Genomic DNA, 72,089 nt, shown 5'->3' on the forward strand with positions numbered 1-72,089 from the left:
GCGAATTCCTTGCTGGAACACATGATGATGCGTGTGACCTAGTACACGGATATTCGTTCGTCCCTGTAGTACCACTGAGAGTGATTCCAGCTCTCAGCAATTAAACCTACACCTCCAAAATTTACCCCCTTTCTCGATATTAGCAGGATGAAATCTGGCGCTGTATTCCTTCCAGATAAAGAATCTAACTGGAAACTATCTCCACGGCTAAGTGAAGGATACTGTTGGCCCAGATATCATGTTGTATTATGCACCAATTCCAATGGGCTCCTCGCGGTTAGCCAGTTGCTAGGATCGCCGTTCTCCCCCACATTGCCTGGAAAAGACCCGAGTTCGAATCCCATAGATGACGGGAGGAATTTTATGAGTCTTCTTCACAATGTGGCTGAATTAGTCGGTCGCAGGTGAGGGTAGAATGTTTTTTTTTTTTTCACCCGGAAACTCGGGTTTTTCGTCCACAGAACACACTCATTTACAGACGATATATACGGAGCAAAATGGCCTTAGTCGCCGATGCTCCTAAAACCAAACAACAAGAAATCAATCAACGAATGGGCTCTGTTGTGAATATGGGTCAAGTAAACACTACTTTTCCTTCAGATAGCCCTACAAGAGACAATCCGCATATTTTCGAACTGGTTCTACAGTCCTTTTAAAAGGTGCGGCTTATATTAAGCCATGTTACCTCTTCAGTTTGACTCCACCCTCCAATACTCATACTGCTCTTCGCCACAGAGATTGGTCCTTTGTGACATTTTACGAGGTTTGCCTATCTTAAAGTCAATAGCACAAGCGGTGCTATCGACTTTAAGATAGGCAGATCATTTCATGATCTTTCAAATTAAGAAATACAAATGCATTTATTTTGTATTTTTTTTTTCTTATAAAGCAACCCTAAACAACAATAGTTTCCGTGTAACGTGTACGGGATAAAAGACATAAAACTGCAGTTTAAGGTTACATTGGGGAGGTATGGGAGAAGAGAGAGAGAGATGTAATTATTACAATGATACTGAAGAATTAAAAATAAGCAATGACCAGTCATAAGTTCGTAAAACTTACCAAAATATGTTTGGACTTCAAAGGCTAATCTATCTTGTTAAGAAAACTGTCATAGAAAACGAACGTTAGGTGTTTTTTGTCAGACAAGGTTTTATTTTCCCCATTGGATAATTACCTGGATATTGTCATTTAAGTTGGAAGACATTCCAGAAATTGAGCTGTTTCCGCAGCGTACGGTTTTTCAGACTATATGGTGGGATACAGAGTGCTACCATAAGCATAATGCGAATAGAATTTCCATATTAATTGTATATTGATGGCCATCTCCCAGTCAGTGGAAGAGGGTAATTTATGTATAAGAGGAATATAATGGGAAAAATAAGAGGTTCTGGCTTGTCTGACTTTGACAAGTATAGCCTTACAAACGTCAAGAGCAACTGGTTGAAATTTACCAAACGTACTAAATGTGTGGACTATGTCATATATTTTAAATGTGATAATATTAACATGGTAATGTTTCAAGGTTCCACTGAATCTGTTAACTGCAAACTTGGTAGGTTCCACTGAATCTAGTTTTCAGGCGTTTATTGGAAATAGCTGAAGTAGTTCCAGTGCAAGAAGCCATATTTGAAGAGAGAATGTCCTTCTCTAAAGACGCCGTAAGAAGGAATTCAGTAGAATCTTGACACTTCGGAAATATTTTAAGATTGATTTTCTAAAAATTCAATAAATAAAATTTAAAATACATTGACAAGGTATAAGTGTGCTTAGTTTTCTTGAAATCTATGAGAAACATGCAGCATTGACACTGATGGAATCCACAGTGGCGAAATCCATCCAATGAAGAAATCCATTGGTTGGATTTCTCTATTAAGTGGAATCGGACAATAATTGGATGGAATGGATTTGTCAACTTTTAGAAACGTAAAAAGGCGATACTGAACAAAGTACAAATTTGGAGAACAAGTAAAGAAATGCCGCATGGCCATTCAAAATTCTTTTGACATCCTTCTGTTTCTGGATCAAAGGCGGTATTGAGAGCCGTTTACTGAGGTCGTCGATTTAAGAGTTTTAGAAAATTAGGATAATAGTAAATCAGCTTTGTCTTTTGCAATGAACCATTCGGTTGTCACAGAGATGAGATTATTAATAAACAAACGTGGCATCCAAGAACTTTGTCAAAAGATCAGACTATCCTTTGGACCAAAAACCAGTTTTCAACTTTGAGCGTGTTCGAAATCGAGTTTGATTGATAACCTTGGTCATGAGAAGCTCCAATGGAATAGAGACCATCGCCAAGTTTTGATATTAAGTGAGTTGAGCATCGCTAACTGTGACTATATACTTCGAAAGGTTGTTGGTTAGAACTGTTTCGTATTGTGGTAGATAAATGAACAAGCCAATTTGGGGTGATTAGAAATCGAAAAATCGTCAGCATCTCGACCATCTGGCTCCTTGTAACTATAAATCTGAAGCTGCTCGAAGTTGAGCATTGAAATCCCCAATGAAAATCACCTTATTGTTAGGACAGTATAATTGAAGAAAGTCAAGTTTCAAAGAAAAGAAGCGCCTCCGTAGCTAGGTGGGCAGAAGCAGCAGTGTTCAGGGGCTCGAACCCCGGTCTAATCAAGAAGCACACGCTTCTTGATTAGACCGGGGTTCGAGCCCGTGACCACCAAATACGGAGGATGCAGAAAGGTCAGGGAATGACCACCGCATATCCCCGGAGCAATATGGCCTTAGTTGCTAATGCTCCTAAAACCAAAGAAAAGAAGTCGAATTCCATGTGATTAGTGTAGTTGGGAGAACTATGGAGGCAGCAGATGAATTTGATCGAATGGTGCAGAGAGATCGTGAGTCAGAGGAAATTACAAATTAGGATTTCTCTGAAAAGGGCGAACATATACAAAAGTGCCACCTTTTATTAATGTGTGAATAATTAGGGCAACTGAAACGAGTATTGGTTTAGGAAACCGATAACCGGGAAATTGTAATTGGAGATTGTCAGATTATAGGCATAAACGGACATCATTGAGTTTGGAACTGAGACAATATATAGCGTCAACAATTTCTTCTCGTACTACTCTGTCTTTCCAAGTGTCTAGCTGGCAGATTAGAAACAGTGAGATCTGGATCGTCGACTGACCTAAATGACTCCAGTTACCAACGGGTTCGGTCTGGTCTATGTAGTAGTTGGCCTGCTCACATCGTTTTATAATTTTTCCTTGAAGTGGAAAGAATATTGGATCTTTCCATGAAGCCTATCATAACCTCAAAAGTTATCAATAATACTGCATAATGGAAAATATAGGAGACGTTTCCGGAACTTTGCTTGGAGGATAAACAGGTTTCATCACTTCAAACTTCCAGTATGCAAAGTGATTATATTGCACCGAATGATCAGAGTTATTTACCACCTAGCATTGCTTAGGTGAATTTGAGGATTGGTGGTCCTCTGTGTAAATCAACTTAACTTCGACTCCTAGTTAAGTTGATTTACACTTGGTTGGTCATATCCAATATACTAGGTGGAATGTTTTAGATCTTGCACACAGGGTATACCTAGGGTTACGAACAGTCTCACCACGTTGGGACTGTTAGTTATCCTTCCTGCACCTTTACCATCATGTAGGTTAAAGAAAAGCATATGGTTGTCGCGGAATGACAGGACTTCACTGAAATTCGGAACACTTGGGTCTAAATGGAACTGGAATATCAGTTCCATCTGGGTTTTAGAGTCCTGGGTAGCAAGTTGTGGCTGGCATACATGGAATAATATCTGTGACTAGCCTCAGGGAACCGAGTGCATGTTAGTGGAATCCCATTTCCACGTAGTAAATCCTGAATAATGAGGAATAATTCACGAAGAAATCCCTGCTTTCTCCACATATGCTTAACTCTGATTCTCTATCACTAGTTTCCATAAGCCAAACTTTTGTAATACGAGTAAAACGATGAAACGCTGTATTTAAGTGCTTCGAATTAGTTTTATTTATGGAATTGTCTAAGTGATCGCAGGATTAGTATTATCGGACTTTTTCAAAATGAGGCTTAATAAACTTCTATTAACGCAAGTTGGTTTCTTTTTCAATTAGTAATTTTATTTAGCGCTAGAAAGTTCTGCCATAATCACTACAATACAAATTTTTGACTATTTTAACTTTATCATTTCTGCATTGGCCATCGAATGGATCTCTCTCTCTCTCTCTCTCATCCCTACTGATACTCTATATAACTGCTGAATCATTCATGTTTACACTTTAGCAAAATTGTCTTCTAACACAAATTAACTCTTGTACCACTATTTTTAAATAACATGTGGCACGTCTGAAGAGCACGCGTTTTGACGAAGGAGCTGTTCGCTGCAGGTAATATGTAATTTTTTTCCTCTCCACTCTTATAGCCATCTCCGACGTGCCAACCTTCTTCACATTTTTTTTTTTTTTTAATTCTCGCTTGCTCTAGGTATAAAACACTGCTTATATAAAATTAATGAACCATGCCAGCCTAATTGCTTTTTCATTACAAAGCCAGGCGTGTAATCAAAATACCTTAGGGGTATTCAGGGAGGACATCATACTGCATTGGAGGATACCCCGAACAACGCGTTCTGATTTTTTTCCCCGCATCCCAGTAAACGCCTCCTGATTTAATATAGATCAGGCGATCTAAGAATTAAAAAAGTCTCTTGCCTGAAGTGCATCTTTCTCCAACTTCTTCACTGATTTTAATCCTTTAAAATTTGATAATCTATATTCGTAGCAGGAGAGAAGAATGCTGTTTTGACTAACAGTCGAATGAGCTGCGCATTATTCTATATTTTGGAAATAAAATAACGTTCTCATGGTCTTTGAAGTCAATGTTAGTGTATCATAACATACTGTACATTGCTATGCTCTAATACCTTCGCAGAATATTTTAAATATAACAGTTTGCCCCTTCCAGTAACCCTTCAATAATAAAAGTTAATAACATTAATATTCAGTAATGATTGAATAGTTTTTTGTATTATGTTCGTTATTATTTATAATTTTATTAAAAGTTGTTATTACCCCTGTGTAGTAGTGCTGTTATTTAATAAATTGTATTATTACAGTTAAATAAATTATGATAACGACCATTAATTAATAAATATAGCAATATTCTCTTCAGTATTAATACTGCTCAATAAAAAATATAAACGGAATCGCTAAGCCCATGCTGTTCCTCATTATGTTTCACTTAAATTGATTTTACTTTTCTTCCTAAATAATACTTTTAATTTTTAGAAATACAGCCAATTTAATTTTCAAGATACTTATTTCCAAGTGAAATAATTTTTAAATAATTTAGATTTCTGAAAAGATGTCTAAAATTCACCAAGATTCATCAAATATCTTTTTTGCAGGAACAAGATCACGTATTATGTCAAAGATTATGCAGACATAAGCGATAGCTTAAAACTTAACTCATGCTGCAACTCAAGCGTTTAGGGCATAAACTCATGCTGCAACACAAAAAAGAATGTACTTATAATTACTTAGCTTTACAAACTGATTAAAGCTAGGCTAAATTATCCGGCACTTCTTGACACTATCACTTTTATGCTTTTCACACTGGTAGAAGGATTCCTTGACCTATAGAGCGAATCAGTTATGGATGATACATTCTCTTAATAAATAAATAATCTTTATTCCCTTCACGGCGAGTTGTCAGAAGTTTATAAAGTAAATGGGTATTTCATAGATTTTTTCATAACTCTGATACTGTTTCATGGCTATTTCATTAGTCTAATGGTTGCTGATTAGTAGGATTCGCCTGTATCTCACAGCGTACATAAAAAAAAAAATCCCAATAAGTTAAGCTTAATTTCATAGTTTAATTTTAGTATTGGTATAAGAAAATACAAATTATGCGGTTGACCTTCGAATTTCTTCAAACTCTCAACCTCAACCACCTGCAGAAGCAGCTTGTTCCAGTAATCAACAACTTTCTGGCTTAAAGAAAACTTCCTACAATCTAATCTAAGCCTCTTCCCCTGTAATTTGAATTGATGTCCCCCGCCAGTTCTGAAATTCTGTATAATAGTGAAAATTCCGCCTTCATTTATTCTACTAGTCCCTCTCAGAGTTTTTTATAAACGTCAATCAGGTACCCTTTAAGGTAACTCGTTTCCAAGCTCTGTATCTGTAGCCCACTTAATCGAAGCCTTTCCTCATACGGTCATCCTTCTGCCGATCTCACCTTGCGAGTTGGCAGTCTTTGGACCCTTTCAGGAAGCTCAATGTCTTTTTTTTTTAGATGAGATATTCATACTTTATTATTCCAAATGTGGTCTTACAATTACCCTATACAGAGGGATCATGAAATTTCTATCTCTACAGGATAATGTTCGACAAATCATCGATAGGATGCTATGGACTTTCATGGTCATCTGTTTTCACTGCACAAAAACTGCATGTCGCAACTCCTAGATCCCTTTCTTCCTTTACTATTTTTAATTCAACCCCACCAAGTGTGCATTTTATTTTCGGGTTACTGTTCCCCAAGCGTAAGACCATTTTTCTGCATAAAAACATAGATGCCAGTTTTCTGACCATTAATGAAGCATGTTCAAATCATCCTGAAGGAGCGCTGTTTGGCATTGATCGTTAACGATTCTCTCAGTGTTTACGTCGTCCGCAAATTTTTATATCACGCCCTTCGTCGTTGTCGTTAATGAAAATCAGAAACAACAGTGGTCCAAGAACAGATCCTTGGGAGAATCCACTTTTGACGTTACACCAATCTGAAAATATTCATTGATCACAACCCTCTGCCTTCTGCCCTGTAGCCACCCTGAAATCCACTTTAGAATCTTTCCAGTTATATCAACGTGTTCCAGCTTGTACAGAAATTTCTCATGAGGGATTGAGTCAAATACTATGCTAACATCCAAACAAACTATGGCGAAATGTTTCCTACATCCGGCTCATGAGTAACTGTGTCAAAATTGTTTTACTAGGATAGTTGAACAAAATTTTCCCTCAACAAAACCACGTTGTGTGTTCTTCAGAATGCTATTTCTTTTTAAATGTCTTTGAATCTCTTAATCATTGCCTCTAAGACTTTCCGTACCATTGATTTCGGACTAACTGATCTGTAATTACCGACTTGACTCGTAGAAACACTTATTTTTTGGCGAAACTTTGGCACTTCTCCAATCCACAGGAATGTCTCCCGATTCTAATGATGCTCTCCTAATTAACCTCACGGGTTCAAAACACACTCCAGCCGTCTAAACAAGACACAAAAGACTGAGAACCTGAAATTGTGACAAATACCTGGACATAACTAAACCACAGAAAAGGACCTTACCTATTGACCATGACTTCTGCGTCAAGTGGCCATCAATATCAGAATCTTGTCTTGTATCCTTTGACCCCTACTCCCTTGTCCAACTAGCCTAGTGGAGTTTACTCCGCCTAAAAGTTTTGAGGACGCTTTCCTCTACGCCTCAATATATCTTACTATTTCCCCCACTTGACTTGCATATTCCCAAAAGTTCTATCTGTGTGTATGTTTTAGGTCCTGTCAGTGAAAGCTCAGGTAATTAGATGGCAGGACCTGGTAGAGAATAATGCGCAGCCTGGCCTAACTGGAGGTGAGCGGACACGCTTCGTCAGGGCTCTTCAGTTTAGTGGATTGGATTACTGTTGATTATTGCTTTTAAATATTTGATTTATTTAGTATATTGTTGGATTATTTTGGTATAGGTTTTCCTGTAACAGATTGATCTTTATAATATTATAGATATAATTTTTTAGAGTTAATTTTCATTGATATTTAGCTAATTTTATAATGGTAATTACGAGATCTGCCTTAAACATGTCACAGGGTATCGTGACTCACACGGAAATAGCCGATGGCGATTTACGTGTGAGTCATGATTTAATCCGTTGCGGAACCTGTGGAATGTTTTCCAAGGTCGACCTAGTGACTAATCATAGCTCATCTGGGGATTCTTTTTTTTGTGATCGATGTAAGGAGTACACTGATCTTAATTTACAATTTGGTGCACTGATGGAACAATTTGAGTCACATGAAAAAACGGGTGCTTGCCCTTGAAAATAAAGCATCGGGAAGCTCACCAGGGACTCAAGAAACCAGCAATCTATCAAGTCACGCACTCCCGCGGACATAATAGGGCCTCAAAAAAGAGAAAAACCAAGTGCAAACTACTCTGGTTCAAAAGGACTTTGTTTTATTAGGAGACTCTATTGTCAGGGAAACGGGAAATATTTTTTGTAATAAGGATAGGTGGAATAGCACCAGGGTATGCCTGGAGCAACTATTAATGATGTCACCAACAGATTTTAAGGGGGGTAAAGACAATATTATTATTTATGTGGGGAATAATGACATTAAACGTACACGATCTGACGATTTGTTGGTAAAATACAGGACCTTGCTGAGGAAATGCAGCGAGCTAAGCCACAATGTGTATGTGTCTGCAATTCTGCCCAGACACGACAGGGGGGATTATATGTTAAAAGCCTTGTGGATTAACTAAAGACTTGAAGGACTCTGCAAGGCTTTTAGTGGGAAATTTCTATGAGCTTGGCCCACACTTGTAGGTAGAAGGAATTTGTTTTGTAGAGACGGGATACACTTAAACAAAGGTGGTGCAAAAGTTTTTGCCAGTATTATTGAGGATACCTTAAAGGTTCGGGGAAATTGCTAGTTAGGGGGATATGGGCAATACTGACACGCGTTTATCTGATAATATTGGTCAAAGTAACTCTTGCACATACCTCAATAGTTCTTATCTGTTTCCCCAGCTGGACGTATTATCTAGATGTTCTGGGGGCAGAAACTTTTCAGGTCAGCGGGTAGCTAATGCCAGGTAAGCGAGCCTAAAAAACTTCAAGGGTTGTGTTAGGGTTGTTAAATATACAAGAACAGTAAGTCTTGGTTGTTTATATAGTAATGGTAGAAGTGTCGTCAATAAAATGAGCGAATTCGAACTGCTGGTTAAAACAAGTAACGCGGACATAATAGGGCTTACGGAGACGTGGTGCCACCCGGAAATTGGGGATGATGAGTTCCAGTACGGCTTGTATAATGTATTTTGGAAGGATAGGGTATATAGAAGGGATGGTGGGGTAATGCTTCTTATCAGAAGCAGCCTGAGTGCGACGATAGCTTTCCCGGATTCAGACATTTCACATGCTAGTATAGAGTCTGTATGGTGGGAGATAGTTGGAAACAAAGGTATAATGCGAGTAGGCGTAATCTACAGACCAGGTGATTGTGAAGATTATGACAAAAGCCTCTACATGCAAATGGAATGGGCAAGTAAGCGTCAATGCCATATTATGGGTGATTTCAATTTGCCTCTAATTGATTGGAGTAAATGGGAAGGAAACTCGACATGGGGAACAAAATTTTTAAATCAACTAGATGACTGTTATTTGTATCAACATGTCAGGGAAAGTACTAGAGAAAAGAATATCCTAGACCTCATCATCACACATAAATCAGATGACATAACAGGGCTGACAATAGAGGAACCAGTAGCAGGAAGTGATCATGGAGTTCTACGGTGGATGATGAAGAGAGAGGTAGCAGTAGTAAAAGGCAAAAGAATGGGTTATAATTTCAGAAAAGCGAATTGCGGTGCCTTAAGTTGCTACACGGCCTCTATTAACAGGGTAGATATCGCACAGAGAACGAATACAATTGAACTGTGGTATGCTTTTAAAACATTAATATATGATCATTACATTAATATTTTATTAATATTATCATATTAAAAAAAAAATACTCCATGAGGAGGGTTCCAAGTTGGATGAATAGTGAAGATACCACATTACTTGAGCAGAAAACGGTGCCATGGAAAAGGTACAGAGCAATAAAAAGTACTGAAGCCTATAACAGCTAAAAGATGATTTGTACTAGAGCTACAGAAAAGGTTCGACAGGCAAAGGGAGTTTATGAGAAATCGCAAGCAAACAGAGCAAAAAGGAGGATAAGGAATTCTTAAATATATTAATTCTACGAAGAGGAGGACAAACCAAATCGGACCTTCACATAAGGAAAAGGGGATAGTATTAAATACACCAGCTGACGTTGCCGATAAACTTAGTTATTTTACATCGATATTTACAGAAGTAAAACCTTTTGTGGCAATGAGAAATTGTGGGAGCGAAGTTGAAAAATATGTAATTAATGATATTGAAATTTCGCAAGATTATTTAATCAAAAAACTTTCGAGCCTACAGACCAGTAGGAGTTGACGGGATATACCCTATAATCTTAAGGGAGGCGGCAAGTGAGTGCATTGAAACATTGAGGCTAATTATGCGAGCGTCACTAGACTCTAGGGAGATTCCGTTGGATTGGAAAAGTGTCAATGCATCTCCCATACATAAGGGTGGTTATAAGAGTGAAGTGGGAAATTATCGACCTGTCAGTCTGACTTCAATGGTAGGGAAAATCATGGAGGCAATGATCAAGGATGGAATTCAGGATCATTTCGATAGAACTGAAATTCTCAAGGATACTCAGCATGGTTTTGTAAAGGGAAAATCAAGAAGTGGGGTTCCCCAAGGATCAGTATTAGGACCACTGTTGTTTTTAACAAATCTGGTTGGCTATTTTGAAAGGGTTACTCATCAGCTGGATTTAGGGAATAATTTCGACATTGTTTATTTAGATTTCAGCAAAGCTTTTGACTCAGTTCCACATGAGCGGTTGCTTTATAAGCTGGAACAGGTTGGAATCACTGGGAAAATCCTTAGATGGATATCAGGATGGCTTCATGATGGTTGTGATAAGTGGCTATTCGATTCCTCAGATTGGGTTGATGTAATAAGTGGGGTTCCACATGGATCAGTATTAGGACCACTGTTGTTTTTAATTTTCATAAACATTGCTTAAGGGATACAGGGCGTGATGTCTAAATTTGCAGATGATGTTAAAATTGGTAGAGTAGTTAATGATCACTCAAGCTGAGCTTCTTTAGAGAGACCTAGATAGACTTCAGGAATGGTCAGAAAAATGGCAGCTATGCTTTAATCCAACAACGTGTAAGGTATTACACCTGGGAAACAGTAATCCGAAAATAACTTATCCACTTGGTGGAGTTCACCTAAACCCAATACTGGAGGAAAGGGACTTGGGTGTTCTCTGAGCATTGTAAACAGGTTGCAAGGAAGGCCCATGGTGTCCTATCGATGATCAATCGAACTTTTGCAAGTAGAGATAGGGACGTGATAATCCCCATTATATAAGACTTTTGTTAGACCACACTTGGAATACTGTGTTCAAGTATGGAGACCGCACCTAAACAAAGACATCGAGCTTCTTGAAAGGGTGCAAAGACGGATAACTCGCCTGGTGAGATCGGCAAAAGGGCGGGCGTCGTTATGAAGAAAGACTTCGAATATGTGGGTTGCAGAGTTTGAAAACTAGACACCTTAGAGGAGATTTGATCGAGGTGTTTAAGGCTCTGAGGGGCATCAGTAAAATGAATGAGGACGAAATTTTCAAGATTATAAATGATGCTAGAACTGGGGGATATAAATTCAAATTACGGGGGGAGATGTTTAGATTGGACTGCAGGAAGTTTTATTTTAGCCACCGAGTTATAAATTACTGGAATAAGTTGCTTACATGGGTGATAGAGGCTGACAGTTTGGGGAAATTCACAGGTCATCTGGACAGTACTTTCGGGTGAAGGAAACGCATAGGATGATAGGTTTAATTTCGTTTTCTTTTATCAATTATTAGTTTTTTTTTTATCATTGTTTTATTCGGCTCGTGCAGCATAAGCCATAGACTTTCTTGCACCATGCGGCCAATACTAATACTAATACCTCCTAGCGGTGTGTACGGGCAACGTGGGGTGCTATTAGGGGTCGTGCGGCCAAAATCCAGACCATAACAACTTCTCACATAAAACACAATATTTTTGTCTGGCTTTCACAGAATAATGTATAATTTTTGATCATAGGAGAACCGTTTCTATTAAACAGACATCAGTAAATTGGAAATCACTAATTTCATGTGACTCAGCCTCTCTTCGGCATGAAGTATTTCTCGTCAGCAAAGACCGATGCAAAGTACCTATTCAATTCATCACTAACATCAGCTGGGCTATCTAAGCTTTTCCTACCCAGTACACAAGTGTCCGATCTGATTCGTTTTTCCTTCTTTGTATTCGAATTTGAATTTTTCATATACATGAAAAATTCCCTGTCCCCATTCTTTGCTCTCTTAACCATTACTTTCCCATACTCAGCCTTCACCTTCCTAACCTTATTTTTGGTACTGGTCAACTTCAGATTCAGTTTCGATTTCAACTTCAGAGAAAAATAATGGAAAATTTATTTATTCAAACGGAAATTAGACAAAAATTCATCATAATTATCACAAATATCATAACCATGTTGATAATAATGATTGCTATCATCGTTATTCAGAATATTTTTCCCGTAATTATTATTATCGAGAATACTATTATCATATTATATGAGATAGGATCGACAGATTAACTCTTTGAGTGAACTTTACTATTTTATCTGGTAAGAGGTAAATAAACACGTGTAAGTTCAACATCCTTAATTACATTTTTTTTCAACTTCATTCCCATAATTTCTCATTGACGTAAAGGTTTTTCTTCTGTAAATACTGATGCAAAATAAAATAACAAAGTAAGCATCTCACTGTTTCATCAAATGTAGGATAACTTACTAATAAAAAAACTCATAGATGGCCTACTCCTTTGCGCTTTCCACTAGAAGCTACATAACTTAAGTACTTCTTTTTATGGGGATTGTAAGAGATTTCGGTTTAAAAGTGACGGGTTGGGGGCCGGGATGTTTTTGTATTTTACGGTTCAATGCGCTTCAGAAAGTTTTAATTGAGTTCACTAGATACAGCTGGAGGAATATCTTCTAGAGAAGATATTGCTCTGGTTTGATACTCATCCATTGCAATCTGAGACTAATCAGTTTATTATTTCAAACATAAGAAACAATTTATCACCTGTCCTCTAACAGGTCACGGGACTAACTTACAAAGTAATCTATCCAGGATCAAAATGCTTGAACGTCGCACACCGGTTTTATGGAGTCTATTTTATAGTTATACTGTTGCTCTTCAGAGAAATTGTGCTATAAAAAAAGAGATTTGTCTATTGGAGAAATAGACAAACAAAAATATACTCGGATAATGTATGTCACAATCCATTATGTCAAGATTTTTTCGGTTCCCATGTATTATCTATTTATTTTAATAAGCTTTAAGTAAGTGAGGTAGTTATACTGCACAGTCCAAAATCTACATTCACTCAATAGTTGTACCTCATAGTCCATGTGACGTACATTCACCCAATTATACAATGTATTCCACAATCTGCAACCTATCATAGTGGGTTCTCTTCCCCCTCCACCCACAAAAGCCACTATAATTGTAACCGTATAATATAAATGGATATTTTTTAAGTTTCTCTATATAAGATGCGCTTCAATAAGAGTTCATGCCTGCCTTCTATTGAAATCAAAAACCTCGTAACTCGGCCATTCTAAATTGCCAATTTTCGAAAACTTTGAAATATTCTGAATCGATGAAATTAAAATTAGCTACTCAGAAATGTTTTAAAATACTGCAAATATGGTGAATAAAGTGCTTTTAATTAGTATTAGATTACGTTAAATTAATCCTAATTTCTGTTTTTTAACGCTAAAATGAGAATACTAAGAACATACACTATAAGCACTGCAGCCCAATTTCATTTACAGAATAGCAATGTAATGGATGTGATAATTCTGTTTATTAATTGTAGTCTAGAAAATTATTGGTATGCGAATTCTGCCGAGAAAAACTGAATATTAGGGATGGATTTAGTAATATAAAAAAAAACGTTCTTGTGTGAGGCTACATTTTGTGTTATTGGCTCATACGAACATGAAGGCCATCTACGAAGCAGTTGGTTTAAACCTACAGTATATTATACAAGGTAAGAGTATTTTTATGAAGTTAATGTTTTGATTTATAGACATAAGCAACAATAATATTCGTAAGGTGAAGACCGTTATTTTGGTAAATGCTTCCTCCGCTCAAACTTATCACTCGTTGAACCCCTTAACGCAATACAGTCGCTTCAAAGGTGTATATCTTAGTGTATTTATCAAAATATTTATAAATATTTATCAAAATAACCTCAAAGATAATTTACTTTTACTAATAAATTATTTAAACATTCCCTTTTTATGAGTAAAAAATTTTTCAAGGAAAGAAAACGATCAGCTCAACTAGACAAGAAAAGATGGTCTCCAACTGCAAGAAGGAATTATTTTTAAACCAGTGCAGAACTGAAGAAAATAAAACTGTGAAATGAAACTGTCCACATAATAGGGGAAAATGCTCCGAAAAGTACATGACCAGAAGAGCTTGCGTCTGCTTTAATTTATAAAAAAAAATGTCCTCCCCCCCCAAAGATCCATGGAAATAATTCAATGAATTTCAATGTTTTAAAGCGGTTAGAAGCACGATTTACGAAAGATTAGCGTAAAAACATGCCTAAGATACGCAATTTCTGAAGTATATTCTTATTTAAAAAGTTCAATAGCTTAAAAAACAAATTAAAATTCAAGTATGTTCATACCATCTCAACTGTGGTTATATTTCTTTTAATTACGAAGTTAGATATTCAGAGAAAAATTAATTGAGGGCTAAGATAAAGACACTATCTCTCACCAGAACAAAGCTTTTATTCTGATGACAGATTGGGGTGGCTGGAAGGCTTATGACACTTAATTTTGTTTTACGCTTATACATTTTGCTTAAAATTAATTATTTTCAATCCTATGGTTCTCAGGATTGCTAGAACTGAAAAAGATTCTGAGATCATTTAAATATGAGAAAACTCTATTGCATTTTTATGGTTTACTATAATCATTCCAACGGTCCGATTAAAGGAAAAATACAATAAATTTAAGTATACAACTTACTGGTGCCTAACGGGAAGCTTTGTACAATCATTTATCACTAATGTACATCACTAATAAACTGGTTTTGTTTTTTTCTGGCGCAAAAACGACGTCATATCGCGCCATGACAGCATAAACTGGTTTTCGCTGTATATGTGCATAAAATTAATGAATGATCAATTATAATAACGGTTTGCGCAGATGTGGGAAGCCACCGGTGGCGCCTGACCCTAAATACTATGCCACTACAATAACGGTTTACCTTTTCTGCATCTGTTGTCTTTTTTTTAATGACACTTGATGATGATTATATGTTTACTACAGCGTCTTTTTCTATTAGCAAGGAATTTCGATTATCCCAACACTATCCTTTCCGTCTTTAGCAAGTGATAATAAAACAATGAATAGAAAATACAAACACGAAATGTACTGTATTGCATCAAAGCAATTTGTGTGAGGTTATCTTTGTGCGCTTTATAAAATGTTGCCATAAAGAAGACGCCGATCACTTTATAAGATAAATACTCACTGAATACTCTATTGATCTGGTACTGCAAAAAAAAAAAACAATAAAAAAAACTGGACCTTAAAAATGCGTATCACACTGGTTTTGGCTCTGTTAAGCTTGAAACACGAACAACAGAAAAGAGAAAGAAATAATCTTATCGAAGAAACACGGTACCCACTTTTGGTTAATATTTTGCTTGTTCCTTTTTCTCCTTACCCAGCTGAACTGTGGAAAGAGAAAGATAAACAATCTAACTTGACTTGATTGTTGAAGGGTAGCAAGAGCTCCATCCAGTTCCATACATTTTTATAAAGTAATCGATTTTTTATTCTCTTTTTTTTTTCTTTTTTTGTTCCCCAAAGCAGATTTAAGTTCCCAGTTGGAGCATAACAAAATGATTAAAGTTTAGTTAAAGAATTTATTTTTAGTGGATAAAACAAAAGTAAAACAAGAGAAGTTACGCAAAAATAAAAATATTAATAGTTTTTCTAGCTTAAAATATGATTATACTACCGTGAAGGTATAGTAGTAGTAGGAGGAGTAGTAATGGTAAATGATGCAAGGAAGCAAGTTATACAGCAGCAGCCAAAAAAAAAAAAAAAAAACGCTATACTGCAGCCATCCTTATCCTCCAAGAATTTGTCTATTTCTTCCTTGAATTTATTCAAACTATCCACTTCTACAATAACAGATGAAAGCCCATTCCAAAAATCAACCACTTGCTGGCTGATAGAAAACTTCCGCCTTCCGCACATTATTCCTGCATCCATCCTCCCACAAATTTATGCCACTCATGCGTGTAGTCTCAGCAGAGGAAGAATGACATTCACATTGAACTTACTCAATCCATTCAAAGCCTTAAACACCTCAATGAGATCTTTCCTGGCAGCACGCATGCACTGCTCAGAGAATTTTATCTGACTGCACAATTACCCTAGGTCTTTTTCATTTTATACATTACCCTGAGTGTAGTTCCACACACAGTTGATAAGTTACTCTGAGATTACTGCTATCCCGTATGCAGTATCTTGCATTTATCAATCTTAAACTTCAACTGCCATTTCTCAGCCCATCGACCCAATTTTCCTAGATCTTGTTACATTAGCTCACCCTGATGAGTGGAGTGTCGTTCACCCTGCCGACCTTTACATCATTGCACACTTTAACATTTAAGCCTGATATACCTTCATCGATATCATTAATAAATGTTGAAAACAGCAATGGGCCCAACACTAAACCCCGGGGCATTCCACTTATAACAATAGTCTACGAAGAGCAATGCCCATTAATAACCATTCTTTGTCTTCTTCCACTTAACCGTCCCCCTATCTTTATACAGCAGTCTTATGTGCAAAAGTATCAGAAACCTTTCTGAAATCCAAATATATGATATCAAAATAATTTTTTGTATTCAGTTTCGTGGTCACTGCATCATAGTAACTTAAAAGATTGGTTAGACAACACTGCCACTTAACAAATCCATTCTTTGACTTCATCATAACTGCATTCATATCCAGATGGTCCTGCATTACTTCTTTAACCGGTGACTCCATTATTTTCCCTGGAACAAATGTTAATCTGGACAAGTCTGTAATTACTTGTCACCTTTTGATTTAATTTTATGAACTGGAGATACATTTTTAGCCTCATGTGTATTTATAAGACATAGAAGATTGTTTTGTGAAACGAAATATGCCACAAGAGTGAGACATGAGTTTTTCTCAGCTGACAAGCACCTTTGTCCTATTATCCTCTAATATCCCATTTTTCATTCTGCAGTGTAAAACTGCAGAATGAAAAATTCCATTACTTCATTCTGCAGTGTAAAATTCTTATCCATTTTCACAACAATAAATTGAAACTACGCTTTGAAACCAATCTGGAATGAATTGCCTCTGCATATCTGTGTATTGAAGAACCGCAGCAATGTACGTGGTATCGGAAACATAGCGAAACAGGTTTAAATGTAGTTGTATTTCCTTGAGAAAGTAACGTATCTATCCATGGAATTCAGATTAATTTGTTCCATTCTTGTGTGATAACAGCTGCATTGTGCTTCTTCTATAATTTCGACTAGAAAATTGAAAGTTGTCTGAATTTACATTTCCTCTTCTTCCTTTCGGTGCGCAGATTTGTGATGGAACATATCTGGTCTCTACATCATATTCTAAGGGTGAAGCCGAATAAATGAAGTGAAGTTGAATTTTGCATTGAGTTAAAGGTAAATACACGCCAGCAGATTAAAGTCTGCAAGTTTTGATCACCTTTTATGAAAACGAAAAGATTCACAAGTTTAATTTTGAACATGATGAAAATGATAAATTATATTCACATAATCCGATATAGGAACATAATCGTGATTTTGTTTTATCTCTATATAATTAATGAATATCTGGAGTAGACTTTGAAAGGAGGTAAAATAATTACCAACTTTTCAAAACAAAACTTCGTTATTCGTATCAGAATGGGAGCTGATAGTATGGGAACAATTTAAGGAAGTCTTGATAATTCTTCATAAATATTTCACACACCCTTCAGAAAGTGTAAATTATGCTTCAACGTCGTCAGCTGAAAGCAGAATAATTATTGTTTTTTCATAATCTCTATAGGACATTTTAAACCTTTTAGAATATTTTATAATTTGCATGTTATCGACATTTTAAACGATCCTGTTTTCCTTTATGATTTCTTTTCTTTTGTTCGTCTTGCTGGGTAATATTATGTGAATTAAAATTGCTGTTGAGATGCATCGTACTTTTAACGAGCATTTACTTCATATTATAATCAACCATATACCGATTAATGGAATATTTTTCAACTTCTTTCAACATGTTGAGTAATAAAGCCAATTTAAATTTTATTTCAGGACGGCTGTCGAAATAAAAACGTTTCATTAGGATATCCTAATTATCCTTATATCTTTAATTTATTTACGTTTTTGTTCATTCGCTTTAGAGTACCACAGTATTTTATCGTATTGCCCCCCACGTGATTCGATCGAACGGATTACAGGAATCTGTACTAGCATCGGACCACTGTCGATTGATTCTCAGATGTATTTCTTGCTGTTCTCATTTTGTACAGTAATGTATTTAATATCATCTGGCCATAATTCCAGGAGGATTGCAAGATAGGCGCCCCAAAACTGATGGATAAACAAACGAGCATTTGATTACAGAGATCGACAGCGTTTTTGAATCCTTCTAAACCTGCTTAAACCTATGCGTAATACCATGTAGGAAAACATGAATTTCTTATTTATTTATTGATAATTAGCAACATTAGAGCTGAGCGCCTAATGATAATATACAATGATGCTACTGCTTTTAACAGCAAAACTGAAAATAAATTTTTGAAATAGCAATAACGTATAAAACTAGTTAAACGTACGTGATGCTCAATGAAAAGTAAAATTATAAGAGAATTTGAAAAGAAATTACATATTTATATGTTTTTGAATAATATACATAAATACATTGCTTTATTTAGGAGTAGTAGTACAATGGAGTAGTTTACGCTTGCAAGACCAAAAAAATAAATATAATAAAAATAGGTTCAAATAGAAAACATTCATAAGTAAAATAACTGTACAAAAATTTGAACAGAACAGTTTTTGGATAGCTTAGCGTAAATAAATAAATAAAATTTTTAGGATTATCCAATAAAATAAAATTAAGTTAATTTCGTTTATCGAGAAATGTGCTAAAAAGAGGTTAAAATAAGAATTTATAATAAAAAGTACATTTTTTAAATGTGGAGATACCTTTGATGATTTTGCTAATTTTTAATACCGATCCTTCTGCGTTAAAAGGAATTTTAATTTAATTCTAATCTTATATTTCAATTTGTTTCTGATTTTTAACCCCAATATTAAAAAGAATGGAAATTTTCAGAGCTGATGGAACATTTAATCATTACGAGATACACTTGAAGGAATGCATTGGAATATTTTAGGTAATTTTTGATCATAAGACTACACTGCGTTGAGATGTTTATAACAAGTGTGACCTAATTATGTTAATTTAGCTTTGGTCAATCATATTTGTAAATTTTGTTTTGTAGTCAGTTTTCCTGTTTTTGCGAATCCACGCGTGTGGCGCTATAAATAGCGTATCCTCTCTTTCTCTCTCTCTCTCTGACACATACCGTGCCTGGGTCTGATTTTCATCACTGGCTGAAGTCGAGAAACGTTTCATTCGGGAGGAACATCTGTAATTTTTTGACACTTTGGAAAAGTTAAACTAGTATCGGACTGAACTGCAATCTAATTGGACGAGATGTGGTTCTTGCTGTAAATATCTGGTTGGATTACACATTCCTTTCTTTGATCCAACTAAAGCAGCCCGTCTTGGACGAACTACATCTCATTTAAAAGATAGTTGCGCAAAAAACATTCGGCATTATTTTTATTTTTCACTTATTAAAACTATACGTAATATGAAAATCATTTCATAAATAATTAAAGAGAGTTCTCTAAGCAATCTCCTAACCGACACCTGACTGTATGACCTAGACAGGGGTTCCAAGATTTGTCGTTTCCCTTTTCCATTTCTTGTCGGGGCTCTTTCATTTGTTCTTGTGTCCAAGAACGATCAGCGGTCACTAATCAAAGCAAATGTATAATAATTTTCTTCATTGCTATTTTCAGCTGCAGGTATACTGCGAAAATCAGAGACGCGCAACTCCTACAAGACAGAGAACGCACCTATGGCTAATTCGGGTCATTCTTGTACCTCCAAGATTCAGGCGAATAAACTCTCAAGATGAAAACCTATTTCGGTTATGTAAATCCCTCTACCAAGAAGGTTTAACGTTTCTATCTGATCATTACTCTGTTATATTAACCTGTTTTTTTTTTTTTTGTTTTTTTTTTTCATCTTTTCAGCAATTCCGACTACCGTTGGCATTGAAAGTTTCAAAGGGGCTGCAGCCGCACATGTAACGATAAATTACTATTAATATTTATTCATTCATCAATAAGAACTCCAATTCAGCAGTCCATCTGCCATTTATTTTGTAATGACAGGGAATACCTGGTATTCTGTCAATGTTTTTATTCTGCGTACACCCCTCTAGTGACTGCCGTATCTTTTTTTTTTTTTTTATTTTAAATACGGCGTAACAGAGAAATTCATTTGCGGGATTATTTATTGAACTATGTTTGCACTACATACTTCGCACCACTCTCTCTATGGAACAAACAAAGGAAATACCACTGAAAGACTAAATTAAGCGTAATTTTAATTCGTGCTTGCATAGGAGCGTGAACAAATTTCTGCTTAAAACCTACGTTTTCTTTCTGTCTCTCAGTAGCACATACTGAATCAACGCTTGCCGCCACTGTCCGGATATTTTAATGCAGTACCATGCGAGTGCTTTGTCAGAAACTGTCCCAGCACCAAATATATATCCCGCTGATTTTTCTGAATACCTGATAAAATCAGCAATATATTCGTGGAGATATACCTATTGTACTCGTGTTTACGTTTGTGGGTTCCTCACTTCACACGTCACTTCAGTGACGTCTGAAGTGAGGAAACATATTTCAACTCTCACTGTAAGTATACTTAGCAATTTTCTAGTTTCAGCCACCTCGTGAGACATATAATACACAGTAATTATGCTTTATACAGTAATCCTTAATTTAATACAAGCAACGGTACAGTTGAAAATGAAATATTTCGTAACTGTCCCCTGGATGCCTTTAATGCTCGTCTCTGGAGGAGGGGGGGGGAACCGTTTATCTACTCAATGCAAGGGGAGGTGAGAGTACTCGAGCTGGAGCAACGCGGTTACACGCATGAAATGGCAGTGGGGTGGCCAGTTTATCATTCTTCTGAGAGAGCCCTTCTCATATTGTTCACCCTCTTAATCTATCTCCCTGTTTATTAATTCGCCATGTGATATGAAGCTGTGAAACACTTAAATTTCTGTTCCTTTTGTAATTTGGCCATTTAACACTCATGCGAGTCAGTTTATTACGGTACTATACTTGGTGAATGTCAGTAATTTGACTACACTATGTCATGTGAAGAGCAAACTGAAATGGAGAACTTATGATCTAGTAAACATCAAACGAGATATGAAAACGAAGATATATATACACTGGTGTTCAAAGAAAGAGCATCACCCCTTAAAATTATAATTGTCGTCCGAATAACTTAAGTATAGGGCAATATTTCTTACAGATTGCATCAGATGACATTGACACGCGTAATATTGACGTAATATTGCATCAGCTGTTACTTTCAGCTATATAAGCACGCTCTGCAAGAGTTGCAGTCATTCCTTGCTTGTGTCAGGATGGCGAGTTACGTGCAATTGCCGCCACGAAGAAAGATTGCTATTATTGCTTTACGTGAGGAAGGATGTTCTTCCCGTCATATTGCTTATAGAGTGTCTTGTAATCGGTCGATAGTGAGTAGATTTCTTTCCAAACTGAAGAATACTGGTTCTGCTGATAGAAAAAAAAAGGAACCGGGCGCTGCAAATTCTACGCCAAAACAGGACCGCGTTTTGAAGCGCTTATACCTTAAAAACCGTAAAGCTTCTACGTATGACCTGAAAAGAGAATGGGAAGAACATACAGGTGTGGTAGCAAGTGTAGTAACAGTCAGAAGAAGCCCCTCCTCACACAAAAAAATGAAAAGGGCCCGATTAATTTGGTGTAAGGAGTCAAATGGATCCCGCAACAGTGGAAGTCAGTTATTTTCTCAGATGAGAAGAAATTCAACCTGCATGGCTCTGATGGGAGACAAACGATTCGCCATACACGTGGTGAAGAATACCATCCAGACTATGGTGTCTACAGTGAAATTCCCTACCAGCCAAATGATATGCGGGTGCATATCTTGTCGCGGAGTAGGTCACCTGCAGTTTATAAAAGGTTCCGTAAATGCCAATAGATACCTGGCTATATTGGAAGGCAAATTGCTGCAAACCATTAGAGACCATTTCAACCTGCCAAGTAACTGCATCTTTCGGGACGACTCTGCTCCATGTCATCGGTGAAAAGTGTAAGTAGGCACTTCTGTAGTTACTTTAGCTTCATTACTGCATTAGAGGTTCGACAGTAATGTGTTTACGTTTGTTTTGTTACTGGTGAACACATGGTTGAAAGAACGGTCCATTACAACTGTTATCTGACCAGGAAACAGCGCGGACCGGAATCCTATAGAGAACTGTTGGCATCGTGTGGAATATCCAGTTGCCAGAAAGAAACCAAAGACCCTTCGTGAATTTCAGGAAGCCATAATTCGTGTTTGGAACCGCGAACTATCGGTTGATTCTCTTCAGAAATTGATCTTGTCAATACCTCGACGGTGTGCTGTTGTCATCAGGGCCAGAGGCGGTCGGTTCAACTAAATATTAGTTTGCATCTGGTGAACGTTTCATTTTGTTTTCCATTTAAAATGATAAACTGAAGCAAACTGAGGGCTTCTGTTGTTGTTGTCTTTATTTGGTTTTTAGGAGCATTAGGAACTAAGGCCATATTGCTCCGGGAATATGCGGTGGTCATTCCCTGACCTTTCAGCATCCTCCGTATTTGATGGTGATGGGCTCGAGAGGGCTTCTGATTAACATTTCAGCCATAATTGTCGTGTTTACCAAAACTGTTGTATAAAGGTGGCAAATGCTCATTTTGGAATACTTTGAGAGCATCTGTCAAATATTACTTAGCTTTGCCTTAACTATTAAGAAATATCTTTTGTTTATATTTCTATTTGTGATGCTGGTCATTAATGGAGCATACCATCGCGAAAAAGGACTAGAAATGTAAAATTCCTAGGTGATGCACTTTCTTTGAACACCTGTGCATATATACAAGAAAAACAGTTACATGATTGTAAAAATACAAAGACCGAAATAGTTAGGTTAGCAAAATCTATTGTAGGTCAATCTAGAGCTCAGTGATACGCACTTACAAAAATAGAACTTCGAACTTAAAGCAATGCGTCTCTATTTTTAAATATGTTTTCAAAATGTACTAAAAATGCATTGAAGAGATACATCCATAGCAGAAAGAACGCACAGTTTTCACACCGCATGCAGAGCAACGTGACCTGGCTGCCTGTAATGTAGTCTCTGATAAAGTGTTAAAGGGATTCAAGCCCAAACTTTGTCCACAAGACGTGGCAAGACAGCAATCCTAATCATTCTGCTATCTGTGAGAGTTCATTTATCTTGTTGAAAAATTCAAGGTGTGTATATAAATGTCTTTCAATAATGGAAACATCGAAGGAAAATTCTCTCTCTTTCTTGAAATTAAACAATGATTCCAAGTTCATCAATAACCTCAGCCATGAAAAGCATTGAGAAATATAATCTTTGTTAATCACTCCTTCAAATATTACCATTTCATAAGTACAGCAACACTATTTCAGGTTTTCAGAAGGCACAGTAAATCATTCACCAAGCTGCATATACTGTATATTTAACTAATTATTTTATTAAATGCTTCATTACATATATAGACAACAACTGATCATTTTTAGTTCCCTAATTCCTTAACTGACAGAAGGATCTCATTGTTTCATTTTCCACTTTTTATTGGTACTCCTCCATTTGACTTCCACCGTCAAAAATAAGTTATTATATAAAAGTATGCAATTACAGCGTAACTGCTGATGTTTTCACTGCGAAGCAAAAGAACCAGAGGAGTCGGGATCTGTTAGGTGGTTAATAACAGGTTCCACTGATGGTGAGCACGAATGGCCATTAAGTGTTAGCGTTCGTATTCATGGGGAATTGAGCCGCATTCTATGGCAACTGCGTGCCTGAATGAGTCAAGCAGAGAACGCGCTGTGACTGACAAATGGCGGTGTGTGTTTACAATAGAAGCGTCTTGGCTGTGATCACCGTTACAGTGACGTTTATCAAAAAGCTGAATAACACTCACATTTGCCTTCGCTGAGAGCTCGGCTGAGTGGTATTCGTGTTTACACTGAAACACGCTTATTTTATGGAGTAACTAACTTAAAATTCGTATACAATAACATCGCAGAAACATATCAAACCAGTGCTCGGGCATTTTATTATTATTCTTTCACAAAGGAGTTGGTCTTTATAGTCAGTGTAAATGGAATGGTTGCTCAACGATTATGACAACTGAATGTATTTAGAAGACATCAAAGTGTCTGAATATACATTCAAGCTATCCAATGTGATGAATCTGTCACAATTTGAGAGGATATCAGGATTTTTGTACATAAAATCTAAGAAACTTCACTCTTTAAAGTTTCATTGCTATGAGACAGCATTCCATTTCCTGAGTAAACATATTTCCAGACAAACTGCTGCTTGGATGTCGTTGGCGATCGCATTTTCATTTTCAAATATTAACCGATCCTTCCCAGGTTGGGTCTTTCATTTTTAATAATTATCTCACACGTTTATGAGATAATCACAGCATTCAGTCAGTCTGAGATTTGTTCGCAGTTATTCTACGATGACTTGAAGATTTACGGAGTAACATATTTATCAGTTAACGGCAATGAATTACAAATTTGCTTAGAGGAAGTTGTCACTTGGGTTAAGCTGAATAACGTATACGTTAACGTCAGGAAAACTATGCCCAGCTTTTTCCCAACTGAATCATATTAGAAAGCGCTTAGTTGATTTTATTTGTACGATATATATCGTTTCGGTTGACAACTCTTAATTATCACAAGGACCCTTGATTATATCCGTCATGACTGACAATATCCATTTCAATGTTGACTTTATTACTCGCGAGATGTTTTCATAGATTCTAACGCATCCTGCACCCTTCTTTTAACTCCGACAGCATATATACTGTTGTTTAAACAATTTCCTTACAGTACTTCATTATCGTGGTTTTATTTCACTTGCGTGACCCAAATATTCGGCTTCAGTATTAATGCGGTTCCAATATGAACAATGTGATATTTAAGTTACAGAAATAACTTTCGTTATTACAAGCGAGGCTATAATGAACTAGGCAAACACTGAGTTTGTTTTACTGCAGACTAGATGATCTTGTATAGTTTATTTAAAAAGTGATAATCTTTGGTTGCACTTCAGCCCAATGCTAGGTACCCGATACAATACATAACTTTCCATAACTAGAAAGCAAACAAACTGAAAAGCACAAGTTTCTGCAAATAACAGATTGTGCAACCTGCTGTAGAATATCGGGCATCATTTGTAGGAAGGTGGTTGTCAATACGGCATTCTGTCTCTGTCCACCTGTTGCTCAGGATCGTGGAGGTAAGTGTACTAATAGCAGCTTTAAAATCTATAAAGTATGGTACACTGGTATTATACATAAGTCAACTCAACGTTTTCAACTCAATCTATTCATTTCTGGGGGAACACACCTTGCCCTGATTACTGAAGTTCATAGGAGGAGGGGAGGAGTTCGACTTAGGAAAAAAATACACATAACCAGGATATTCTGCGCAACGTGAATGCAAGGAACTTCAGGCAACTTCGCGTTGATTGTCCTAAACAAAATAAATAATAAAAAAGTTCGATGACAGAACCAAATGACAAGATGCACCAACCGCAATCTACAACCCAGCAATCTCGGAAGGCTTTCTGTTCTTGCTGTCTGTCATAATAAGAATAACCTAGTCTAAAGGAGTGGAGAACATCATCGTGACATCTACAAGTAGAACTCGGCAAAATTTGTTCTCCTTGTACACAGTTTCTGCAGCAACTATCCTCGCATTACTCTCTTACGGATGATGTCTCGTACAGCGAACATGCTAATCTAAATGCCGTACCTGCACAACTCATCTGTGCGTCGTGTCAGTAAAGTTCCCAGTCGTGGAACTGAGAACAAATGCTACACCGATGTCAGTCTCGTTACAAATGTAACGAGGTTGACCTAACCTAGAATTATAATTTTCTCTGCAAGTGAGTAAGCAAATAAAGTTTTTAATAAAGCAATGCAATGAAATACCTTAAGATTTCATTCAACTAAACGAGAGAGAGAGAGATAGAGAGAAATCTGCTTTTAAGTCAGCATAGAAAATTTGTCTACACAACGCATTTGATGGTTAAACATGACCTCTTGATGCAGATACTTTGTCATTATGGAATCCTAAACCTATTATTAAGGGAGATGAAACTGCCTCTTTAATGACTGTTCCAGGTGGTAATGGCCAGGGCTTTGCCCACTTACCATGTTCTCAAGAATAGTGTCACAAACAAAACTGCCTTCAGTCTGTTAGCTTCAGTCTTCAGCTAGCTGTTATGTTCAAGAATAATAAAGTGTTGCCGACTTAGTTTGAACAATCTTAAGTATCATATTAAAGTTTAATGCGTTACATCCAATAAATGTAATCTTCACGATTGTATAACTTTACAGGCAAATCCTGTTCAGAAAATAAAGGAATTCCGTTCAACTTAAGGAAATGCCGCGAATGAATATATGTACGCTAATACAAATTGAAAAAAGAACTATTTAATTATTCCACTAATAATAAGCGAGCGTAGGACAATATCCTTCAAGTCCATTTTCAACTTAAAGGTTGCTTTAAGTTGAAACATACGTACATAATTTTATATTAATCACCTATTTGAAGTGCGGAAATTATTTTTAACAATAATGCTACGAAAACAGATAAAAACAAACATATTAAAAAAAAAAAGAATGCCCAAACTGAATGGCAGTTGAACTGATTGATGTGAATGTGAAATATTAAAATCTGAGGGAACAGTGAGAGATTTTTTCCATCCCTTTTGTTTATAATCTTGAAGATTGAACTACTTTCTTAAATTTCTACTATCGCTATAAAACGCCCTGAGTCTGCGGAATATTCGCATTGCACTGCTTAAAAGCCACACTTCTTTTGAGTGGATATATGCGGTCCCTAACCTCAAAAAGGCAATATCGCCAACTGCAAACCTTTATCGGACATGATGTTGACAAAGACTCCGAGAACGTGTAAAGCTCGTAAACCACCAAAGATAACAGTCCTCTTGACTATAATACTATGATCTTTAAATCCAGTTTTCTCCACTTTTTATAACCTGCGGATAAATAATATTTCTCTATGCCTCTCCGCTGTATCTTTATGCAGTCGACTTGAAACTAAACCGAATTATACCGTGTAATGAAAGTCACAGTAGACGCGAACTCCATTTTGCCAAGACTCAACGTTTCAGAATTTGATGTGTTCAGATCAAAGAATTCCTAAAAAAGATATGGTTCTGGCTAAACTCTAGTTAAGTCGAACCCCAGAATATGCTCTAAGATTTAGAATCTTTAGAATTAAGACCGCTAAGGAAAGGAAATTATCATTTCATGGGTCATATCCATAACCAAAAAGTCACTTTTCATATCAAAAGAACAAAATTCGCGATGCGTGCTCATCCCAGCTCCTCTTATTGCATTCGTTTTATTCTATAAAATGCTCGTTGAGGGTGCCTCCATTCAATACTTGTCCACTCCAAGTGTGTATAATCCCCAATTCATACCCCGAAGTATTTAGTTGTTTTTATCATCGTATTAATAATCAATTAATTAGACGTGTTCAATAGACTACCGTATGAATATTACATCGTTGAATAATAAAGGCAATATGCATACAAATATTCAATGGATTAGAATATACCAATTATATTCTCGGAATGTGTGCAGTGCTGGAGCAAGTCGGTACGACCAGTGAATAGGTACAGAGTGCATGAAGGATTGTTACTGTATCACTTCATCTACACCCTTGTTATTTTATGACAAGGGTGTTAGATGAAATACACCATAATTACGCTTCGCAAAATCGGCTACAAGTCTGAACTATCCTTGCCTGCTTATGTATCATTTATCATCGAATGTTATGCTTCGCGCATTATACAAATAGCTCTTTCTCATTTTATGTAATTCCTGCACTGATTTATTAGATAATACACAGCCAATTCTGAATAAACAGAATATTTATAAGGCGGCATCGTTTTAAGTTCTATCTCATATTGTGAATACCTTCGCAAGGAGTTGCCATGATATTGCACTACTTCGAATAAGTAACGCTTCACCTAAGGAGAAGACTAATGTTACTTATTCTCAGATAGGTACCACCACCCATACGGCACCGTTTCAGGGCTATTTGGCCCTTCTTCGGTGGGTGGATAGGTACCCAAGTGATGCAATGATGGCAAAACAGTTATGAAGTATAACTCCACAATAACTCCTCTTCTCCTTAGGTGAAGCGTTACTTATTCGAAGTAGTGCAATATCATGGCAACTCGTTGTGAAGGTATTTCACAATATGAGATATAACTTAAAACGATGCTTTATAAATATTCTGTTTATTCAGAAATGGCTGTGTATTAATGATGCTATTGCGCTTAATATATACATAGTCTAAACTTGCTCGCAGCTTGAGCCCTAAACGCATCTTATTCTAGATAATACAATATAAATAATCTGTTTTACAAATGATCTGCATATCTACAATTACTTATATCGTAACTAGATTAAATCTGTTCACCATCGGACTATGATCTTTATATATTCCATGTATAATCTTTATAAAGCAGATATAGCGTTCGTCTTAGCGCTTAAATTGCACAGTGTGTGTACGCTCTTTTCACAAATACATACATCAAATATCGAAATGAGGAATTCAGTGTTTATATTTCAGTTGACCTCAATACAAATTTTGCAAATGTCATTCTGTGTACATCTGAAATTAGATATGTAGCGCAAAAGGGCCACATCCCGTAGCATTTCGGATTAAAACGAGCATGAATTCGTGTGAATTGTCTTAATCTGGTATTCATAACTATAGTCGTCCGTGCTTGCTGGTTTATTCCATTATTACTGATTTTTATTTATTTATTTATTCATTATATCTTCATATTATAGTTTAATTTGTTAATTCATAAATACCGGATGTGCGTTCACGGAATTGCTTCCTTCCTGCACCATGCTTAAGATGACGAAAACTACTTATGTGCAAAGATTGGTTATTGTAGAGTTTTTTGCGCATCAGAAACTTAAGCCTTATTGCGCCGTAAATAATATGTCTGTAAAATTTACATGTTCTGTAGTCTATTTTGCTGGACGAACAACTATGCTGCTTGCCTGAGACTGGCTAACACAGGCACGTTGTGAAAAAAAGCCCATAAAATTTCCTCGCGTTATTGACGGGATCGAACTCTGGTTCCTTCTACCCGGTATGAGGAGGACGTTGATTACACCAGCTCTACTACCCACATAATGAATTTTTTGTTGAATTGTATTAAAAAATAGCATTCTGAAGCGACATGTGATGCAATTAATGAAACCAACTGATCAACTGGCTTGACTAATGATGTTATCTTAATTGTTTGTTGTTTTGGTGTAGCTATCCATAAGCGCAATGCCAGAGGCTTTTAAGGCGAAGACTCATCGATATAGCGAACATCTTGCTTTATGGGACTCGTGATGACATTACGCCTGTTCTGTTGATATTAGATAACGTTTCTGAAAGATCAGTTGGTTGGTTTGAGCTGTTTAGATTATGGAAAGAGAAAACTAAGGCAACACGGTAAAAAACATAGGTATTGGTCACGACACAGTCAACGTGAGGGGCTCCGAGTCCCCGTCAACAATCCGAAAACCGGAGCTTCTTCACAGTGTCCAAGAAATATCGAATATATTAAAATAACTTTTATAACGGAAATTAAGTTTACCAGCTGGGGGCACAAGAGAGGATCATCTTCTAATCGCCAACTTTCTCTTTAAATGAACCCCAGAGATTTTTGTATGCCTGAAACTGAACTGAAAGTGACACTACGAAAAGGCAAGGATAGATCAGAACTGTAGAAGACAACAAACTCGAATATTAGTATTAGTAATGGCCGCATGGTGCAAGAAAACCTATGGCTTATGCTGCACCAGCCAAAAAACAAAAAAAAAAACGAATAAAACAATGATAAAAAAATAAATAAATAATTAATAAAAGAAATTAAACCCATCATCCTATGCGCTTCCCTCACCCGAAGGTACTATCCAGATGACCTTTGAATTTCCCCAAACTGTCGGCCTCTACCACCCATGTAGGCAACTCATTTCAGTAATTTATAACTCACTGGCTAAAATAAAACTTCCTGCAGTCCAATCTAAACATTTCCCCCCGTAACTTGAATTTATGTCCCCTAGTTCTAGCATCATTTATAATCTTGAAAATTTCGTCCTCATTCATTTTACTGATGCCTCTCAGAGCCTTAAACACCTCAATCAAATCTCCTCTAAGGTGTCAAGTGTCCAAACACTGCAACCCACACAATATAGAAACAAACTTCACTTCATGGCATGACTTGGGTCAATGAGGCATTTCGTTGTTCTGAGGGTCGAACCCCTAGAACAACAACAACAACCAAAAAAAAAAAAAAAAAAAAAAAAAATATATATATATATATATATATATATGAACAAATTTTCAACAAACAAAGAAATAGTAATGAGGGGACGTCAAAGCACATCCGAATCTCTACAGGTGGTTTAATAAAGATATAACTCCGGTGGATGCTTAAGCAACAACTTATGCATGTCCATGACCACGCTGTTGAGTGCATATATATTAAGACATTTGTCTATCCGGTCATACTTTATGGCACAGAAGTCTGGACCTCAACTGCCACAACGCAATCTCAGACGGATTTCCCCTTTTGGCTACTGAAGTGGATCATATGGAAATTTCGTCTTCCCCCTGCACCAAGGACCACCCAGATGGCGGCAGCTCTAAACATCAGACGTCTTCCTGCCATTATCCGTGACAGAAGACTCGTCTTTGCTGTAAAAAATAATGGTTGGCATTATTTCGGAACCAGACTTCGGGGAAACTGCGGATGGAGGATCCTAGTACCAAGCCTTAGGGCCATCCAGTCCTTCAGGCCACCACAAACCGGTTAAAGTTATCCGATCGGTTCTTACCCGTGCAAATGCTGCAGTTCATACACTCCTTGGTTCGCAGTCGATAAAAAATATGGGCAGAATTTATTCCATCGATTTCCTTCTCAGGACTACATCAAAGGAAATTAGAACCTACTCTCGAGGACCTGTCCATCACTGCCATGGATCCATCACTACATTGTTCCAACTCTCTGCGCCTGCTCGGATGACTCCAGTACTTTAAAATGACTGCTCCCTGGAGAATAATCTAACTTGATAACATGCTGGTGTGTAAATATTTTCATATATAAACTTGTAATCTTTTTCTATGGTTTGTAATCTTTTTCTCCGAATCCGACAATTAGTAATATATATATATATATATTACTTTACTTGTTATTCTTCTATAAAAACAGAATTCCAGAGGAAGTTTATTTATGTAGTCTTATATTATATTTTATATAGTCTTATTAAACTGCAGTGAGGATCTTGTAGAGATTAAAAGAACAAAGAATACTGGAGACGGAGCAAAGTAAGCTGCAGACAAGTTTCGACGATATAGGGGAAATTGAAGCGCTCAAAGAGAATTTACGGAAAGCAGAGTCATAGTTTTAATATGAATAAGAAAACCCTCACAGGGAATGTTAGAATGACCTTTGATTGTGCATACAAGTCATGCATGAAACTTAATATCAATTTTCCTACACCTCACTATAAGATTAACAGATGCGCGAACAGAAAAGTTTAAGAAAAGTTAAACCTAAGATTATTAAACTAAAGCACAAAGAAGTATGAAATCGTTAAAAGCATTGAACTTATGCTTCAATGAAAATATTAATTAACCAATTATGTAAATATGTAGTTATGTATGCGTGCAATATTTTTGTTCATTAGATCACATCATTGGAAGTAATTCTGCCATTCATAAACAAACTTTAGCTGAATTAACTGGATAATAATTCTTAATGGTCCTTCAGCCGGAGATTCAAACAAATTCCAGGGGACAGGCCAGAATACTTACATTCTGTGCTTCCTCGAAGGTCGACTATTACAAATTTAATGGAGACTCTACTCCGAATACAGCTAGCTTTAAACAATAAACAACAGTTGGACATCGTTTTCCTGGACGTAGCAGCAGCCTTCGACAACGTCTCAATCCCAGCTATAACAGTAATCCTCAAGGAGTATTTCCTCATTTCAGGAAGCACTTTAAGCATTCTCACTAACACCCTTCAAGAAAGACAAATTATCGCAATAAATGGGAAACAAACAGCAACTTACTGTATCTCTAGGGGAGTACCGCAAGGGGGCGTATTGTCTGCCACCTTCTTCGCAATAGCACTAGCCCCATTTTTAGCTCAAAACTGTGAGCAATTTATTACATATGCTGACGATTTGAAATTTTTTGTAATCTCTAAAGAACAAGAAACTGCACCCCATCTATCAGAGGAAGCAAACAAGGCAATCAGGAAACTAGAAGAATATCTGCACTACATTGGCCTGAAAGTTAATGAAAAGAAAACTGCCCAAATGACCTTCACCAATAAAAAGAAGAAAAATGAAAATACGATTTTCGTGAACAATACCAGAGTCCAAAAATCTCCCGCACATGTTGACCTTGGCCTTAAGTGGGACGAAGGATTAAACTTCATACCTCACTTCGAATACATTAGGAAAAAGACATACGCAGCACTCTGGAGCACTAGACAAGAACTCACCGGTCTCCGAAGCCCTCATCTCATGATTCAATACATCCTTAAATGCGTTACACCGATTCCGTTGTACGCATCAACTATCTGGTCATCGGCCCCCGAGAACAACATCAAGGCCTTCTTAGGAGTAGAATACTGGCTCCTGAGATGGCTAAACAAGATCGCCGGGAAACCGTTTACCATATCAAGAGCGGTCTTGTCTGCCAATCTGGACATCACACCGTGGAAGTATATCATCACAACCAGAAACATCTTAACTCTGGCAAAGCTACTAACGGAGAGAACAGATGCGCCGAAAGTGGGAAACGTGATCACTCGCCCTCGGATGACACGACCGAGAATAAACAGAGAAGAACCAAATCTCAAGTGCCAACTGACTCAATTGGACTCTCTGGGGAGATTTTTCCCAGCAAATACTGTGAATTATTTTAATAATTTAAATATAGATCCAGAGAAACTATGTACAGACAAAATGTATAGGACAGAAATATTTGGTAATGTGTACCGGCAGGTACAAATATAATAAGACTAATTTAATAATTTATATAATAATATTTAGCATTTAACAACCATTCGCAATTAATCCATTAACACATATTCTGTGTTTTGTCATCTCCAAATATTGTAAATAAGTTCATGTAAATATGCTTGTAAATACTGAAATAATGTAACCACACCCTCTAGCCACGTGCTGTCTATGGGTGTCTCGTAAGAGAAATAAACAGATAATAATAATAATAATAATAATAATAATAATAAAAAATTACCAACACATTGACACACACACACACGTAGCAACAAATATCCTAATTTTTAACAACAGTGCTACTCAACTTTATCGGTTTATGCCGTTAACAAGGTGGCCACAAAAGTTGCTTTTATAATTTTGATTATTCACCATCGTTATCATACTTCTTAAATAAGAACCGATTACATATTACAAGTATTTCTTTAAAGTAATTAAGCAGCATTCGGTGATATTTTTCGAGATGGGAATACCAAGGAAGGCTTCAGCATTTCGAATAGTTTTCTGTAGTATGAAATATCTTCATCCAAACTCAGTTAATTCGCTTAAATAGATCACACACTGATACCGCCCCCCCCCAAGCTTAAATTTATTCACTGCATATATCAAAGACGGTGCCCTGAGAGATATTACTTGCTTTTCGGGAGTCTCATCTTTCTCATTAATATTTATTTAAGAGGTTTGATTCGGCAGGTGAGAACATAATGGGATTCCGTTTTAGAAAAGGTTCACAGTAAATTACAAAAACAGTGAAAAATATTTTTCACCCGAGTATAGCTTATGTCACTTTTATATTTTTCTCACTGGAATTCTCACTCAGTTCTTAGTTAACAAAGAACCATGCATTCTTAAGGCAGTGTGACGATTAGTTCTGGGGGTCCGCTTACCCCAGGAACGCATCCAAGCCAACAAAAAAAAAAAAAAAAAAAACAAGAAAAAAATATATAAATATCTCGGAGTCCCAGTAGAGTCTGCTGTTAAAAATATTAAAAAAAAACTTCAGCCAAGTTCTTTCGCAAGCTTTGCAAAAACCTCCACCGTGAAAAGGTTTGAGATTAAACAATGATTCCAAGTTCATCATAACCTCGGCCATGAAAAGCATTGATATCAGAAAGTTGTGCCAAGTTCATTATAGGCTCGGCCATGAAAAGCATTGAGATGAAAAAGTTATGCCAAGTTTGCTATTGGCTAACCAGATTAAAAGAATGTCGTACTCTTGGTGGATTCACCATATTATTTAAACGTGAATTCACTTCAGATTCGCAAGGCGGTGATTATTTGGTATAACCTTTGATGTGAGCACATCTTTCGCGGCAACTACTAAATTTTTCGGAGTGAAGTAAAACCAATTGCTAACGAAAATGCGAGACGGAAATTACGTCACTTAAATGAAGCTAACTCTGTCACTAAAGTTGATCAGTGGAGTAAGTACCGGGCGTGAGCATAAAACGTTACATCGTTCCAGTGGCGGATCCAGAAAAAAATGACAAGTGGGGTACCATTTGTGACGGGGGGCACCATTTTGTGCCTTGTTTATGCACAAACAAGGCACAAAATAATACACAGAAAACAAATATGACACTCAAACATAATGCGATTGGCAGATACAGGCACACAGGTAAAGCCTGAATTACTTTGAAGTAAACATTACGCACGACCGAACTGCGTGACGCCCCGAGCTAGAATGGCGATCACATCAACATCTGTGTTGCCAACTGTAGTCAATTGAAAATAGCTCAGCCACAATGCAAAAATAGATTTTTTTTTAGCTAAAGGGAATTGAAACGATCTGTCTATATTCTCCAAAAAACGACAGGGGGGAACATGCCCCGGCGCCCCTACCCTGAATCCGCCACTGATTCGTTCATACTAAATATTTCGAACTGAAGTAAAACCGATTGATAACGAAAATACGAGACGGAAATTACGTCACTTACTAAATGATGCTACTGAAGCTAACTCAGTCACTAACGTTGATTCGGTAGAGTAAGTAGCGAGCGCGCGTGAGCATAAAATGTTACATCGTTCATAACCTCGGTTGTTGCTGATCGATTTTAAAATTTTAAACGGCTTGATTTTCGTCAAAGATGCTTTCACATAAAATAAAACATGTTTTGTGCGTACAGGTCCATATGCGGTTTTTTTCACCCCAATGCTTTTCATAGCTGAAGTTATGCTGAACTTAGCACTGTTTGATCTCAAACCTCACGGAGGTGGTTTTGTAAAGATTGCAAAAGGATTTGGCTCCCTTTTATACAAGTTCTTTTGTGTTTTTATTGAGATATCAAATCTCTCTGCAGAATTATTAAACATTCGGCACATTAACACGCTCGTTATATTGGCAAATAACAATAACAATTAGCTGGATACCATTTCTTCTCTGGATCGTGCAAACAAATGATCCACGTTTAAACAATGGCAGTTACCATAGTAACGCCGGGTCACGTATAGCAAATAATGGTCTGCAGAATATTATTTAAACGTGCTAAATGAATCGTTTGTATTAATTAAAAACTATCACTGTTAACGCACGCAGCCCCTAGATAAATTGCCATAGTTTCATTAATTTTCCCATTACCAAGAAAGACTATCCTATAATTGTACCAAATTTCAAGTCTCTAACTTAATCAGAAATATTTCAGAATGTTGATGGGTGAGGGAGTCAAGTCAGACAGCAAAACAAAGTTTCAGGCTCTACAGAAGGACGTGGTTCATCCCAGAGAGAAGAGCGGTATATTTTGTCTCAAGAGTCCAGTCTTTCAGAAATACAAGATTTGAATCTTCTGGATTTTTTATTTTCAGAGATATAGAGAGATGAAAATAAGTATTTGTTGGTTCGAGTAAAAGGTGCAGGCGGTTTGTTAAGAACTTGACTAGGTGCGCTTCCGCACCTTGATTTCTTAAATTTTGTAATTTATAGCGGAACTTAAATTTCATTCATTGCAGTTAATAGACTTGCCTCTACAGTTTCACGAGGTGGTCTGTGTTCAATTTTCAGCGTTGTTATTAGCCAATCTCAAGCCGAGGGAAGAAAGGTTTTATCCTCTTTAGTTATTTAAGTCCTGAAATATGCCATAAACATACAGACATACCACAAGACGAAGCAGCACAACACTAGGAGATGGATCGTTGCATTGTCATTTTGAAAATACCCCTGTCCATAGGGATAGACTTGACACATTGCCAATGTACATGATTGGCAGCAATCAGATAAGTTCAGGCGTCCACTATTCCTTTCAATTGGATCAGGGATTCAAGGTTATCTTACCCAACTTCAGCTGCCTCTACTGTCGGTACGCGACAGGACAGTTCCAGTGTTTTGTGCGTTCCCTCCATATGCTTACTCTTCCATCGGTGTTGAAACGGGGAATTCAAAACTCATCGTGCGCATGATTTGCCTACACTTCTCTGGTGTCCATTGTTTGCGTTCGGGTTGCTGATCGACATCAGTGGCTTTCTTGAAGATCTGCTACTTCCTTGATGCATTCTTTGTAAGCACCTTCTTATGATGTGTTTACTGATGCCTTGTTAATAACCCACATTAAATACAGAGATAGATCAAACTAGAGTTTTCAGTAAAGTTTTAGTTAAAAATAATCCACACATTCTTTCGGCTTATTTTTTAAGTGAAACCTGTTAACCAGCAACGGAATTTTCCGCTTTTCTGCGATGATTAAATCAGATAATCACTGGCGTTACAAAGTATGTTCTTAGCAGAGAATTATAAGGTGGAGATGGCCTTGCAATCAGGAGACACCCTACAATAGAAATTTGCAGACCTGAAATGATATGACCCTTAGAGGAGCGGTCCCCAGAAAATGTATATTATGAACTGATGTTTCCTCACGGTTTTCTGTTCGTTAAAAGATTCGAAAGGTACTACTCTTTGAACGTGACACTTGCAGTATGGACATGTGTTTTTGTAAAGGGCGACACCTAGAACATTTGTTCAACTCCGCCTCGTATCTCTGTGAAGAACAGTATCACTACAATTGGGCCAGACGTGTGTGACGTAGGTTTGTGTGTATTATGTGTGTGTTCTGTTGTTGTGTCTGGCCAGTTGGCTACCCAGAAGCATCAACACGAAGCCCACCTTCCCGTCCACACCACGGGAAGGTGGGACAGTCCCAGTAATGCACGTACTGTCTCAAAAGAGACTCTGACCGCACATGTTGCCAGCAGGTAGGTCAGGATCCTCTGGGGGCCCATTCCAGAGGGGCAGACAAAAAAGAAAGAAAAAAAAACTACCCGTGGTGTTGGTAATGGGGAAAAAAAATAAACAAATAAAAAAAATAAAATAAATAAAAAAACAAAACAAACAAAAAAATTATATATATAAAAATAATAAAAAAATAAAAAATAAATAAATAAAATAAATAAAATAAAATAAATAAAATAATAAAAAATAAAATAATAATAATAGAAAAATAAATAAATAAATAAAAATAATAAAAAAAAAAATATATATATATATATATATATATATAATAAAAGTAAGTGTGGAGTGGCTGACTCCAAACAGAATGCAATTAGGTGCAGGATAGAAAAAAAAAAAAAAAAAAAAAACAACACCATCGTCTAATTCACTTCAGGCCCAATGCCAGGAGTGTTGACCACTCTATATGATCTCCTCCTTCGAGCAAAGACTTCCATAGCAAAGTTGTGAAGAGCAAATAAACGTTCAGGGGTTTGGAGTAACTGGTCTAATTGGTTTTCCGATATTGGGATGGTGGTCATTAAATCTTGTCTCAAGTCTTCGTACAGAATACAGTCAAAAAGGAGGTGCCTCCAGTTTTCCTTGGCTCCACAGAAGCACAGGTCAGTCGTGCAGAGGCCTAGTTGGTGCAGTTTTTCATTAAGAGAGCCATGTCCAATAACTAGGAAGGAAGTCTCCATGGTGAGGGAAAGCCAAGATTGGACCAAATTAGAGGATGTAAAGGTTACATCAGGAAGGAATCTTCTAGTAACCACTCCAACCTGGGATGTATCCCATCGGGTCTGCCAGATGTTCACTAACGCGTTGTAGCATCTGGCTTTCTCAGCTTTTGGGTCAGTGTCAAGGTCAAGCTCGATGTCAAGGAACTTAGTGGGGATGCTGTTTTTAATTCTAAATACTAGTCCTCTGTAAGCAGCATACTTGCAGTAGTCTTCCTTACTATAACACCCACCGACTAAAAGCTATTGACAATCTTACCTTTTCGAAGTCCGTGAGAACATCTTCGTTTTCCATCGCCAATTTGAACATTAAATGGATCACAGCTTTATAACGGTTTCTGCAGATTTTATACACCACGCGACCCCTTCAATTTACATTTTTTTATATGTATATCCTCAATTACCATAAAATAGGTCAGAACACGCAATTCAACGTTGCTGGACGCAGCATGTACTTTCTGATGAAAAATAAACCTAGAGTTGTTAGCTTAGTACGAAATCACAAATAATTATTTGTCGTCGTGGGAAACGAAGAAGATGTCGTCATAGCACTCTCACACCCTAGTCGAACTAATCGGTCTCGGATGTGAATGTTTTTTTTTTTTTTTTTCTTTTCTTTTCTTATTTTTTAACTTCAACTTTGGCTCTGCGCTAAACAAGCAAGCCGACCACAGAATACACGCAGTTTGCAGATAAGATATACTCACTCTTCATGGCGTTCTTATAACTTCTGCTCACATTGTAAACACTTAGTTCCTGTTCGTAAGTATTCTTTGATTAATCAGATAAGTAGCTTTTCTTTGTGCCTTCTGAATTTTCTAAAGCAGCATTTTACCGTCCTTCAATTATAAGCAGTTGCGGGGCTTTTTTTGTTTGTTTTTTTAAACTAAATTTTGCTTTCGCCGTTTCCGACTTCTTTTCTCTTTGTCCCTCTTTGTATTTTTGGAATGCAGTTTTAATTAATAGAGTAAAAAGACAAAAACTGTAGCATGCTTGGAAGTTACTCTTTTTTTTTTCTTTTTTTATATTCCAGGCTCGCTCAAACATCTTGAGTAGGCTTTGTCTTTTTCTACAGGAAGACTGCAATTAATAGAACTGCTTATCATTTCGAGTGTGGAAGAATAATAACGATCACCCTTAAGAAGCGTTCGGCTGAAGTTCTGAGGAGTTCAGAAGCGAGGTAGCAGAACTTCTTATCTCCCTGAGATTTTGGGTGTTTTCTTAAAACTTTAAGAAGGTTAAAAATTTTCAAATATAAAAAGAAAGCAATTCAAACAGATACATCAAATGCTATTAATTGATGGTGTGCCATTTAGCATTTCACACAATGAGAACGCAGGAATAATGATGTCTTAGTTTCTACATGAAAAAAAAAGAGCTTTTTTAAAAGTTTTAGAGCATTTTACAGTAAAAATCCCCAAGACAGAATTAAACTGCAGCTGTTATCGAGAAACCCACTTTCTTGCAGAAATAAAGTGGTCTAGTCTTCTGTATATTTATTAAAACTACCCACTTTCACAACAACAGATGGAAGTTTTCCAACAATCAATCCACTATCTGCTGGCAAATTCTAGGGCATCTATACTTTCTGAGTTTGAATCTAGCTTCCCTAGTGTGTAATCTGAGTGAGAGAAAGAATACCATTAGCCTTCAGCTTATTCAATTCATTCAGAGTTTTAAACATTTCATTCAGGTGCCTAGTCTCTAGACGCTGCAATTTAGAGAACTGAAGCCTCTCTAAAGACCACCCCTATTCTTCCTTTCACCATTCTCGTTATCCTTCTCTGCACCCGATTCAGCAAATCTACATTTTTGCTAAAATGAGACCTCCAGACTTGTATGCAACTCTCAAAATGCAACATAACCACTGCCTTATGGGATAATCACCTGCTTGTCCCTGTTAGCAAAGTTCCTGTATATCATTGACAAAACTCATGAGCTGTGCTGGCAGCCTGTCTGCACTGGTAAGAGAAATTCATATCTGATTGCACAATTACCATCCAGATCTTTTTCATTTTTTCACTATACAGAGTATAGTAACGCACAATTCGTACGTTACTCTGAGGCAAGGTATTGCTAACCAGATGCAGTACATTGCATTTGTCAACTTTAAACTTCAACTTCCAATCCCCAGCCCATCTGCTTAATTTTTCCAGATATTGTTGCAGTAGCATGCATACCTTGACTACTGGGATTAATCACCCTGCAAGTCTTTTCTGAGTTTTCCACTACCCTCAGTATAGTAACTCAGTTTTTACTTAGAGTAACTCATTAACGTTAAACTCCAGCTGCAATTTCTCAGCCCATCTGCCTAATTTTTCTAGATATTGTTGATACCGAGGACACCTTGATTACTGTGATTAACCACCACAACAACCTTTGTATCATCTGCAAACTGAGATATTAAGTCTGATCTACTTTCATCAATATCATTAATAATTACAGAAAACAACAATGGGCCCAGTGAAGAACCCTGGGAGATTCCACTGATATAATTACACTACCAAGAGCGGTGTCCATTAATAACCACTCTGTCTTCTTCCTCCCCACCATCCGTTCATCCATAGCAGAATGCCATACTTCTGAAATTTATACAGCAGTCTTTTCTTTTCAAGTTTTCCTGAAGTCCAAGGATATGATGTCAAAATTATTTTTTGCATCTTTAGTATCTAATCATATTGGTCAGTAAAAATCGCCTCTTAAGAAATCCAAGCTGTGGCTGCAATATTCAATAATTGTATTCCTGTTTAGATTCTCTTATATCACTTCTTTAACCAGGGAGTCCATTATTTTCCCTGGAACAAAAGTTAAGCTAACAGGTCTGTAATTACTCATCTGACCTTTTGTTCCTCCTTTGTGAATTTGTGATATATTCGCACGTCGCCAGTCTACAGAAACATTCCCTTAATTCAAATATGCCCTCATAATTATGGTGAAGTGTTTGCTTACCTCCTTTGCTGCCTGTCTTAATATAATTGGATGTATCTCATACAATTGGATAGATTTTATCTCCAGGCGCTTTTTCAAGTTTAGCTTCAACAGTTACTCTCCCAATTTCCTCTCGTTTATCACAAAATAATTTAGCTTCCTATTAGAGTTTGATAAATTTTTGGCATCCGCTTTTCTAAAGAACTCGTCATCTGTGTAAGTAGATGCAAATACCTATTCACCTTGTCAGCAATATAAGCAAGATTATCAACAGTTAAACCATGCGCATCAATTGGACCAATGAGATTCAACCACTTCTACTGTTAATATACACTTTTCTTCTCTGCCACAAGTCTCGTCAGTTTATTTGACATCCATTTAGGCGTAAGCCTTGAACAATATTTCTTTGTTGGTATGAAGAAGCCATACCTTAGTTGGTATGGCTTCTACAATTACTTCCCTGAGTGTTTCCCATTTAGAGTTTGCTGTTGGTGATATCAGTTGGTACACCACTACATCGAACCTAAAAACTGTCTGAGACCACTGTAGTCACCCGTATGAAAGCAAAAATCTGTCCCATTACCCTTCACAGTAGTTATGTCTTTAAGTAAATCCCACATGAGTACACTGTGACCACTGCCACCCATTGATCTTTTACTTGAGATTACTGAAGATCACATCAAGAGTATTACTTCCTCTTGTTTCATCTGTAATGTACTGTTGTAGAAAACAGACAGTTTTTAAGTTCGATGTAGTGGTGTACCAACTGATATCACCAACAGCAAACTCTACTGGATGTCGACTGGATGCATTTCCTTAGATTTAATGTAGAAACAGTGCAAGAATCACTTTCACCTCTGTAGGTGACTGTAGGTAATCTATCATTCTGTGTATCCCTCCCCTAAGCTAGAAGCTTTCCGAACCTCCTAACACTGCCTCGAAAACATCAGTAAATATCCTTGCATCCCTTCTTTAAGTGCATCTTCTCATCCCTTTAAAGATAGTCTCTCTTCTTAAAAGCACAGACTAATCTGAGAAAAAAAAAAAAAAAAAAAAACCTCTCCGAATTGAGCTTCGGAAAAGTGACTAGGCAACTAAAAATATAAGGAGTCTATATCGTGTCTCTAATTTTAGTGTATTCTGTGTTATGAATACCCACTATTTACATTTGGAACCGACTACCTCTACCATATCTTTCACAACTCTTTACAAGTTTGTGCCCGCATTAACAAGATTAAGGATGCCCTTAACCTAATTAAGGATGCTCTTTCGAATTTATGCATTTAAGATCCCTGATTACAAAATAAAATAAAATATTCTTTCTTATCATAAAAATTGTATCCTTCGATAGTGTATTTTTCCCTTACCGTTGTTTTTCACGCTGCTCCCGAGGGTACGACGTAATATTGTCTATATGGAGTCCCTTTTCTTATTTCGTTTGTGCTCCTAACAAGTAGTCTTCTAATAATGGAGCCATTTACCTCACGACTCCCTTTAAGACAGATAAGCTATTTCTTCCTCTTGCAACAGTCGTCCTTCCATGTTAGTTATTTCGGTAACTACCCTGAATGGGCTTAGCTTGTGTTTTCTAAGACAGCATGACAAACTGTCAAATCTATTCTTAGCACTACACCTTTCATACTAAGTGCATTTTCTTCTCTTTTCCCACAGATAGAGATGGAGTCGCTCTTTGCTAAATCTTATTGAATGCGGTTCTGCCTTTCAGACTCTTATTCCGGTAACCAACCGATCTCGTCTTAATAACGTTTGGGGTTTTAGCTTTTTTTTCTTTGTTTACGGAAAAGATTTACTGGATGAACTTTAGAAAGGATTATTGAATGAAAACAGAATTCTGCGTCGAATAAAAATTTCTACACTAACTAACGGCAAGTGTTCACCACCGAAATTCTTGTTTTGATTGTTTATTGTTGCGTTCTAGGCGATTCGGTGACTTAGACCATAGTGCGCCTTACATTATGTTTGTAAATTGTGTTTGTGTGGTCGATTTTCTTGTTTGCTGGAGGAAAAGACCGAGTTTTCAGGGGAAAAACCAGGCTACCCTGTACTGGGACCGACTAACTCAGCCGCATTGTGAAAAAGGCCCAAAAGTCTCCACAACATCAACAAGATTCCAACTCGGTATGGGAAGGACGTCCTTCTACCAAGTATGCTATCCGGGACGGCCCGAACTTCTTCTTAATGAAGTCAATGACTAATGAATTCATCTTAATAGAGGTTGAAAGAATATTGTCATTTATCGGAGTTGGAGGGGATCAGAAGTGAAGCTGGACAATCAACACTATACATTAGATTGTCATTTATTAAAAACTAAGCAAAAAGGCTTCTAGAATGAATCCTTTTGTGTGTGGGAAGATTTGATAAAATTTATTCTCTTGGAAGAACTTAACTCTTATGATAGCATTCTTAGCTAGGACGCAGAGTGTTGATTAATAATGAAACTATTATTGCCTTAATCTTTTCAGTGAAGTATTCGTTAGTTTCCTTAAAATAGCATTTCTTCTGCAACGAATTTATACATAGTGGTACAAAATATTCTTTCAACTTTCACTAGAGGCGAAAGTTTAAAGAATATAAAACAACTGTCAAAAATAAGTTATCAGAAATGTTTCTTTTCTATTATTATTATTTTTTTTAAATTCCGAATCAACCATTATTTTCCACTATTGAAACCTTTAAATAAAAATGAAGTTGCTAAAATATCAAAGTATATTAAAAGGAGCACCGAAGAATTAGTTTTAAAAATGTCCTAATCTACAGTAGTAAAAAAAAAAAAAAACAAACTAAACAGTGCAGCAGCAGCAGGCTCCTTCTGTTGTTGAGAAGTGGAGTTCTCTTTATTTGAGAAATATTGAAGGACAGAGTACTCCATTCAAACGACAATAGCACCTCCGAATAAAGAACACAGTCCATGTCGAACATCACTTCTCTTTTTATAAGTTTGGAATGAAGGAATCCTATTTATTCTATTCAAAAGTTTTCGTAATAATTAACTATTGAAATATGAAGATGTTTGAATAGTTAAGACGGTACTATGTTTACAATTTACCGTCTTAAAAGGAGTACATTTTTATATGAAAGGTAAAAATACAAACGCTGCTATGTGATTACAGTGATTTCTGAAAATTTATTGGCAAATGCATTTTTACACAGAAATTAAGACTTTCTTGAACATTTCTTTTAAATTAATGAAGACCGTGCCTTATGTTTTAGGATCAGATATTTTAATGAAGTTACATTAATTCAGATACTAGAGTCCACAAGCATCTAAAAATATTTGCTACAAAATATAATTTATTATTAATATTTTCAGATAGGCTTATTCAAGAAGACATAATTGACATAAAAATCGATGCATACCAAAATATCACTTCCGAGATCAAAAATAGGAGAGTTTCAAAGCACACTCGGAAGTAACCAAAAATGAATAATTTCGATCAAGAGGAAAATTGCTATCAGACAGTATATAATTACTTTATGAACCGATTAATCCCTTGGGAAGTGAAGAAAATTCGTGTGTCCCCCGACAGGATACACATACGTATTGAAAAGGTGACTCGAGTGCCACACCACTGTCATTATTATCCTGTTGAACCACGCGAGTGATATATGTACTTAGCGTTACATGCCAAATGCGTGACGCATCAGCTGTGCGTCCCAGATGTGTCATTCAGAAAGCAGGTGTTAGGTGCAATTTTCGCAGTTCCCTCTTGTACTGTGCTCCTGTTCTAGACTCGTTTCATTATTTCACTTTGCCTATACAAATTAATGACTCAGAATGACAGGAACGAGAGAAAAATGAATTCAAAGAAACCAAGCTCTCTTCAATTAATTAATGCTGAGATACTCCAGAACTATTTTTGGCTCCTGATGGAAATGCCTTTATAATTAGAGTACTTTGTTTTTAAATAATATACATTACGCTTGGGATCCACATCTTTTAAAAGATAATATCGATAGAATTCGCATAAACTTAATGGAATTGTCAAAGAATCATAAATGCTAGAGGACATGAATAATTGCATATCGAAAGTAACAATGCGCTCATCATACAAAGGTTTCGTTGTAACTTGGGTTCCTATCTCAACGTACAGTCTTTGCAATGATTATAAATCTAGTGTCGGTGCACGAATTGGGGACGCTTTTTTTCCTGATAAAATTATGAAGAGACTATAAACTCCAAAATATATGGTCTCGCCGTTCAGTATCTATGCACTCAATTTCAATAGGCGTTTATGCATAATAGAGGGACTTTGATAGTAAATAGCAGAACTATGATGCTCACGCTCTACGGTGATTTCAATATTTGTATTAGAATAAGAGAAATTTACCTCGATATGATACGTAGATCACTTCCGCATGATACTCTCCAGAAAGTAAAACGAATAAAAGACTAAAGCAAAATGATTATAGTAAAAAATCTTTCTGGATGCTGTTGCCGTTGTATACCGCCATTCCTGTCTAAACACCCTGCCAACCTTTGTATCATCTGCAGACTTGTACATAAGGTATGTTCGTGTCGGACCATATGTACAAGTCTGCAGATGATACAAAGGTTGGCAGGGTGTGTAAACAGGAATGGCGGTATACTACGGCAACAGGATCTAGAAAGATTTTTTACTATAATCATATCAATGATATTGCCTTCATCATAAGAAATAAAAATAAGCCCAGCATCAAACTGCGAGGGTCGCCGCTAATAACATTAGTTCACGAAGAGCAGTGACCATTGGTTACCACTCTATCTTCTCCCACTCAACCATTCCTTTATCAATAACACTAACTTTCCCTCAATGCCAAACTGTTTCAATTTGTACAGTAGTCTTATGTGACTACTATTAGTAGGAAACAACCTCCTTAATCCCTATTGACATTACGTTTTACTAATAATTGCACTTTTTGAATAATCGCGATGTAATTAAACAAATCCACAAAAACATTGGTTTCATAAATTGATTTGCAGTACTTTGTATAATTCCTTTTGTTCATAATCTTCAAGATTCAATTAATTTCTTAAAATTCTACTGTCGCTATAAAACGCCTTGAGTCTTCGGAATATTCGCATTGAACTGCTTAATAGCCACACAGCTTCTTTTGAGTAGATATAAGTAGTACCTAACCTAAAAAAGGCAATATCGCCAACTACAAACCTTAATCGAACAACTGTGATGTTGACAGTCGAGACAGTCTTCGAGAACATCATCCATGATAAGTTTTAACGTAATAAGTATTTTTTTCCAGAGTATTGACATAGTTTCACCAAAGGAAGATCCAACAGAACTTATCTGCCACAGCAATATCAATTTTTCAACTCTGGTTTTATATACAACTTTGATGCTTACTTAGTACAGTTTTTATTAATCCTTCTTTATCAATCTTAATCAATCTTTATTAATCCTCACTATTATTTTATGAATTTCGAAGAAACTATGGCAAATCAATCGAATTAATAAAACTTTTAACATTCTTCCCGATAATATAAAGGACTGGTTGTTTTCAATATTTGTCACAGAATACAACAGGAAAAAATTACTTCTTAAAATTAGAAATCCTCATTATTAATTTCAGATTGTTCTTCCTAGTAATTTATGATCGTCTTCTTACTGCAATGGGAAAATTTTCCAATTTATGTGCATTTCATTATACTTGTCCATTTACACAGCGATCTTTTTCTAATAAAGACATACTATGCCATTTGACTTCACTACATACAAGTGCACTTGAAAACATCATAAAACAGATATCAGCCAGAAGTTGCAAAGCTACTGATTAATCCAACTGATAATTAACGATATGCTATTAGATTAAGCACACATCCCAACGGTTGATAATTTATTTAACAGGAAATTAATTGTAAGTGGAAAAGAAACTTTCTATAACAATGCGAATATCAGAAGTATAAGCAGTAATTTCGATTTAAGCTTTTTTTTTTTTTATTGTACTTAGATTCACGGAGTAAACTTTCGTGTCATAATTAGGACAGTAATTTCAGTTCAACACTGTCAGTATTTTTTCCACAAGATTAATGAGAAAAGGTCCTTTTTTAACTGCATAAATGCAATATATATGAAGAGATGGTTGCGGTTTCTAGTGGAAATATCCAGAATATCAAAAAGGCAATGGCTGAATGACTCGTGTTTCCAAAGAATTCATAAAAGCTGAATTCTTCGACGTCATATTTTCTGTGTAAATTGCTAGTATTCTATGCCAGCTTGCATGCAGATGAAAAATGTCACTGTTTCTAGGATTGAAAAAAAAGATACAAATTTCTGCCGATCCTGACGCTATAAAGAATTTGCGTTAGCCATATACTGCGGGAAAGTCACACGCTTTTGCTGCGCTGGCCAAACAAAAAATAAATAACTAATTAAAAAAAAAACAACAAAAAAAAACATAAAAATAAATGATAAAGTCAAAATTAAAAAAAAAAACTGGTTTTCTTCGTCATGCAGGTGACCTTTCCTCAACTTGTTGTTTGAATTTCCACGTGTTATCAGCCTCAACTACCTACAAAGTAAGTTAATTATTGGAATAAATAATTTGGATTTCCATGGGATGCTGAGGATTTAACTCGCTGGTTAGGGAGTTTCTTCCTACAACCCAAGCTAGGACTTTTTTCTGTAATCTGAATTTCAGGTCTCTTGTTCGGGAATAATTTATAACATAGTGTGCATAGTGTGCATAGTGTTAGGGTCGGGCGCCACCTGTGGTTTCCCACATCTGCGCCATATGTACACTGTGAAGAAATACAGAACACTGTAAATGCCAGAAAAAGTGTTGTGTGTTGAATGTGTGGTTTTGTGTTGGGTTCTGTTGTATGTCCTGGCATTTGGCCGCAGGGCCCCTGATGGAACCCCACGTTGCCCGCACACACCACTAGGAGGTAGCCAGGCTGCCCATAGTTCTCTGGCTAGTCTCCGTCAGGGTCGCCTCAGCTTCCTGAGCGGAGACCAAGTTAAAAAAAAAAAAAAAAATAAAAATAAAAATAAAAATAAATAAATAAATAAAAAAAAAAAATAAATAAAAAATAAATAAATAAATAAATAAAAAATAAATAAATAAATAAATAAATAAATAAAAAAAAAAAAATTAATTAAAAGAAAAAATAATAATAAATAATTAATTAATTAAAAAAAAAAAAACACAGCGATTAGATAGAGTGAGGTAGTACAGGGTGTACAGAAGAGGGGGAATGAAAGTAAGAGTAAGGGGATATAGGCGAAGGCGTCCCCAACCAGTCAATGTACACTCAGTCAATCAGGTGAAGGCGAAGAAAGGGGAAGGAATGGGGTCGAAAGTGACTGTACAATTGAGCACAGATAGGATCGCCATTTGGCGCCTCTGTCATCGACATCGGGTGGTGTCCAATCCAGGGGTTTAATTCGATCCAATGGTAGCTTTCAAACTTCAATCATCAGATAGTTGTCCGTTTGATGGTGTGGCGGTCAAGTTCATGACTGTCTAGTCTGGATGAAAGTCCATCATGGTCTCAAACCGCCTGTTGTCTTCCTTGGGACTGCTATGGCGCAGGTACAGGAACTGTAGAAAAGGATTTCCTTCGGCTGAAGAGCTCTTGTGCGAAACGCGTAAAAGCTGTATATTCCTCCCTACTATCAAGCAGGTGTGTTTCTTGGTCTTTGGGTATGTAGGTCAAGGTAGTGATGAAGGTGCAGCGAAGATCCTCATACAGGGGGCAGTCATACATAAGGTGCGACCAACTCTCAGTCCCACCACAGGTGCAAGTGGGATCATCGATGATTCCCAGGGCCGTCAGTTTGCCTTTTAATGATCCATGGCCAGTTAACAGGTATGTAGCATAAAGACCAGGTGAAAACCAGGGGGGAAGCCTGGGGAACACCCTGTTAATGTAAGGGAAGAACTTTCTAGTGATTTCGCCTTTGTTGGAAGTAGTCCATCTCGCTTGCCACGCCTGCTGCAGATGCGTGAGGAGACGCTTCTTTTCTGCTGTTCTGTCGTTTGCGGGGTCTGTTGTGAATTCGAGGATGGTCTTGGAATTTGTTTTGGAGAGGTGGAAGAGTAGTCCACAGCGGACCACCTCCAGGTCCAGTGGCATGGCGCCTGCCAGGATTTGCAGAGCATGGGTACTGACAGTGCAGCAGGCACGGGTAGTAGCAAGCAGGATGTTCCTTTGCAGAGAGTCGAGGATTCTTCTACCACTAGCAGTGATTGCTTTCGGGTACCAGATGCCTGCTGCGTACGTTATAATCGGGGTAAATATCACTTTATAGAATAAGGACAGAGTGTGCCTATTGAGTCCCCAGTCCCGTCTGGAGACCCTGGCGACAAGGGCGGTGTAATTACGTATCTTTCTTCTTAGGTATTTAAGATGTGGCTGGAAATTCAGTTTGCTGTCAAGTATAACTCCTAGATACTTGAGATGAGTGGAGAATTTTATGGTCCTGTTGTCGATTTTTATCTGTGGCGGTCTGGCTTCATTGAGACTTCCTTTGAGAAGAATAGAATCTGTTTTGGCGGCAGAGATGGTGAGGTTATGGTGTTTAGCCCAGTCCTGTAGCTTCTGTAGTGCATTATTCGCCAAAATCTCCAGTCGGGCCCTAGAATCGCCGGTAACGGTGATAATAAGATCATCTGCATAGGCTTGAGAGGTGACCTCTCCCAGGTCCATGCCAAGGAATTCATCAAGCACAAGATTCCACAAGAACGGTCCCAAAACCGAGCCCTGTGGGCATCCTCTGTAGACCTGTCTGGTGATTTTCATATATGGAGCATTGACAGTGATTGATCTGTTGGAAAGGTAGCTTTTGATGGAGTTATATAGGTTTACTGGAAGCTTTGATTGACGCAGTCTGCCTAGGACGCTCGGCCACCAAAGTGAGTCGAACGCCGCAGCAAAGTCGACAGCGATGACCAGAAAGTATTTCTTTTGGGTAATTCCTACTGCTTCAAGGAGATTGTGGAGTGCATCTACAGTGGAGTGCCCCGTTTTGAATCCAAATTGTCTGTGAGAAGCCATGTTTGCATTGTTGTAGTGTTTGAGAAGTCTGTAGTAGAGTAGCCTTTCATAGAGTTTACTAAGTACCGACAGGAGAGCGATGGGACGGTAGGAGTTTGGGAGTTCAGGTGGTTTCGTCGGGTTCTTCAGGATCAGTTTTACGTTGGCCGACTTCCAATCTGTTGGGTAGTGACCATCACGTAGACAGGTATTGAATAGATGAAGTATTAATTCGGGGACACACTCCACTGTTTTCTTTATAATCTCAGGCTCCAGCAGGTCCGATCCTGGACATTTCCTATCTTTGATCAGGACCGCAGCAGTTTGTAGTTCTCCTAAGTCAAAGGGAGATTCCTGCTCTTCAGTGTGGTAAGTCTCATTCTCTGCACAGAGGGATTTTTGTTCCTGAGTGATTGGATTTGTTGCTGGTTGTAGGATGGCGTCCAAAATGTTTGTTATGGATTGCTGCCAGGTGGTTGCTTCCGTACCTTGTAATGACTTGGTTGAAGTGGTGACCTCTCCCCTGGGTAGTTTGTTTGTGGTGATCTTGTACACCACTCCCCAGGGGTCGGTATTGCCAGTGGTGGTGACCAGGTGTTGCCAGGATTCTTGTTTTCGTTTGCGGATCAGGGCCGTGTACTGGTTTCGCACTTCCCTGTAGTTCTGTCTGAGCGCCTCCACTTCACGTGCCGGCCAGGTCCTCCGGGCACGCTGGAAAGTCTTTCTTCTTATAATTACTTCTCGGCGCAATCTATGCAGCTCTGGGCTCCACCAGGGCTTTGCGCCTGGGACAGGGTTTTTCCTTTTGATTGCCAAGTTGCTGGCCGTTGTGATCAGATCAGTGACTTGTCTTTGGAGGGCATCTGCGTTGTCGGGAAGTAGGTGGGGTTGGGTCTCATTAGTTAGGGTTGTCCTGAAGACGTCCCAGTTCGCCTTTTCAATTGCATATCTATTTAACATGACTCGTATGGCTGGGGATCTAGCTAGAGATCGATTTAGCTGGAAGGAAATAACCCTGTGATCCGAAGTAGTCCACGCCTCGTTGACCTTCCAGTTGGAAATGTTGCCGACAATGTTCCTTGAGGCCATAGTGATATCAATAGTGGCCTCCCATAGGGTGTTTGAGAAGGTGGTAGGATTGTTCGGTTGGTTAATGACTGTCATAGTCGAGTTTGCCAGGAAGTCTTCCAGGCGTTGGCCATTTGCAGTGCTCCGCCTGTCTGGTGTCAAACTATGCCAGACCGGTGATCGGCAATTGACATCGGCTCCGATGATGATTTTTGCGTTTGGCAGAGTTCTCAGGACATCTTCCAGGTATCTGATAGCATAGGTAATCTCTTCGCCTGGTCTACAGTATAGGGATATCACGTAAAAGGATCCCATGGAGCTGATCAGGTGGGCACAGGCAGCCCAGGCTGTACACAGTGCTGAGATTTTAGTTGCTGTGATTTCTGGATTTCGAATGACTATTGCAGCCCAGGGGGTATCCTGATCTGTTTGAATTATTTTGTAGGTCAGGGGGTAACCTCTCACCTGCCTCGTGTGAGTGTACGGTTCCTGTATAATGAGAATATCTGCATTTTCTTCGTCTGCCTTGATTCTTATCTGATCGGCCACCGCCCTGGCCCGCTGTGCGTTGATTTGAAAGAATTTATTAACTCCGTAGTTATATCTTTTAGGCTGTGAGCCCATAATCGGTTTTCATCTGGTATAAACACTTGGCGCTTATATAGGACGGACACGTATTATCCCGAATAGAGTGGTGGTGGTCTAGTTTATTACTTTTACAATTTGCACAGACAGGCTCAGATTCTTTGTTAGGGCATGTGTTGTATTCATGTCCTTTCTCAGCGCAGTGGCCACAGGTCCTGACAGCCTGGGCACAGGTGTGTGAAGTGTGCCCGAACTTGCAGCATTTATAACATCTTGGTACAGCCACGTGCTCCCTGAAGCGGTGACTGCCCCAATTGATATAGATTCTCATTTGATCTTTTAAGATAGGCCAGACAATCGGCGCTAGTTCCACTATCCAGTTTACTCCATTTCCGACTCTTGGCTTGGTTGAGTATCTGGGCATAATAAGGTCACTCTTGTCCAGGTCCGAGAGATGTCCATGTACATTACGTCGGTATATTTCATCGGTGATCTCGGAGGGGGTGATGTCTTTATCTACGTCGAAGATGACAATTGACGGCCCTTTTCTTTTGGGGGCCGCAGCAGTGAGGCCTAGAGTTTGGATCTTTGGGTTTTCCATAATTTCTTGGGCTTCCTCCCTGGTTTCAGTCTCTATGACCACTCCGACGTTTCTGGTTTTCCTTATACTTTTGATTTTAGTATTTTTCAGTTCTTCATTTAGATTTTTCATAACGTGGTTTTTGATTTCTTCGCTTGTTTGCGCAGTATCCTGCGTTGTTGGTCTTAAAACGACCAGGTTTGGCTGTTTGATCAGTGTCTTCTTCCCCAAGGGGGGTCCACTTGCTTTTGGTAGTTGTGTCGCATTGGGTGCAGTCCTCAGCGCGTCTACGTACGAGGGGGCGCGCTGTGGCATTTGGTTGCCCCGCTCATCTAGGTATGCCTCCAACTTGGCCTTAGCCCTTTCCTGTTCTACGTGCTGGTTTACTATTATAGTCTCCAGTTTTGTCCAAATTGTCACGATTTCAAAACGGAGACCGGTGGTGATTCTACTGTTTGATTTGGACATTAAATTCTCTAGTTGAGTGCGCAGGGCAAACATCTGTTCGAGAGCTGTTCCTTCCGGTGGTGAAGTGCCCAGGGGTGGGATAGAGTCTTGCTTTGTCCCCTTCTCAGCGTTTTCCGTTTGTGAGCACTGGTTGTCTTGTACTTCTCTTAATCCACTAGCACTCCTACTCTCTCGGTCAGTCTTAGAGGCAGGGCCTGTCTTTGCATCTTCATTATTATCTGGATCATCGTCGAGGGTTATATTTACCTGAACTGAGTACTCTTCTTGCTTAGTGCCAGCTTCAGCTTGGCTTTGTTTACCAAGCTGGCTGATACATAAGTGACTGTCACTGACGTGTCGCCTTCTAATCCCGTTATTTAAAACTTGCTGTCTTGAAGCAACTAAATTAATGGATGCTACTTCGTAGTTGTCATTAATTTCGGTTATGTCATTTGCAGGCGATTTTACCTGCGTGATATAATTGTTATCCTGAATTGGTTTGGAGGAGAAAGGTGTTTTATGCTCGCTGGCTATTTTCGCTATCTCGTGATTGCTGCGTGATTTTTCTGCCGTCTGGTCCTTTAGTGTAGTTCCGTCCGCAATATTGTTGTGGTTGTTTGGCACCCCACACCGTATTTCATTGCCATTACTTTCCCCTAAGTTCCCTTGAGGCAGATCCTTAGTTCGGAGTGTCATGGACTTAGAGGCCTGGCAGGTGTTAGTTTCTGGCAATTCAAGAGATGATACCGAATTTTTCGAGGGTTTGCAGCATTCCCCTAAAAAAGAACTCCGGGATTTTGCTGGCAGTTTATTTATGTGCGCGATGTTGCTGCAGGAACGGCAAATAAGGTTATTGCACCCTGTGCATTTGATGTGTGAGTTTGAATCTACGTTTCTTTCCGTTCTACATAGGTGACAGATACCAGACTTGTTATTGCCACGTATACGTTTGTTTACACTTGACATTGTTCAGCTATATATTTGAACGCGGCTAAAGGCAGGGACAATGAGTCAAACAAGAGAGTGTACAATAGAAGAAAAGTTATGTACGTTTCAAAATTTTCTTAAAAGTGGCAAATTTTTCCAGGATGAAAAACTGGTTTTACATCCAGCCTTGGAACTCATGAAATTATGGACGGAAAAAGCTGAAACTCATAGGGAATATAGAAATGTCTGTAAGCTATCTGGTACAGAACCTCGCCAGAAGTTTCGGAGCACCAGAACAAAGTTATTTACGATCTCCGTACATTACCACCAGGGGGAGCTATAAACCCTTGTGAATGAAAGAGAAGGATAGGTTATAACCAAAGAAACAAAGACTATACCTGTACACCCCCTAGAAGCCAAGATATATCAAAAAGAAATTGTAGCCCAAAAATAGCCCAAAACCCTAGCAAAGCACCCCTAATGAAAGAGACACCAATATTTTGATATAGACATACATAAGACAGTCCTTTATGGTAACATATATAATATAACACTTCAATTTTTTTTTTTTTAATTTTGAAAAAGTGTGTCTAATTTTTTGCTCCAAAGATACATATATATAATAGAAAATGGCCGACCATAACCATAAACCCAGAAGTATATATATTTTCAGTAGCGTTAGTTTTAACAATGGCAGCCTCCACTGTAGGCTACCAGGTTTATCCAGAATGCAACTGTATCAATAAGTAGCACTAGGGACCAGCCCTTGCAAGTAGGAAGCAAACCCCAAAGAAAATTACTTATATTTTTCCCTCCAAAAAATAAGCAATGAATTTCATTGGCCACCAAACTGAGGGAGACAAGATGGCTAAGCAAAACAACAAGACATAATAAAATCCAATATTACTATTAATTAAAAGTTCAATTTCTTTTTTCAGCAATTAAGAGGCCAAAAGACAAAATTAAAATGTCCCAAAGACACCCACTGGTTCCCCAAAATGTCCGGATCACGAATGCTATAATTAGAAGATCCACTACACCTTAGGCGAGGTGTATTTGACCAAAACAAGAAATTAAAACAGCCAGTGAAGAAGTTATATAATAAGTGGCATCCATCTTGTTATTATTTCACAACGATGATTTCAATTTTGCAAGCAATTCAGATAAAACGTTGAGCATAGCGCAACCCCTTCTCTGGCAGCCAAACAAAAGGTATCAATCGACTCACCAATAAAAACTCTATCACAGGTATATATTTTCACTTAAGGGGGGATGGTTAAATCACACAATTTAAAGATAAATCCAGAGACTGAATATCACACGTCTTAACACATTGAAAGTAATAATTTATAACAGTGAAAAATTTTACTATTCCTCTTCGAATTTTATAGACCTCGAAGGTAATTTCTTTTTTTCAAACGGGTGCTTTCTGGTGATATCGCTAAACGATTGGCTGTCTTTGAATTCTTTCAAGAAGCTCGATGTCTTAATTTTAGATGCGGTCTCTAAATTGGACACAGTGTTTCATTCGCAGTCTTACAATTGCCTTATACAGTGTGATTATGGCCTCCGTATCCCTCTACAAGTAAATGTTCCATAAACTATCAATAGGATACTATGGACCTTCCTTGCCACCTGTCCATACTCTCGGAGAACCTCATGTCCCACCGTATCGTAAATCCCAAATCTCTTTCTTCCTGGACTGTGCTTAATTTAACCCAACAAAGTGCAAGTTATTTTGAGGTTGATACTTTTCGATTGTAAACTTGCTCACTGGAAAACTTCCTGTGAGAGATATTAGGAATATTTAAAGTAAATACATTATACTGAATGAAAACATGAATATAAATGTGCACGTGAAAGCAAAATATGGTGCTATGCTTTGTTTTTAAAAATGGGCTTGAGATATATGATAACAAAAATCTAGAAAACTCATTTTATAGGAACAATCCCAGATGTTTCTAACGCCAAATATCAGTGATTTCTCTGGAGTAAGGAGCAGTTCAAGATTAAAATAAACACAGAAAGAGAGCATTGCTTTCAAAAAGGAAATAACATGAAAAAATCCGCGAATTCCACTGAGGTGCACATAAATCCTATTTGGCATTTACAAACACGTAGAACTGCACACTTACTGGTATCTACAATAATACAAATAGACATGCTATTTATATACAAAAGAGTGGAACATTATTTCCATGTTCCAGGAATGCTTTTTCTTTTACATCACCTCATCTGACCAACAACAGGTTCTCAAACACTACTCTACATGCTTAAAAAAAATCATTATCTTGCACATTACCTGGCCCTAACTGGAAAATCAAGATAAACAGCTCAAATAATCTTTACTTGAAAGAAGTTGCAATATCAACAGAAATTTCAAAATGTAAAACGCACGGAGACCTCGAATGGGTATGGAATGAAAGGCTAGCATTACACTCGCACCTCGTGGACACCGAAACTAAAACCTACTTAGCAATGTAGGAAACCTAAGGAAATAGATTAATTCGAGGCGCAAGCTTGATAACAAAATATAAAATATCAGCCAGCGAGTGGTTGTTTGTTGGAACACTAGTCTTGGAACTGTTGGAACGCATCGGTTGCTCTGCAAGTGCGTGGTTTATCTAGTTCTTCCTTGAATAAATTCAAGGAAGAACTAGACAAATTTTGGAGGGGATGAACAGGTTCTCCGGGAACTATTCTTTTTTTTTTTTTTTTTTTTTTTTTTGGTGATGCTTTATAAGTTTGCTTTCTTTCATCATTTCCTACTACTGCTACTATTATATACTTCCCTGTCTACCTCATATCCCCTTTATGCGTCAACTTTAGAGTCTTCTACCCTGCCAGCGTATTTCAACAAGCTTTAAGCATCGAATATTAGCTCATAAAATGGTTCAGCTGGCCTACTGGCTGACCCATTTCAGGAGCCAATACTCTACACTTGACTATTTGTAGAGATCAACTATGTTGGAGAACTCTGAAGCCATCCCATGAAAGCAACAGATTGTCGTAACTGACTAACTAGCACTCGCCAGACTCACTTCCAAAAGCCCCTGATATTATTGATTTAGTGAAAGTACCAGAATTGCAAAAGAAGTCACCCCGATCCAATTTTTACACTTCGAAGTAGTTTCAGTAGACTTCAAGACTAAATGTACTTGTTCTCAAGAAGAGAAAGACATGATACGCCTAATCAATAATCTGTTCACTGACCTGGACTATGTCTACCTATACAAAATATATAAAACGCAAAAGTTTAGAGAACTGTAGATAAGTTTTTCGTTTTCATTCTAAGCGTGAAGGGGAATAAACTTCCAACTCCAAGGCCATCCTCAGGATATTATAACATCACAATAAACTCTGAGCAGCTGGCCTCGTCGTTGATTCAGAAATAGCATCGTAAATTTCTGGAGATTCCTGTGATGAACTACTGTATACACTAAATATAAGGAACTGTTTTCAACTTGCTTAATGCATCCAAGAGGTGTATATATATTATTTTTTATCAGTACGCAAATTTAGTGACGCATTGGCTGACGTATTAATCGAATTAGCTAATTTAATTATAGTTGTTTATGGAGTTAGTAATCATGACTGCGAATTACAACTTTTATTAATACTGGTACTATCGAATTATGTATATATGTCATTATTTATGTATTATACATAATGGAATGTATACATATTGTACATATAACTATGTATTTATTATATCACCTCCCAGCCATTTGGTTGTGTAAATAGACTGAATATCAGTTTAACATGTGCAATAAACAGAATTTTATAATAACTAGGGGGCTCCGCCCCCTGCTCGGTTTGCACGCCAACCGCCCCCCCCGAATGCTTTTCAAGTAATATGTAGAGGTATGACGGAGTAAGTCAAATTTTTTCTATGTAAAAGACACCTGTCGAAACGCACTGATCGATATCTAATCAGAAAATGGCCTGTATAATTACTTACCTGTGGATTTATAGTGCTTGGCGTTCTCACGGCCGAATAAGTATCACTGTGTAATTATTTACCTGCGTTCACATAGGTCAAGTAGGAAAAGGCCTCATAAAAATTCAGATCTTGGTAACAGTCCATACTTCGACTAAAAGGAAGGCAGTGATTGGCAGGTGCCACTCACTGTTTAGCCCCCGCACCACTTCCTCCGAGTTTGACATGCCCAGGGAGTTTATCCCCTACTTGCCGCTGTTTTAAAATCTTTTTCCGAATTTAGAACAGCGGGATGGGGAAATAAACACCCTACCTAAGCTAAGCTCCCCCTCCTCGACGACACAAAACAATCAGAAACAAAACGTATTCACAATAATCACCCAATCACAGAATTCGACCGTACAGCCACTCCGTTCTATGACCACGCCCAGTGCGTGTAGACAAATGTAACCAAATAATAGATTTTAGCCAAAGGTCTTTTGCTTTGGGTTCCATAATGATGAGGAATATTGTTGCATCCGAAAGGGCAGGACTAAAATATTTAACTTAAATATTTACAAACTATACAAATATTTAAAATATTTACAAAATACTGAACTATTTACAAATATACAATATTTATTAATATATAAAAAGCGTTACAATGAAATATCAAATGTTAGACAGTGAAGCACGTGCACGAGGTTGGTAAACGTTATTGAGGCAGATGCCAATAATTAATTGCATTTTCAGTGACGTAATTGTCTTACTCTCTTCTCCCATTGGCTCGAATAAATATTACTAGGAGGAAAACTTTATGTATAGAGAGATAACAAGAAAAAGAAGCAGAACAATGTAAAAGGGGGAGCAACATAAGAGTAAATAACTGCTGGTAAATGTAGTAGTAGGCAATTTCAAGGGAAATAATGTGATCTCCTCAACGAATAACGATGTGAGATCATTATTTAAGAAGAAATTACGTAAATAGCGTATATTAATTCAATCACAAATTCACGGAAAAATGCGGAGCGAATATGATAATACGCGAACACCACATTGGAAAACCACTGTACCTATTTGAAGATAAACAGCATTTAAAAACAACTCTAAACAAGCCTATGGGAGGAGAACAGTTTGCGGTGATCTGTGTTAAAGAAAAAATTTCTGCTGGTACCTGGAGACCAAATCTAGCAATAGAGAATGTATTATCCGGTAAGGTATGAGTGCACATTTTTTAATCTGTTACCTGACCTGTTGTACCTGACTGTGAAGTGTGCTACTGTTTTCCTAATTGACAATGGAGCCGACAAGACCCATTAAATCTCCGACGAATATCTCTAATATCCAGTATTGCGAAATTTTACAGAAAAAAAAATGGTAATAACGTGATTAAGAAGCTTTCTGCAAAATGCGCTTTTTTTTTTAAGGCAATATTGATTTTCAGCTTAAATCAGCAGGAAAAACAATACTTTGTAAATTTTTAAAATTCTTTATTCATCAGAGCCTATAAGAATACGTAAACAGCAGTTTCTACATACTGTATAGCCAAAGCTTTCGACTCAGTTCTGCCCAATCTCGCACAGCCTGTTTATATATATATACTGTGCGTGTGTGTGTTTATTTATTTATTTATTTAGAGAGAAATAAATGGTTTGCAGCTCAATAAATTAACCTATCGGGAAATTCTTCCACCTGAAAACAAACTATATTTCTTTTAAAAGGCTAACTGTTAAATGACATTATACTATTCACAAATCGGGAAATCATTTACAGAATCATAATTATCAACTTATTCAAGTGACATATGATGACACGAGTACGAAATATATTTCACTTTTCACGGTGTCCACTTGTACAACGTTGTGCCAGAATGGATTTATTAACATTCACTGCAAACCTTAATCAACAAGAGACTGAAAAGATGGCATCTTTTCATAACCGCAACATTGAACGTTCACAGTAATCTCTTTAGCCGACCGGGCTAGCCGAGTGGGTAAAGTACCTGCCCCACAACCCAAAGGTCGCGGGTTCAATTCTCGCCTCGGGCTTGGATCAAAGTACTGCAAAAACGTTGGGAGGTGCAATATGGCCACAGAAGCCGATGCGCCAACAACTACCAAATCAAAAAAAAGTAATCTCTTTAAAATCAGGCATTGTGATTGAAAGGTGTTCGATTTTGTAATTTGTTTGGAACAGTATGCCTAGAACTAGGGACCCAGTGCCGGATTTACGTATAAGCAAAATAAGCAGTAGCTTGGGGGCTCCACCCATCGGAGGCCCCGAAAAAAAAATAAAGAGATAATAATAAGTGTATTTTTTAGATTTTTTTAAAATTAAACTTTTTTGGGAGGCCCCCAAAAATTTTTGGGCTTAGGGGCTCCGCAATACCTAAATCCGGCCCTGTAGGGACCATAAATTCAAGTTACTGGGGAAAGGGCTGTTTAGGCTGGATTACAGGAAATTTTATTTTAACTAACTGGTTATAAATTACTGGAATAAGTTACCTACATGGGTGGTAGAGGCTGACGGTTTGGGAAAATTCATAGGTCAGCTGGATAGTTACCTACGGGAGGAAGGAAACGCATAGGTTGTCTATTCGCTTTTCTTTTATTAATTATTTAAAAATGTTCTTCTTATTATTATTATTATTTTATTCTTATTTATTTTGTTTTGACTAGAGCAGCATAAGCCATAGGCTTCCTTGTACCATGCAGCCATTGATAATACTAATCCAGCCGTTCATCGGAGCGTATTTCAATATTAAACCCAAGCAACTGAACTTGTTCATCTATAAACATTGCATTTACAATGACTGTCTTGTCCTTTCGTCTCTTTTTTTTGGGGGGGGGGGAGAATGTTTTAAACTGCATGGATAACACAATGGTTTTAATTCTGACAGCAGAACAAACCTGCCTTTGTAATGAGTTTTTCTCTACTGTACAAGTACTTAAATATCCTCACCAGATAGTTTTCGCTACCTTGAAAACCCATTTCTTATACTACATAGCAGCCCACATCAAACAACTTCTTTACGAATGAGTGTTATCACTAGATGCCACCTACTATCTAATGAGACACCAGTTCAGTCTTGAAGCAAGCCCTCGTGGATAGCAAAAGTGGTATAATCACCACACCGGGTAGAAACTACTTGAGTTCGAATTCCATCAGTAACGTGAGGAATTTATATGCCTTTTTCACCATGTGATTGAGTTAGTTCAGGCAAGAGTAGCATGGTTTTTCCTCCCGGATTCTTGGGATTTTCGTTCTACAAATTGACCACAGAACACACGCAGTTTACAGACATCATATACGGCGAAATATGGTCTAAGTCGTTAATGAGCCTTAAAACCTTACAAACAACCAAGCAGTCCTGAAACATGATGCCACAGCAGCTTTCTTTTTCACAAATGGCCAATTAACCATTTGAAGAAGCCATCTGTTCGGAAGTAGTGCAATATCGGGACAACTTGTTGCAAAATAAAGTTTGTTCTTCTGTGAGAATTAAGACCATTTATTTATCTATGTACTGCAGTTTAAATCCTGCTGCTGCAGAAGCAGATTAGAGGAAAAAGATAATCGTACAAGCATCATATAAAGAAAGAAATACCATTTTTTTAATGGACTCTTAGAGACGAAAACGATCGCTGATACGAGAACCGGGTTGAATCGCTTTCTTAATATTTCTGGAATGAAAATGTTGATTTCTTTTTAAAATGCGCCGGATTTTAAAGAATTCCGGAATGTTTATAGAAGTGAATTTCTTCGATAAACATAGAAAGTGACAATAAAAACTGATGAATCAAATAAATAATAATTAAACAAATTAAAATTAATACGTGATACACCATATAGTTTTTTTTTTGTTTTGTTTTTTTATAATACTGTATAATAGTATCGTTGTTTTATTCCAACGGTTACAACAAAAATAGCCTACAAAATTTAAAATTTATCGAATTAAGATGTGAAAAATCTTCAATGAGTATGTCATGATTAATATAAAAGAAAAAAAATATATAATTTTTCCTGAGACTACAATTTTCTGTGTATACTGAGAAAACTCATAAAAGTAAATATTTAGCTGTTCCGAAATACATAGGAAGAATGGGTCATAGGGTGTACGGTCCAGTTGATCTCAGTTATTTGTTCTTTCTTCAGGAACTTGCAGCCTGAAATTTCAGTCACGGCTGATTAGGCATGTAAGACATTATCGAAGTCCTGTTCGCCTCAGCAGGTCAGCGAAGCGCTAAGAGAACAAGGAATAAGAATGCTGCAGGAGAAAGAAAATGATCTACTTGCAAGGAAGAGAAGGTTAAAAGGCACTTAAGGATTTTTCTGCATTTATAGATGGTTGAAGTGATGTATCGGTCGGATATATTAGTTAGAGATAACTGTTATGGACCACTGACACTATCTGGCAATTTAAAAGAAATGTAAATCAACCAGATAGAATATTTTTTTTGTCGTTTATCCTGAGACTGAAATAAGACAAGATCACGTATTAAACTTACGATACGTAGTAAGGTGCGAACCTGCAGTACCGCCCCGGGCTGGAAAGACAGAAGATATTTTGAGATTAGACTTGTATTTTCTATAGATTGTAATTTTCAGGAAGTGCACGTGAAAGAAGGTTTTTCCAGAAAGCTGAAGTTTCTTCTTCCTCATTTATTCAAATGAGGAAGAAGAAAAGTTGGTTCTGTGAATTTGAAGCTTGGTGGTAAATGGACGTTGACTGATAAAAATACCATCTATAATTGTTCCATTCCGTGTAGTATTTATCTAAAGATCTGATGACATTTCCAAGTTGAAGAATGATTTCATAAATGCGCAGCCTCAGACAATTAAGTAATTAAATTTACAAGTAAACTCTTTTCCATCCTCAGAGCTTAATTGTAAAGAAAAAAAGTACATTCAATCTGAAAACACCAGGTGACCTGAAACCATATGCGTTTTCGAATTAACGCATTTCCCAGTTTCCGAAAGTTTTCTTGTATCTTAAAACCTTAATATTTCTGTTTCTAAATTCCTTAGCTTTCCAACGATGTGCTATACGTCTGTATTATCCCGTTTATTACGGGAGAAAATTTCCTTGATCACATGTTCATATTTTCCACTATCCTGGGGAAAAAAAAAAAAAAAAAAAAACTACTGCAGTTTTCAGAGGTTTGAAAGTTTTTCCTCTAGTATAGAGATAAGATGAAGCAGCGTGCAAAATTTCATTAAATTTGGTCCAGTAGAAGATAAATTATTGTTGCCATCATAAAAATATGATTGCAACAATATAAGTTACAATAATTCACTTCTGGCGGAAACTGAAGACGACGTCACTTCCGTAACACTTATTGCATGACGGTTTTTCGTTACAAAAATTTTGTAATTACGCCAGTGAAAACGTTTTATAACGTTGAAACAGTCAACGCTTCTAATACTGTATTGCATGTATTAGGACAAAACTCAACTAATAATAAAGCGTTGGCTGTTTGATATCTATTAGTAAAATCACAAAACCTCGTTTCTGTTTAAAATTACATTCAGCTGCCTGAGATAACGTGTTCAAATTTTTGAATGCTCAAGATCCCTGCAGTTAATAATATATGACAGACTTAATTTACACAAGCCTTATAATTCCTATTAAGTTATTGCTTCTAATTACTTATAATTTCTTTCGTATGGAAATTTTAATGGCATTTTATCCGTTTTAGTACTCCAGAAATCTTTTATACTGGTAGTGGAGGGGGGGGGGAATATATGTGCGTGAGAGAGAGAGCGAGAGAGAAAATGCAATTTCAGTACACAGATGCCAAAATTTGCATGGTTAGCTTTCCTGTTTTTGCAAAATACTACTGAAATGATGTTGCTCTTTCGAGAGTCAGATCATAACAAAATTTCACGTTTCCTATTCGAAAGGAAAACCAGTTAATGATATGAATTTTTTTTATCTTAAAAGCAACAAAAAATAATAATAATAATAAAAAAAAACAGTGGAGTCAAAAGCTACAGCCAGCTTTTGACTCCACTGTTTTTTTATTATTATTTTTTTTTTGTTTTTTTTTTGGTATTCTGAATCCAGGAAATCCATAAAAGAAGAGTACCAATATGGAGGATTTCAAGAAAAACGAAATAACAGAACATCGAAACTACGGTAATTGTTAATTTTATCGTTGTAGAATTTTCTAATTTTACAAAATATTTTAAGAATTTTCAGTCAAATGGACATATACGAAAATAAATGTTTCACAGTACTTCATTTCACGAAACCGAATCACGACATTCTTGAAGACATCACTGGTCAACTACTTATCTATCAATTTCCTTCATTTTTTGCCTGTAATATAGTAGGACGCTGTAGTTGAACGAATCACGATAAATTCAAGCGTATAAATTCAGATTTTCTGATATTTCACTAGAACGAACTTCTGTATTTTAGCGCGCGTTACAGATTTATACTTTGTTTTTTAATTGCATATCAAAAATGCTCTTATAGGTATAAGTTTTCTTTTAAAAAAAAGGGCTGGAGGCGTACCCAGGTATATTTTTGCCAGGGAAATCTCCCAAGAAGTGCACCTCGTCCCAGTTTACCTATGCCTGCTGTGCATGCACTTTCGCCGCTCTCAAGCTGCGCCTTCGATGAAACTACCACGTCCACCCATCCATAATTAAGTCTGTGAACAAGGATATCAAACTCAGATGCATCAGGGCACCGCTTTGTTTATTTTAAAATGCTTCACATAGCACTTATAACTTACTTTCTAAAGTTTGCTGTGCGACATTAGATTTCCCTCGCTCCCTTTTTCTGATAGGGATTACTTTATAGTGGCTTACAAAAGACAAACAAAAAGCCCCTTATGATCGACACCCTCAGTTACCTATTTGTTCAGATTAACATGTAATTAACATCGAATTGTCTTCTTCAGTGCAGTTCAGTTATTAATACGATTTTTAAAATAATGATATTGATTGTATAAGAAAAACATTACTTCCATTATAGGAAAATAACCACAGACGCTGTATATCGTGTAGCCTTACCTATCGCATGATCTTCATCAAGTATTAAGTTGCTTTGAGATGGCGGGTCACACACACTCTATGTGATGAATGACCAAATACATGAAAAAACATGTTTTATAATTAAGATATTTTTAATAATTAGAATTTTAAGGCACGTTTTATTACTTAGTATGGTTAAAGATCTTCGGGGTCACATACGTCTTTCTAAAGAATTCTTCAATAAACAAGTTCCATGGTTATTCATAAACGCTGGAAGAATTTGAAGTCCTGCAGATATAATCTCCGGGTTCTAATACGAGAAGCGCGCACACCTCATGAAGCTCAAACTCATTTGAGATAAGAAATTCTAACGACAAACACATTAACGGATGATGCTTCGCTCAAGACAGCTGCAACCTCGAGCCTCCAAGAAGCCGCGACTTTCTTAAAACGGGTGGAGGAGACAGCGCGTTCTTACTTTATAACCTGCGGGAAGATGAAATGGGAGGTTTATTTCACTGCGGACAGAAAAATGAAGACAGCTGCCGGCGAATGATACTTTGGTAATTAAAGTGGAGCAGAAGCTGCCTCGCATGGGAACTTCAGCGTTATACGAATAAGGGAAGCCCAAGAAAAAGAAAAGAAAGGAGGAAAAAATGGGAAAGAGAAAGCTGAAATGCTACGGTGTTGTCACCGGGTGCCCCTGTAGACTGAAACTTGAGGTGGAAGGATGTGCGTTTGTCAGTTCAGCGCCAAGCACTGGTATTAGACCAGCGATGACTCGGAGCTCACTGCCAATCACGATATCCTGGAGATAGGAATTAAATGATGGGCTGCCAGCTCTGTTCTTCCATTAGATTTCGGATAAGTCTGTTATCACAAAGAGAAACATAAACAGCGATGTTCTTTATTCTTGTTTTGTTCGTTTCAAAAACACGACGTACATCCATAAAATGCAGTTTTCGTACAACCTCTCATAAAAGTTTTGAAATACGTGATTACGATGTCATTTATGTCATTTCACTGACAGCTCTATCATTAACAACACCCTGGAAATCTTGTTTGTCCATTACATGCCATTTTTTCACACAGTAAAGCAAATTAGTATCCGTTGAATATTTATCGGGCCAACGTTAGCTAAACGTGTAACATGTTTTAGTTATGAAACCGCTTTATTTAAAGGTTCCCATTTATTTTATTATTTTTTTATTTTACTTTGAGAAAGAATGCCTTATCACAGTTTCTATTTTTTTGGGTATTTTTGTATTTGTGGAAGCCCACGTAAGTTATTAATATGCAAGAGGAAAGACTGGGAGAAAGAATTGAACTTGGGGAACACCAGGATTACTGGAGAACTTAGAAGACAGAGAGCCACAAACCATCACTAGCGAACGGTCAAAGAGAAAAGTGGATACTCAATCAATTACATAAAGCAGTTGGAATTCCATAAGATGGGAATCTATTCAGAAGTCCTTTATGTCAAAACACAATTAAATGTTTTGATGAGGGGAGAATGTGTTTTTTTTTTTTTTTTTTTTTGTCCCTCTTTTTAGGAGCTGGCTCGATATGAACAAATTTACAACTAAAACATCTTTGGAATAAGAAAGTGAAAAAAGGGCAACACAGAACAGGAGTGATCTCAGGAGCACAGGTTTTGAGAACACGGGAAGAAATACCTTTAGGTACTGAAGTTTTCTTAACATCAAGATTGTTCAATATCCTTTTGACAGAAGACCACAGGAGGAATTGAATGGAGTATACTAGAAATGGCAAGAGAGGGTTTACCCAGATCATAAATACATGAGTTAGAAAAAAAGTTAGATGTGAGATCAGCTTAAATTTTGACTGAAGTGGCAACAGAACCAACTGCTTTTGACAGACGTGGGAATAAAGTAAGCAAATGCTGAGGCCAACAGCTCAGGCAAGATACCAGAATGCTCAACTACCATTTAGAAAAGAAGCAAGTTTTCTGCTCTTAGCCTGTTCGAAATATAATTTGGACTGATTTACATTCGTTGCCAGCTTTGGAGTAGGTAGAAGACGAACCGAGAGAGATTTGGACACAAGCCAATTGAGATATGCAAAATTTATATTGAACAGTCTTAGTACATTTATTGGAAACCACGATTTTAGATAAAGGACGAAATTTTAAGGTGGAGGGTGGAACAAAGGATTTTACCCCTACAAGAATAATTTCACTGACACGATCTGAGTAAACGTTGACAAGGTTTGAAACGTTGATTTGAAACAGTAATCTGACCAAGGAAAATAAGAAAAGAAATCTCGCACATCATTCTATTTTGCATTAATTCTTGTAATGCGAAAAAACACAAAGTTGAGAATGGCCGAGAAAAATGCTCCATTGGAGAAGAGATTATCACCAAGTTGATCTCAGATGCCTAGAGGACAACCCACCTCGACCGTGGACTTAGAAGAGTTGTTTATGAGAAAACGAACAAGCATGTTGGCTGTGAGGGATTGTCTGGTATTCTGGTAGGTAAATGAACAATCTGTGCGAGATCATTAGTAATTGTAAAAGGCTCAGTATCTCTACCAGTTAGGTTCATGTGACTAGAAAATGGAAGCCAGCTGGAGTTGTTGTCGTCGTTGGTTTTTAGCAGCATCGCCAACTAAGGCCATACTACTCCGTGATGCTGTCTGTAAATTGCGTGTGTTGAAAGAAAATCGGAAGAAATTGAATCCGATTAACTCAGCCACGTTGTGAAAAAGGCCCATAAAAATTCCTCCCCTCATCGACGGGAGTCAAACTCTGGTCTTTTCCACCCGGTGTGAGGAGGACTGCAATCCTACCAACTGTGCTACCCAAGAGAGCCAGTTGGAGTTGTGAACATTAAAATCACTAGGAAAAATTACCTCACTGTTAGGAAAATTGGTCTGGAGAAAGAATTGGTCTGAAGTGATTTGTGAAGTTGGGATAACGATAGAGGTAAAATAATTTGACAATGTATTAGAACGATTTTAAACAAAAGAAGACCTAAAGAGTAGATTCCAAATTACTAAGTCTCTTGACAGGGAATATCAAAGCGGACATATGCACCAGTAATATTTTCGAAACGAAAGGAATCATACAGCGAATAATTCGGACAACTGAGATGAGCAGTGTTTGAACGAACCGATCACTATGATTCTGTCAGAAAATGTACATGGGGTTTGGTAGATTGTAACTGTAAATGAACATCATTGAGATTGAAATTGAGACCACGTATATTTGTGAAATGAAGGAGGTTTAGATCTTTTCGCAGATAAGGTTGTTCTATTAGTTTGACAATTCATGATGCATTCAGTAGTAAGAAACGTTTGAGAGGACATGTTATATGAAGTAATGAAATTTTTGGATATGGTGTACACATGGCAAGAACATACCCAGCTCTATGAAATAATGGGTTGTCGACAATGCCAACCACATACACACTACTCTGACTCCCTCCGGTCACTATGTGGCAGATTAGATGCAGCAAGATTATATATTAGCTGATCTCAAAGCCTCCTAGAGAGTTACCAATAGGTATGGTCCAATGGATTACTAGCAGCCGGCCTGAGAACACCGTCTTACAGATGTACCCTCGAAATGTAAGGACGATTGGATCTTGCCATGATGTCCATCGTAATCTCAAAAGACATCAATTATACTGCATGATGGAAGAGATAAGGGCAGTGCCGCAGCTTTGCTCTGGGGACTAAACATGTGTTCCCCCACTTCAAGCTGCTAAGAAAAGTGGTGGTATTGCGCTGTTTAATGAAAGTCATCTAGTACATAGTATTACCTGGTAACACAGACGATCGGCAATTCTCCTTATAGTGTGGGTGCCACATCTCGACCCCTAATTACGTTGGTTTGCAATTGGCTGGTCGCTTCCAGTATACTACGTGCACCATTTCAGGACTTGCACATAGTGTGCATAGTATTAGGGTCAGGCGCCACCTGTGGTTTCCCACATCTGCGCCATATGTTCGCTGTGAAGGAATACAGTACTACTGTAAATGCCAGAAAAGTGCTGTGTGCTGTATATGACATATTGCGTTAGGTTCTGTTGTGTGTCCTGGCATTTGGCCGCAAGGCCTCTGGTGGGACTCCATGTTGCCCGCACACACCACTAGGAGGTAGCCAGTCTGCCCATTATTCTCTGGGTTGTCTCCGCCAGGGTCGCCAGAGCTTCCTGGACGGAGACAAAAAAAAAAAAAAAAAAGGTAGAGTCGGGGAAGTACAGAGTGTACGCAAGAAAGGAGGGTATAGCTAGAAATATGGAGGATGTAGGCGAAGGTATCCTCCAGGTTATCAATGGAGCAATAAGCGCCATCAGTTGAAAGGGGAACCCGGGAAGGACGATAAATAAGACAGCAAGAGAGCCGTGTGCAAGTTGCCACTGAGGAATGAGGTGGCCCATACGCCAGTTGATCCTATCCAGGTTAAGATCGGTTGGCCAGTTAGGTTAGGTTCAGGTGTTTGGGTTGTTCCTATTTTGTGTTGGCAATAGGGTGCTCCGTCTTGTGAAGAGGGCTCGTGCAAACTTGGTAAACTCATAGTAGTAGTTTTCTTCTGTGATGAAAAAGTGTTCATTTCCTTGAGGGTTATCTTGTATACAAGTAAACAGGATGCTGCGAAGGTCCTCAGTGTTGACAGGTATATACTAGATGGTTCCAGTCTTCTATTTCACCACACGCACAGTAGGGGTTGTCAATGATTTCCATGGATGTTAATTTATGGTTTATTGATCCGTGTCCAGTAATGAGGTAGGTGGTATAAAGACCAGGAGAAAATCAATTTGGAGATTTAGGAAATACAGCATTCACATAAGGTATAAATTTCTTCGTGATTGGGCCCTTGTCGGTAGCAGTCCATCTGTCCTGCCAGGTCTGAAGTAGTAGGATGGCAATTGTTTTCTTTTCCTGCCTGATTTCATTCAGGTTATTGATGGAGTGTCCAAGGATAGTTGCAGGTATACCCCTGTATAGACAGTAGTGGAGGCCCCTTCGAATACCCTCCAGATCAAGCGGAAGGACGTCCGCAAGAACCTGAAGGGTTGGGTTGCTAACTGTGCAGCATGCCCTTGTAATAGTAAGAAGGATGGTGCGCTGGATGGTTCCCAGTTTACGTTTGTTGTTGTAAAGAGTTGCCCTGCGAAACCAGACCCCTGATCCATACGTTATGAAGGGAAGGAAGATTGATTTGTACAGAATCTTAAGGGTGTGTCGGTTCAATCCCCAATCACGACGACTCACCCGTGCAATGAGAGCAGTGTAGTTTCTCACTTTCGCGTGGAGGTGTGCAAGATGCGGAGAGAAAGTGAACTTAGGGTCAAGTACTATTCCCAGTAGTTTTAACGTAGAAACTAGCTTGACGGTTTGGCCTTGAAGTTTGATAGTGGGGTTTCTAGTAGGCTGCAGTGATCCCTTCAGGAGAATGGATTGTGTCTTTTGGGGTGAGAGTCTTCAGGACTTGCACATTGGGGTTATACCCAGGGTTACTAACATTTTAACCATCGTGTAGATGCAAGCAGAGAATTGGCTGTCACAGACCGACCGGACTTCGCCAAAGTTAAGTCTACTTGACTTGAATGTCACCCTAATATCAGTTCCATTAGCGTTTTAGGCTCCCATGTACAAATTATTGATTAAACATTACATCAGTCTATAAAATATATACTACAGTGTTCATTGAATCGTATTCAAAGGGAACCTAAATGCCAAACGAAATTTAATAAGAAAATATAATATAGGTATTCAGAGTAAAAGTATACCTATTGAGCTATAAGGCCATATATTTAAATAACCTAAGATGGATTTCAGTGTTCACCCTATAAATAAACATATAATTAATAATATAATAATAATGAAATGATGATGAAGCAAAAATACTGATAAAATGGTACACTGAATGGTACATTGACGTGGGCTAGCACCACTCAATATATCCTATCAATAAGTGGCTAAGGCTATCTGTTTCTGTTTGCAGGTTTGTCTGTCCAAATACTCTAAAATTATAGTAGCGACATCATCAACCTATGTTAAATTTAACAGCAAACTGGCAGAATAACAGCTAGTTCGACAGATAGCAGTGAATCAAAAATAATGAAAGCGAGTGCCAACTATATATTACATGTGGGTTTATTTACTAGTGAAAAATAATTAAGTAGTAAAAAGAAAAAGCTTATGCCGAATTAAGGCGAAAAGGAGGAAGAGGTAAGGATAGCAACAGTACCTCAGTTTTCCTCGAATTACTCTAATATTAATTGAGATATAACATTTAGTTAGCAAGCAGAAAGCAAAGAAAAACCACATTATAGAGATACTTCGGAATTACCGGGGGCGTAACTGCCCGAACCTTTAATAGGGATTCCGGTAAAACAGTAGGTAGTGATGTATGTAGTAATTTTGAAGAAACAGTGAAGAAATTGTGAAATACCAGATGAAATAAAATACAGAAATCCAATAAAGAATAGAGAAATACCAGATGTAGTAAATAAATCGAAGTATTAAAAAATAGTAAGAATAAGAATAAACTGTACTAAGAATAAACTGTACCAAATAGCAAATCCAAATGAGATTTTCTGAAATAATAAAAAATATTAAGTCCACTTACTAAAACAGCAGATTAAATAGACCCTATAGAACAAGAACCTCATTCTGTAAAAACATTGCTAAAAAAGGTTTATAACTCAGAATGTAGCCTGTAGAATGTATACTGTATATGATAAAGAAAGATAGCAGCGCCCTCTCAATTTTGGATACTTTATGACCAATTATATAAATAACTAATTAAATAACTGACAATTTTCAAAAACAGCTGAAAATTATGGAAAATTTAAACAATTAATTAAATAACACACAATGTTAGAAAAATGCTGAAAATTGTGGAACTCTAAAAAGGCAGCAAATAATTAAAATAAACAAATAACAGACAATGGCATATAATAGTACAATATAATAGTAGAAAATTGTGAAAAATATAAGACAAAGAAAGACAGCAGTGCCCTCCTAATATTTAGTTTCTTTAATCCAAATTGAATAAATAATTAAATGACGATGTTAGAAAACAGCAATAATTAATTAAATTTAGGTCGAAGAGCTACTTTTGAATAACAAATAACTGGAAAAGTCATGTAACATTTGTGATTACTTTTCACTTCCGAATATCGTTATCACAATATGAAAATTAAAA

The sequence above is a fragment of the Mastigoproctus giganteus genome, chromosome 5 (genome assembly GCF_048544385.1).
Source record: "Mastigoproctus giganteus isolate SK-2022 chromosome 5, ASM4854438v1, whole genome shotgun sequence".
In the NCBI taxonomy this organism is placed as follows: domain Eukaryota; kingdom Metazoa; phylum Arthropoda; class Arachnida; order Uropygi; family Thelyphonidae; genus Mastigoproctus; species Mastigoproctus giganteus.